This window comes from Rattus norvegicus, chromosome 14 (genome assembly GCF_021556685.1).
Source record: "Rattus norvegicus strain SHRSP/BbbUtx chromosome 14, alternate assembly SHRSP_T2T, whole genome shotgun sequence".
In the NCBI taxonomy this organism is placed as follows: Eukaryota; Metazoa; Chordata; class Mammalia; order Rodentia; family Muridae; genus Rattus; species Rattus norvegicus.
In genome coordinates, this window is record NC_141547.1 from 40,943,700 (window position 1) to 41,015,788 (window position 72,089).

General features: G+C 44.3%; 1 long non-coding RNA gene and 1 pseudogene across 3 annotated transcripts; both read left to right on the forward strand.

Annotated features, from left to right (window-relative positions):
- The first annotated feature begins 7,504 nt into the window (after positions 1-7,504).
- On the forward strand, positions 7,505-20,661 carry LOC120096535 (uncharacterized). 3 transcript variants are annotated; one of them, XR_015637416.1, is made up of 4 exons: positions 7,506-7,666; positions 8,011-8,131; positions 11,682-11,937; positions 12,104-12,385. It is a non-coding gene; the product is annotated as an uncharacterized LOC120096535 (long non-coding RNA). The 3 variants fall into 3 exon arrangements; XR_015637418.1 differs by lacking the exon at positions 7,506-7,666 and adding an exon at positions 7,767-7,932; XR_015637417.1 differs by lacking the exons at positions 11,682-11,937; positions 12,104-12,385 and adding an exon at positions 19,474-20,661 and having other exon boundaries at positions 7,505-7,666.
- Positions 20,662-37,848: 17,187 nt separating this feature from the next.
- On the forward strand, positions 37,849-38,941 carry LOC108352744 (glyceraldehyde-3-phosphate dehydrogenase pseudogene; annotated as a pseudogene).
- The last annotated feature ends 33,148 nt before the right edge of the window (positions 38,942-72,089 follow it).

Here is a 72,089-nt window from a genome sequence, read left to right on the forward strand (position 1 = left end):
AATGACTTCAGAGACGGTCTGAATCCCACTCCCCTCTGGGCACATTTTATTTAAATGATCTACATTTCTGTTCCCTTACTCTCCCTCAACCTATTCCTTCTGTTCAAATGCTGTCCAATAACTGTATTCTCATTAAACACAAATCCTTGCATTCGACTCAGAACACGAGATGCTCAGCGTGTCTTCCAATGTCAGGCCTTGTACGTGATTGACTCCAGGTTTGGACATCTAAACAAAGCTGAAATGAATCTCCATCTTCCGTTCATTTTGCCCAAAAGTGTCCCTCCAGCTGTTTCTGGGCTGCTTCATCTCAAAGGCGCCCCTTCACTAACAGGGGCTTTTCTGGGCAGTGGCTTTGTTTATGATTCATTATCATGAACCCAGCTTGCACCTTTGGCTTTCTGGCTCTTAGCTGAGTAGCCGAGATATTTCTCTAGACTGAGATAGTTGGCTTCAGTTCTAATTAATGACCAGTCGTTATCAGCTTAGTTTAGACTTTTTGCTCTCTGACTTTTTGGCTGGGCAGCCTAAACACTTCCCAGATCCAAAGGGCTGGCTGAAATTTATGTTCCTCTTTCTGGCACTGTCCTGATAATTCTGATGCTTTCCCGGATCTGCAAAAAGATTTTAATTGTTTACAGTCTTGATTAATGGGCTTGCTGTTGCTTTGATAGTCCATCATTTATAATGATAAGAAACAAAAAAACAAACGGCGTTTTCTATTACTCTCTGGGGCCCCTCGATCCATCGTTTCTAAGGAGCGACTGTTTTGTTTCCTTCCCTATTTCTATTAAGTTACTAATAATTGCATTACAATTGAACTTTAAACTATAGCTATTTCTAACTCCCCGCAGTATTTATTACCCTGCAGAATTCCTCACTGTTATTTCAACAGTCTTTCCCAGAGTCTTCTGGTTGTATATCTCCAGCCAGCAGCTCACAGAGACAGTTCGTATCAGTTCCTTGCAAACGTTTCTCTAGCAACTATCACAGAACCTAGTGAGTCTTGTCTCCTTGCGCCCTATCAAATAAATGAATCCTCCGGACTCTGTAATCGCCCTATGGTTAATTATTTCATTTGGCCAAGTAAGCTGTCTTTATTCAAAATACAGCCCAATATTTTTATTCTTATTTCCGCTTATCAACTTGTTATCTAAGTTCTAGTTCCTGTGGGGGTTCTGGGTACCCCACCAGTGTTTGCAAAGACTGGTGGTGGTGGTGTGAATCTATGCCTTGCTAAGCTATGATAGGCGACCTCTCCTCTCCCTATATCTGCTTTTCTTGTTTCCAAAGGAAAATGAAAAAAGCAAAAACAAAAATAAAACAGTGTTTTGGGGGAGCAACACTGTAAAGCTTTTTCCTTTCTTCTATTTCTAAGATGATGTTTGCTCATTCCAGAGTCATACAACATTTTCTTGGCAATGATGCTAGAAGCTAGTTTGCTCCCCGTTTTATTTGTTTCTTAAATCACCAGAGACCTGTGCCTACAGTTCATTAGTTTCCATATTCCACTTCAAATAGCGCTCTGCATTTCCGTTTGACAGCAATGGAGATTTCTCACGTGGTAGAAGCGTCTCTCGATATGCCCCACCCCCACCCCACCCCGACCTCCCCTCAGGAGAAGGTGTAGGTTTGCTTCCCAGGAACCTTCTCCTTCCCTGCCTTTCCTCACTTCTCTCTTGTCTTCGTCAGCCTTTGCCTTTAAGTCCTCTTAGTTGCCCTCACCCTCTGATCCTTTGCCACGCAGAGCCCCCCGTCCTTTAAGCATCACCACATAAGGATTGGTTGCTCCTTGTCTCTTACACAGTTGTCTCCCCAGGGTTGGGATTGACATTCTTGCTTTTGACACTGTCCTCCTACTAGCCCACCAGCACCTCACATATCCCTGTTTATTCCATACATGTCTATGGCGTGTCAAGTTCTATGCCAGGCTCCGAAGATGCAGTGATGATCCAAGTCACAGACCATTTCAACCCCAAAGCTCTGACAGCTCAACAGAACTTTAAAGGAAAGACTTGCTGGTTCATCTAACCAGTCAAAATAAAGGCCTTGTGAGTTTGCCCCGCCCCTCTCCCAGCTCTTTATTGCCTTGCTGATCATCTTGTCCTCTTAGCTCTCATTCTTAAATTATCATTAAGTAATGATTTACAGAACAAACCTGCCAATATTTCAGCAGCTCCAAACAACGCACTCATAATTCTAGGTGTCCCATGGATTTGCAGTTCAGCAAGTCTTTTCTGGGAAGAGCTGTGTCAGGCTGGACTTCAGGGTCAGCTCTATAAATCTTGGTTCTCGCACCCACAGTGACCCATAGTGTCCCACAATGACCACAGAAGGCACTGGGAGCAAGCTCTTCTTACAGCAGCAGGTACAAGCCCCAACAGTGTACTGCCTCCAACTGACTCCATTTGGAGCCATCTCACGACCAAGCCTAACCAGTTAAGTCTGGTTTCCTCCCATCATCTGCCGAGCATCACTTACTCCAGTCCATATCCCTTTTCTTTTTTTTTTTTAATTTAGAGAATACTTTATTAGTTTTTGTAATCAAACCCACGTATATAAGACCTTACATATTTAATACAGTGTGTTACCCCTGTACAAATGGAAAAAACTTAAGTTCAACATTTCTAGACCAATATGGCTGTTAATTTCTGTACAGTGCCAACTCAACACAGTAAACGGGGATACTTTTTTCGAAAGTTGACAGCACAGGTAAAGTTTCAAAAAATTCAAATTATATATCTGTATATATATATATTTATATTTATATAAAAAGACCAATAATAGCAGTGTGTTATGCATCAACAGCAGCAACAGCTTTTCCAGGTTCTGCAGTCATCTGAACAAAACTGTAGAGACATCCAGCACACTCCATTAAAAAAAAAAAGTAAAAAAAAAAACAAAACCCGAGAAAAACAGCACAGTTCTGTTACTCTTGTGGTACCTGGCACCATTTTTTTTTAAAATTAGCTTCTCAATCATCATCTGGAAAGAAAACATTCTGAGCAACATCATTAAAAACAGCTCTGATAAAGCACGGTCACTACTACGTATCATAAAGCAGGTACAAGCTATTTTACATCCACAGAGGTATGATACAGTACTGTCCTACATCTATAATACTAGAGGATACAATTTAAAAGGCATTATTTGAGATTTGATTCTACTTTTCCAGCAGAGGGCCCAAAGGATGGTGTGACACAGCTTTGTAAAGAAACATACTTTAGACAGGATTTCCTTTCACTAGTGGCACAGTTCTAAGGATTCATTCTCTCCATGAATGTCAGCTAAAACCGTTATTAAAAAAATGAAATATCCCTAGAACAAAACCGTATAACCACCGGATTCACATGAAGATGACCTAGTGGAGACAAGCTGGACCTCACCTTACCAACAAGCTATCAAATCTGTTATGTTTAAACAGTGAGACCTCCAAGGAAGGAGATGCCAAGTAGTGCTTCAAAGCTTCGGACCACAATCAAACACAGCATCCTTTTCAACAGAAGCAGAAGCTCATCTGAATATGCTCATGGATGCTGACATCAACATTTAATCATCTCCTCACTCATCCAGGAAGAGGGGGAGATCAGTTACTACTGTACTTTATTGTGTTCAACCAAATCACCATGTTACAAAAATAGCAAGCTGCCATAATAAAAAATAAGGCTCCTCTATCCAGCACCAGATAGCATCATTTTACTTTCAAGCCTAGAAATTGCACACTTGTATATAAACCAATCGAAGATGAGGATTGAGAGTTCATCTTGGTGGATTTTTCCTTTGATGAATATGAAGTGTCCTTCCTTATCTTTTTTGATGACTTTTAATTGAAAATTGATTTTATTTGATATTAGAATGGCTACTCCAGCTTGCTTCTTCTGACCATTTGCTTGGAAAGTTGTTTTCCAGCCTTTCACTCTGAGGTAGTGTCTGTCTTTGTCTCTGAGGTGTGTTTCCTGTAGGCAGCAGAATGCAGGGTCCTCGTTGCGTATCCAGTTTGTTAATCTATGTCTTTTTATTGGGGAGTTGAGGCCATTGATGTTGAGAGATATTAAGGAATAGTGATTATTGCTTCCTGTTATATTCATATTTGGATGTGAGGTTATGTTTGTGTGCTTTCATTCTCTTTGTTTTGTTGCAAAGACGATTAGTTTCTTGCTTCTTCTAGGGTATAGCTTGCCTCCTTATGTTGGGCTTTACCCTTTATTATCCTTTGTAGTGCTGGATTTGTAGAAAGATATTGTGTAAATTTGGTTTTGTCATGGAATATCTTGGTTTCTCCATGTATGTTAATTGAGAGTTTTGCAGGATACAGTAACCTGGGCTGGCATTTGTGGTCTCTTAGGGTCTGTATGACATCTGTCCAGGATCTTCTGGCCTTCATAGTTTCTGGCGAAAAGTCTGGTGTGATTCTGATAGGTCTGCCTTTATATGTTACTTGACCTTTTTCCCTTACTGCTTTTAATATTCTTTCTTTATTTTGTGCGTTTGGTGTTTTGACAATTATGTGATGGGAGGTGTTTCTTTTCTGGTCCAATCTATTTGGAGTTCTGTAGGCTTCTTGTATGCCTATGGGTATCTCTTTTTTTAGGTTAGGGAAGTTTTCTTCTATGATTTTGTTGAAGATATTTACTGGTCCTTTGAGCTGGGAGTCTTCACTCTCTTCTATACCTATTATCCTTAGGTATCCTTGATCTTCTCATTGAGTCCTGGATTTCCTGTATGTTTTGGACCAGTAGCTTTTTCCGCTTTACATTATCTTTGACAGTTGAGTCAATGATTTCTATGGAATCTTCTGCTCCTGAGATTCTCTCTTCCATCTCTTGTATTCTGTTGGTGAAGCTTGTATCTACAGCTCCTTGTCTTTTCTTTTGATTTTCTATGTCCAGGGTTGTTTCCATGTGTTCTTTCTTGATTGCTTCTATTTCCATTTTTAATTCCTTCAACTGTTTGATTGTGTTTTCCTGGAATTCTTTCAGGGATTTTTGCGATTCCTCTCTGTAGGCTTCTACTTGTTCTCTAAGGGAGTTCTTTATGTCTTTCTTGAAGTCCTCCAGCATCATGATCAAATATGATTTTGAAACTAGATCTTGCTTTTCTGGTGTGTTTGGATATTCCGTGTTTGCTTTGGTGGGAGAATTGGGCTCCGATGATGCCATGTAGTCTTGGTTTCTGTTGCTTGGGTTCCTGCGCTTGCCTCTCGCCATCAGATTATCTCTAGTGTTACTTTGTTCTGCTATTTCTGACAGTGGCTAGACTGTCCTATAAGCCTGTGTGTCAGGAGTGCTGTAGACCTGTTTTCCTGTTTTCTTTCAGCCAGTTATGGGGACAGAGTGTTCTGCTTTCGGGCGTGTAGTTTTTCCTCTCTACAGGTCTTCAGCTGTTCCTGTGGGCCTGTGTCTTGAGTTCACCAGGCAGGTTTCTTGCAGGGGAAAAGTTGGTCCTACCTGTGGTTCCAAGGCTCAAGTTTGCTCATGAGGTACTGCCTAAGTCCTCTCCGCGGCGGCAGCAACCGGGAAGATCTGCGCCGCTCTTTCCGGGAGCCTCCGTGCACCAGGGTTCCAGATGGCGTCTGGTGCTTTCCTCTGGTGTCTGGATGTGCACAGAGTGCAGTCTCTTCTGGTTTCCCAGGCGTGTCCGCCTCTCTGAAGGTTTAGCTCTCCCTCCCACGGGATTTGGGTGCAGAGAACTGTTTATCCGGTCTGTTTCCTTCAGGTTCCGGCAGTGTCTCAGGCGCAGGGGTCCTGCCACCCCTGGGCCCTCCCCTACGGGAGCCCAGAGGCCTTATACAGTTGCCTCTTGGGCCAGGGATGTGGGCAGGGGTGGGCAGTGTTGGTGGTCTCCTCCACTCTGCAGCCTCAGGAGTGCCCACCTGATCAGGCGGTGAGGTCTCTCTCTCACCGGGTCTGGGAGCAGAGAGCTGCTGCGGGCCGGGATCCGAGGGTGTGGGACTTCCGGTAAACCCATATCCCTTTTCTTAAATGAAGAGCCAACCAGTCAATAAGTCTGTCAAGGTTTTACGTGGGACCTACCTCGCTTCCTCTGCCAGTCAGTGACTATGCAGTTTAGAATGGGTCCTAACAACATGTCTCTTTCCGTAATAGCTGCTGTCAAACTTTCTCCAGAGGATATCCTTTTAAAATCCTTCAGAAATATGTGGGAGCTCCAGAAGTTTAACTTCACCAACAGTGGCATGGTCTGATGATGGTGCCTCTTATGGTCTCTCATGCATGCTTTCTCTCTCCCTCCCTCTCCCTCTCCCTCTCTCCCTCTCTCCCCTCCCCACTCCCTCCTTCCTTCCTTCTCTTTTTCTCTTTCTTCCTGTCATTCCAAGGAAAGAATCACAATATTTTATTCTGGTTTTAGCTTCCCTCCCTCTAGTGATGAATGGCCATGAGCATATTTTCTTATCCGTTATCTACTATACAAAGATCTCCTTTGATGAAGTGTTACAACTTGTTACACATCTTTAAAACAAGTTGCCCTTTTTATTACCGAGTTTTGAGAACTTTGAATCTCATGAATACCAGTTCTTTGTCATATCCGTCCTCCTCGAATGCTTCCTGAAGATCTGTGGGTTGTCCTTTTGTCCTCGTAGCCATGTGTTTTGCACAGAAGAAACCATATTTTTCTATTTTGACAGGGTCCAATTTATCAATTTTTTCTCTCTTTTTTTAGCTGAAAATAGCTTTTTTTTTCATATGTTCTATTCTAGTTATGGTTTCCCTTCTCCCAACTCCTCCCAGATGTTCCCTAACTCCCCACCCACCCAAATCCACCCCTCCCTTCTCTCTCTTTCTCTCCCTAAAATAAAGAGACGTCTAGAAAAGGCAATAAAATAAAAACAAACAAACCAGAATATGACAAAAAAAAAAAAGAACCAAGGCAAAAAGCATAGGATACACAAATAGACATGAATATACACACAGAAATACCATAAAATACAAAACGGGAAACTATAATATGTAAGCAAAAAACACAATTTAAACCAAAAAACCCAGACAAAGCCCTATGATGTTAAAAACGAAAACAAAAGCAAAATACCCTTGAGTTCATTTGTGTCCATCCACTGCTGGGCATGGAGACTTCCCTGAAGTGTGGTTCGAATACCCAGTGACACTCTGTTGAAGAAAACTCATTTTTCCTCTGTAAGCAGTTCTCAATCGGAGGTAGCTTCTACGTTAGGGATGGGGGCTGTGTCCACTTTCCCTCTCAGTGCTGGGACCCCATCTGTCTTAGACCTGTGCATGCTACCTCAGGCTCTGTGAGCTCATCTGCCCATCAGTCCTGTTGTGTCTCGAAAGTCTGATTTCCTTAATATCTTCCCATCACTACTGGCTCTTACACTCTTTCTGCTTCCTCTTCCACAGAGTTCCCTGCGCCCTAAGGAGAGGGATTTGGTGGAGACACCCCATTTAAGACGGAGTGCTAAGATTGCTCACTATCTGCGCATGTTCTTGTTGTGTCTGCATCCGTTCCCATCTACCGCAAACGGAAACTTCTCTGATGATCCCAAGCAAGATACCGGTCTGATTCCCAGGCTGGCATGGCCTGCCGGGTTCTGGGTAGTGAGTGTCCTTAGGTACCGGCAGCTGACACAAAGGGATGGTGTGAAGGAATTAGGCCAATTCCTTGAGGGGATCTTCCGAGTCTCCAGGGAAAGGAGGTAAAGAGGAAGGACGAGTCCTATAAACGGTCTGCAACAGAGCTAGGGATGAGACTGGGGAACCGGAAGTAGAGGGCAGGAGGGAGGGCAAAGATCGCCTGCCAATCCTTTCTCCCTCTTATGGCTCTTGTTAGGCATCATACCTAAGAGCTCTGTGTGACATGCGGTCACTAAGGTTTTTTTCTTACCCTTTCCTTTGAAAGTTTTATAATTTCAAGGTTTACACTTAAGTTTATTATCCATTTGGAACCAACTTTTGGTATAAAGTGAGACTTACATTCATTCATTCTTCCTCCTTCCTCCCTTATTTTCTTTTTATATCATATTTACTTTTTTGTCTTCAGGAACAATTTATGGAAGGCTTCGGAAGACCACAGCCCACCACAACAGGGAGAATGGTGGAATGATGTAGTCTGTGGAAGTTGCGCTGTGCAAATGACTATTCACATGGCACTAGACCAGGAGGTAACTAAGCTATAACTGTCCAGAAGTTTCCCCCACTGGCCTACCTACACCAAGTAAGCCTCACCCTCTGAAGGTCCCTCGGCCTTTCATATAAAGGCTTCATATAAAGGCTTATACTATAAAGGGGACTATTTGGCCTCTCTTCACTCTCTTTGTTTCTCTCTCTCTCTCTCTCTCTCTCTCTCTCTCTCTCTCTCTCTCTCTCTCTCTCATCCTCTGACCCCCTTTGCTCTTCCTGACCCTTTCTCTCTCTCCCCACTCCTTCCACATGTTCCTGGTCAGTCTCTCTTCCTCTTTCCCTCCTCCTCCTCCTCCTCCTCCTCCTCCTCCTCTTCCTCCTCTTCCTCCTCTTCCTCCTCCTCCTCTTCCTCCTCTTCCTCCTCCTCCTCCTCCTCCTCCTCTCTCCTCTCTCCTCCTCCTCCTCCTCCTCCTCCTCCTCCTCCTCTTCCTCCCCCCCTATCTCTCTCTTCATCTCAACTCCCTGTCTATGGCCAGTACCTCAGGGGGAAGGGATGCCTCAATATGGGCCTGAAGAGGCACCCCTCCCACCTCACCCCACTGCACTCTACAAAGCATATCCTTGGCTTTTTATAAAACACAACACAAGCCATGCTTGAAAGGAAAGAATGAAGGAGACAGCCCCACTCTGCTCACGCTTCAGAGTAAACTATCTAATAAGACAGTCATAATGAAACAGAATTTCGCTCAGTGTCACACTGTTTTTATGAATCAAATTAAACCTGGCCCCCCAGAGCACATACAATAAGATGGCAAGAAATTTAATTAAAGTGGTCTAATTAGGACAGTGGAGAGAAAGGCAGCAGCTTTTGAGAATCTGCCTTGATTAAAGGTCACTTGGAAATTAAGTTGGAGTAATCTTGAAATGCCCTAAGTAACAGTGTTCTGGAGGGAGCCAGGCTCTAGCTTGGTGCTGGTTAGTGACATATAAAGATGGATGTAGGGTAATCTCTTGTGTGGAAGCGTCATCTGTCAATAAAAAGTCTACAGCCTATAAGGGGGATATCTGTCGGAGAGAGAGAGAGAGAGAGAGAGAGAGAGACAGAGAGAGACTCTAGGAAAGAATCAAGCACAGGAAGATTCCCCACTAGGACTCAGGGGAAACTAAGGAGCGGTAACTAGCTATGTGGCAGACATAGAATGGTAGAAACAAGTTTAAGCTATAAGCTAGTGGGAATAAGCCTAACTTATAGCCTAGGCATTTAATAAACGATAAACCTCCAAGTTGTTTTTTCGGGAACTGGAACATGGGTGGAGAAGCTCTCAGTGCAGGTGGACTTGGGAAGTCTGAGGGAGTCTTGATTCCCATTGATCACATTCTCCCTGTGAGTCCAGCCATCCGACGGCAGCGACCACTGGGGAGGTTGAGTATGGAATGGGAGAGCTTGTCATTCCCTTCCTGTGTGTGCCTCTGGTTGGTGCATAGCTGGAGAAGATTAGACGAGGGAAGAAAGTTCCACCTCTCTTCCCTTCTGGACCTCGGGTGAAACTTCTTCTCCACCTGGGCTGCACAACTGCCTGAGAACCCTGAGATCACCCACCATAACCTTCAGCCAGGACCTGAACTGCTTATTTACAAGCACTCCAGATCACATGGTTAACATGTTTCCCATGTTCAAGTGAAGATGCCTTTTCCTGATGTGTCTCCTTTCTTCTATGAGCGGTCTCTCACTAGTTCCGGCTCCAGCAGGCCATAGGAACTAGCGCTAATTTATCTCAGCAGTTCCACACTGGCCCCCACGGTACTCTCTAACCTTGGCGATCCGTGAGCCTTTGCTTACTCACAGTTCCCCACACATTCCAATTCTGTGGTGGGGTTGTTGCATCCTGCCATCAAACCTTCTCTTTAACTCACTTAAGTCGCCACATGAAAGAACACACACAATAACCTCTGATCCAATTGATAAGATGTAATTTGCTCATCTAGACAAGACAAAATTCTTTACACACCCATCTCTTAAAAATATTCATAATAATCTGTATCTATGCTCAGAAAAGAATCTTAACATTGACCACCATGTTCTCCCAGCTTCTTCCCACTCCAGCCCCTCTCTCCGACTCCTCCCTCTCCTTCTAAAACCTCTGTTCCCGGCCTCCCTTCCTTCTTGTCCAATGACAGGCCTCATTTTATCTTGTCTGCCTTCACCTGCATAATGACATCAACCTACACTTCTACTGTTGTAATTAATGTGAAACTTCCTCTGTAAATGGAGGCCCACAGAAATAGTTGGATTGTCCCCCACATAATCTTTTCAGGACACAAACTGAGGAGACAGTCATGTGGTGAGATCTCTTCAGCCTCCCATCTGGGGTAAAGTCTCATTGCTGAAACTGCAATGGAATTGACATGAAATGTAATTCTTTTTTCCCCCCGAGGGAGGAAGAAAAAAACTCTAAATAAATTAAGAGCTGGCTCATAATTGTGATTTACTTTGGCTTTTTTAATTTGAACATTTTAATTGCTTACTTTACAAATAGACCTTTAAAAGAGTAAAATAATAAAGTAAGATTTACAACTTTGCTTCTGCCTTCTAAGGGCTGTGCCTTCTGATGTCTCTAAGGTAGGGAAGACACGTTTTCTCTGTTTCCAGTTATTCTTGCCCACATCCTCTCTTACATCTCTTTCTCATCCTGTGTGTGTCCTTGATGATGCATTAGTAACTCTTAATTAGTGCAACCTAGGCAAGGGATACAGAGAGTGAGAGAGGAGTCTTTCCAACTTCCAATCCTTGGGTATTTAAGGATTAAGGTAGGGGCCCTACTCCAAGAGAAGCCAGTGGCTAACTGTCTTGGTTAAGGTTTTACTGCTGTGAACAGACACCATGACCAAGGTAACTCTTATAAGGACAACATTTAATTGGGGTTGGCTTACATTTTCAGAGGTTCAGTCCATTATCATCAAAGTGGGAGCATGGTGGCACCCAGGCAGGCAGAGTGCAGGAGGAGTTGAGAGTTCTACAACTTCATCTGAAGACCAATAGAAGACTGGCTTCCAGGCAGCTAGGAGGAGGTCTTAAATCCCACACTCACAATGATACACATCCTCCAACAAGGCCATACCTCCTCAAAGTACCACTCCCTGGGCCAAGCGTATTCAAACCACCACACGAACACTTCAGGCCTTGAAGGTGAAACCACTCCGAGGTAGAAGCACACTCTCATCACTGTCCCTTGTTGTCCTCCACACATTTCCTCAGACTCTCCAAGTGCTTCCCAGCCCTGAAGTACATTGTCCACCCCACAAGAAACCTCTGCTGGCCCAGCTTGTTGGCATCTTTCCTGAGAGATTTTCCTGACAGCCAGAGAAGGCCCAGGCCTCCCAGCCTTGTTTTCTTTCTTCCTTCATGGCTCATATCACAACTGGGTGTGTGTGTGGGGGGGGGGTGTCTGCATGTGGAGAAGAGAGTCAACCTCTGGGTTTTTTGTTCCCTGGTTGCTATCTACTTTGCAGGAGCTTTTTAATGGCTTTTTGGGTATGTTTTTAACTAACATATAATATTATCACTATTCCTTGTCCCTTTCCTCCCTCCAGCCACCCCTCCCCCCAAGTCCCTTTCCTCCACTTCTTTCATGTCCCAGCCTTCAATTAGCTGCCTCACTTTTTGAGACAAGGTCTCTTACTAGCTGCTCTGAGGCTAGTGATTCAAAGAGGCTGGCTGGCCAGTTGTGACCCAAGGACCTGCCACGTCCACATCTCCAGTGCTCAGATTTCAAGCACCCACCACCACAGCCAACTTTTTTATATGAGCTTCTGACGGATGAAAAACTGAGCTTCTCATGTTTGCAAGGTAAGCACTTTACCAACGGAACCTCCTTGTCGGCCCACTTTACCATTTCCTATCCTACTCCCCTTTGTTTCCAGTTCCCTGGCTTTATTTTCTACCTCCTCGACTCTTTCAATCCATCCCCAGTCACTATGGCGAGCACTGAGGGTTGGGACCAACTCTTGCGCAGATTGGCTACAGTTCCTGGAATCATACCCAGAGCGCAGTAAACACCTGGCAAATAAATAAACGTCCTCTCCAGAGGGGTTTGGTGCTCCAGGATGTTCTGGAAAGTCCTCTCTGCTAGATGCCAAAGTCTGCTCATGGGGCGCTCTAAGGAAGTCTGCTTCCAAGTTCACGTCCAGAGGAAGCTGCTCAAGGAGACTTTACAAGGACAGAGTGAAGTAGCCCCTGGATAATTTCTTCAGTTAAGGGAATTGGCGTGATCTCAGAATAAATCAGGTGTCCAATACACAGAACTCGAAGCTTGCCATTTTTATTGACAGCTCTCATACCTCACATCAGGAAGCCTTGGAGGTATCATGCCACCCTTAGTAACACGCAGCCCTGACCTTGTTCCATAAAGAGGAAAGCAATGCTCTGTATTCTTGAGGCCAAATCACTGAGCAACTGCAATGACAATGACTCCCATCTGAGCATGTGCTTCCCTTAAGTCTTAAGCTCTCCAAAGGCAGAGACTTTACACCATCGTCTTTGCATCTCCCACAATCCCAAGCACAGGAATATTTGCACGCAAATCCAGATATAAAAGACGTGTGGCCCCTTAGTAATGCACACGTGTGCTCTGTTACTGGGAGGAAAGTCTTATTGGTAGGCAACATGTACAAAGCCCAGAGGACTACAAAACAACACTCTTCTTTTTGAAGCCAGCCTATCAGTCCACAGAAAACTTACCCTGGCCACTCATCAGGTACCCTGGCACCTCTTGTCTGAATATTCTTCCTCTTTTTCCATTTCCAGCCCCCCTTTCGGGGTCACCTTCCTTCTAGACGTCAACACACCGTCTTTGCCATATGCTGCAGGTATAGGCTTTTAGCTTCCTTGATTTTTCAGACTACATTATGTGTGCAAAGGCATCGGGACAGGATTCGGCTGTCTACAATATGAGCTTTCACAGTGTCTGAAAGAGGGTCATTTATTTCCTACCTTCTAAAAATGCTGAAGGAGGTCCAGGGTGATGTCTTACGGCTTCTTCACACTCTTGGTTCCAACACCCTTGGTTCATCGCTTCCATTATTGCTATGGTTCAAATGTGCCCCTGGTGTTCACACTGAAAACCTAATTGCCAAGCCAATGGCGTAGAGAGGTGGGATCTTTAAGGGGTGATTAGAGCATGAGAGCAAAGCCCTCATGATTGATTAGTGTCCTTAGCTTAGGAAGTGGGCTCCAAGTAAAGGATAAATACTCTCTCCTCTTTCTCTCTTCTGTCTCTCTTTCTCTGTCTGTCTCTCTGTGTCTCTGTCTCTTTCTCTGTCTCTCTGTCTCTCTGTCTCCCTATCTCTCTGTCAGTCTCTGTCTCTCCCCTCTCTTTCTCTGTTTCTCTGTCTCTCTGTCTCTCTGTGTCTCTCTCTGGCTCTGGATCTCTCTGTCTCTCTGTCTCCCCACCTCCCATTCCCCCAGGCCAGCCAGGGTTCCACAGTATGACTGTGTCAAACAAACAAACAAACAGGAGAAGAACATGTACAACACCTAACTCAGGAGCACAGAGCATGGAGCCTAGGGGTGCTTCTTAAAATGCAATGTTGTGACCCTCGGGTTTCAGGTTTAGTAGTTCATAAAGGATCTCAAGAACCCTCACTTCTTTTTCCTTTGTTTGTTTTGCATTTTGGAAACAGGGTCTCACCATGTAGATCTAGATGGCCTGGAGATCACTGTGTAGACCAGGCTGTCCTCGAACTCAGAGACCTGCCTGCACTGGCCTCTCAAGCGCAAAGTGCCAGGGTTAAAGTTTGCATCCCCACGCCCCGCAGAACATCTGCATTTCTAATAAGGTTTTAGGTGACACTGGAGTCTGAAAATCATTTGTGTATCATTTGGAGAACCACTAGTATTTTCTTCTAGGCAAGGTAAGACGTTTTTGTTCTTAGCATTTTAACATTGACAATCATTTACTTTAAATCATTTCAATGTATCACTTCAGTAAGAAAAGCACTAAGCTTTTTAATCTCTCAAAGAGACATTTATCTTTAGAGACAGGAAGGAGTCAAAAGAGAGGCCATGTAATGGAGAAAGGAAATCTCATTCTGTGTGTAACCATCACGGCTCCAAATGTGCTCTCGCCCACCATTGGTGAGTTAGACCATCTCCGCATGAGGCATAAACACAGACAGCAAGCTGCCAGTTTTAGTAGCGTCAATTCTCCATGCAAGCTGTAAATAACTGGGTGCTAAATGACATTTGGCTGAAGGTTCCATAGAATTGGGGATTCTAAAAGCCTCATGACTGCTTTTGGTCCATTACTGATGGAGCAAGACAATGAGGAGGACCAATCAGAAGGTAGAGAGGTGACGTGTAAGGCTACAGAGCACAGGAATGCAGGAGTGGAGCTGGACTCCAAAACTTGCCCACAGCATCAGGGCAAGTGGGTCAGGATTCGTCAACCAACCTTGAAATCAGAATCCTGTACACTGAGCACAGAGCCTCCTGATACCCCTCCCCCATTTCTCCCCTGCTTTCCTCCTGGTTTGAGGGGGTCTGTTTTACAAAATTTTGCTGAGTGAATGAAGGAAAAGAAAAGAATTTTTGTCTCCACTTCAGCTTAAAGAAACAAAGATCTACAAATCCTCTGAGAGTAAATGTGGTAGAGAGAGTGCAAAGTTAATGAACCCCAAGTGGGGGACTGAACACTTGGGCCAAAAGAGTGAGAGGCTACTCTCACAGAAGGACTCGCCCCTCTTGGGTCTGTTTAACACACGAGCCCCCCCACACACTTTTTTTCTTGTTACCTGGGGAATTTTAGGTTTGATTTTATGGTATATTTCCCACACAAACCATTCTCCTGGTGGGGTCTGATTTGAAAGTGATGCTTTGTTTCCCAATTCTCTCTCTCTCTCTCTCTCTCTCTCTCTCTCTCTCTCTCTCTCTCTCTCTGTGTGTGTGTGTGTGTGTGTGTGTGTGTGTGTGTGTGTGTGTGTGCTTGTATGTGCATGTGCCCATAATTCTTTGAAATTGCTCATTGTCCAATAGAGGGTGAGTTAAGTTCTTTCCTATCTTTTTCTACATAGGATTTTGTACTCCAACAGGCACTGTATATTTAGGGACAAATTCAGCTTTTTAAAGAATTGTAATTACAGCAGAATTCTAACCTGGCACTTCCTCTTCTGACTGCCACATTGGTAGGGAGCCTCACAAAAGCAGTGAGTCTCTGAATCCTGCAGGACTCAGCACAATGTAGAGAAGGGGAGGCTCCAGATCAATGGCTGTCCTTCTCTGCGTCAGCCCCTCCTTGCAAGAGCCAGGAGTGGAAACTGAGCTTTGAAGTCAGAAATGACTTGGCAGCCACTAACAGCTGACTTCCAACAGCCGTGCTTGGCCACGCCTCCACTAGTAGCCATGCCCTTTTGATGCTTTCTTCTTTACCTATAATGAATAATCCTCACAAAATTCTGGAACTTCCTTCGTGTTTTGGTAGCTTGAGTTTCGTGTGTGTGTGTGTGTGTGTGTGTGTGTGTGTGTGTGTGTGCGCGCGCGTGTGTATTCAGAGTCTCACCGTGTAATTGTCTGTCCTGAAACTCTCTATGTAGGCCAGAGTGGTTTCTCTCTCAAAAAGATTCGTCTGCCTCTGTACACACCTAGCTTGAGCTGTCATTTTTAATCAAAGCACTGCTTACTTTGTTCCAGACACTGTCAGGGGTTATACAGGGAGAAGAAAATTACAGTCACCATTTTTCTACCGGGGCTTACAGCTGTATTCCACCACACCCCATTAATTTGGTACTGGTACAGAAGTAGGGGCTTCCTGCATTCTGAACAAGCACTCTGCGAACAGAACCACACCCAAATCCTAAAGGAACTTTTTGAAGCAAAAGTTACAGTGTGCTGATGACTGAAATTCTATAGATTTTTCTAACAGCAGTAAATTGTAGGATCAGAATAAGCAAAATTGTGTAAATCGTGTTTGAATAAACTTGAAAATGTTAATGAGGAAATACATGGGAGGAATTGAAATTTACGAGACATAAAATGAACTTTAAAAATGTCTTGCAATCAAACAGGAATGCTGGTCCAGGCCTGCCCTCTGTGAGTACAGACGGGATCCCGTCCCATCCCAAGTGAATCCTTGGTTCCGCACTGTGTGGGGTAGAAGAAGGGTAGGATTCTGCATAACAGCGTCTCTCACTAGCTGACTAATTCCCTGTGATACTGGCCAGTGGTAAAATCCTATAATAGTAACACTGGGAAAGCCCTTAAGGGCCACCTCTGCAAACGGCTCACTTAAACAAAGCTGATGGAGACCTGGGAACGTCTAGAATGGACCTACTCAAGATAGCTAATCCAGTTAACATCCACGTGCCCTCCCTTCTTACCCACAGTCCCCAACTGCGCTCTCACCACCTTCCTCAGTCTTGCTCTAACCTACAAAATGGGGACAATGGTATTGGGTACCAGCTACCCTGTGACGATTAAACATAGTAAATGACAGGGAATTACTTTCAAAAAGCAGGGTGCCCTCTGCCACTAGGGTGCTTTCAACTCACAAGTCAACTGCAAGTCAGCGTAGTTCAGAATGCAGACTCAAGATCTACAAAATGCCCTTCCAGGAAGCAGTGAGGGGAAAGTGCCTTCCACCAACGGTGGGGTGGACAGGGGTGCTCAGGACAGCAAGCAGCTGGGTGTGGTTGCAAGCCCACTCCCCTAATTTCCTGGCACCTTTCCTACCTCCAATACATCCTTACTTTCCTGCTCCCCATTCTCATGAATGAAAGTGAAGACAGTGTAACTAACCCTGTGTCCCCTGATCTGTGGTTCCTCCAACAACCAAGATGGAGGGAAGTGAGGGTGGGGGGTTTGATTTAGCTCTCTAGAACAAAAATATATTTATTTTACCCCCTACTTTGAAAACCTATCCCTTCTTGTTGGGATGCCGTAAGCACCCTGTGTGTCTGTAACACCTGGATCTCCGAGACTAATCTATTCAGGGTATCCTGGGTGTATTCGTTTCTGCTAACTGCTCCCCTTGGACAACCGGTTTCCCTCAGCCTCTGACCGCCCACACTGGGGCAGGCCTCACTAGGAAGCCCCAGTGAAAAGCGTCCAGCAAGCCAGTCTCACTGCTGGCCCCAGGAAAACACCAGGTGCACAGCCAGGCTCAGAATGAGAACTGGGAAAACATTTATAAATCAAGCCCAGCTGGGGAGTGGAAGAACGGACTAGCTGAAAAGCTAACAACAATGATACCGAGAAATGTTAAATCACAGTGACCCAACTGCAGGCAACTGCAGTGATCTCTCTGGAACAAAGGCAGAGTGGTAAGTCAGAACAGCAACAAAGTAGTCCCCCCCGGCACCCCACAGCGTCTTACACGTGAGTGTTGGTCCTCTGCAGCGATGGATGCTATGAAGGTTCTTCAGGTTTGCTCAGTGGCCAGTTGCTTCATGAATTTGCCCTGATTTTGTTGTTGTTATTTTCTATGTGAATATGTTCTGATTTTTAGCTCAATATCAGTCTTTATGTTGCATCCAGATTTTGAATTTTATTTAGGAGGTTTCCCCTTTTCGTCTAACATCGGAATACTGTCTACATTTCGTCTAACATTGGCATTGTAGACATCAGCAGACATCGGCAGGTTTCATTCTTTGACCCATCTAGATTTTATCCTCACGTATGGATACCTAGTGGTCCCCAAGCTGTTTGTATAGAAGTTCATGTTTCAACTATAATGCCATCACTTAGGAAGAAAATAGTAAATTTGAGACCCTGTCACAAAAACAAAAGAGGGAGGCAGAGGGATGGCTCTGCTTATAGCAGACATGACAACCTGAATTTAATGCCCAGTATCCATGACAGAAGGAAAAACCATTTCTGTAAAGTTATCTCTGATATCTCCATGCTCCCGAGCGCTCACGCGCGCTCGCACACACACACACACACACACACACACACACACACCATTCACAAATGTACACAAAAGCAGTGAATAGAATTGAAAGAAAGCTGGTTCATTTTTGCCCCAGCCAATATTACCTTGGAGAAAGCACCTTGACCATGGACTATATACCCACAAGCATTTATTCCTGGACTTTCTGTTTGATTCTACTTGTCTGTCTATTCCCTGTGCCCCTCCAGGACTTTCTTAATTACAAATATTATATTCAAGAAGCTTTACAGTTGGCTCATTTCAACTACTCAGCTATTTTCTAATCTTATTTATATATTTTTTTTGCTTTATTTTTCTATGTGACCGCTACTATCAGAAAATTGTCGTCCTATCCACGAGAACAGACATCTTTCCATGTATCCAAGTTTACTTTTATATCTTTCAGAAGTGCTTTGAGTTTTTCCCACATGAAACACGAACATGCATCCTGAAGCCATCCTCTCTAGCAATCACATCTTTCCTGGTGCTGCCTCTGGTGATCTTTGAAGCCAAGTTTACCTTGGTACTTAATTTCTACTTCTGAATAAGGAGTAACGTGATTTCCCCCTGTATCTTGTTCCCCCTTTGGCAGGCTCACTCATCTCTTGGTCTGCATTTGAGAGCATCACCACTGACCTACTGGAAGAGGAGAGAGAGAGAGAGCGAGAGAGAGCGAGAGAGAGCTAGCAAACAGTGGGTCTCTCAGGTTCAAAACAGAATGACATAAGACAATGTTGAATAAGGTCTTTGGGTCTCAGCTAGAAAGTACTCACATATGTCGGGGGCCAAAAGAAAAGAAATTACAAAACTCTTATTTTAAAACCTGAGATTGGCTTTAACTGCTTTGCTTTTCTCCATGTTTGTGACATCTTAGACAGTCTTCTAAATTCTCCGTCCTCCATTTGGTCTGATATGACACAGTGGCCGGTGAGGAACGGTATTCCTAGATCCCTACAATAAACTCTCCTCCCTAATATTTCTCTAATACTTTCACAACCAAACTGCACAAGGACACAGGAATCTCTCGTAGGTTGTCATCACCATGGCTATGTGCAAACCAGGTCCAAGGCAATTGTGATACACATCTCAGAGTGCACATTCCAATCCAGTTTCAGACTTAGAGCCTTTGCTGGTTTTCTCGGGTGGTTATTGCTTAGTCCTGCAGAGACCCAGGTCAGTCTTTGGATTTTACTTCAGGCCAACCAGATGCCTTCTGTGCTAATACCTGTCTTCCAATGGTACTTTAATCCTACCCTGCACAAGAGTTGTCAATTAGCTCTAGCTCTTTTCTTCCTTCCTTTCTTTCTTTCTTTCTTTCTTTCTTTCTTTCTTTCTTTCTTTCTTTCTTTCTTTCTTTGGGGGAGGGTCTGGACAGGTCTCAGGAAGCCCAGGATGTCCTCAGACTAGCCATGTAAGCTGAGACGCTAGAGATGATATTGAACTTCTCATTTTTCTGCCTGTAGCTCCTGAGTGCTGGAATGCCAAGGACAGAGGTTCTAAAGAAGGGGTATTCGGGAGCAGCAAAAGGAATGACTCTCGGCAGCTTTCTGAAGATCACCAGACAGCTCATCCAGATAGCTCAGCTCTTGCAGACCAAAGCCCAAGTCTTTTATTTACATATCAATTCAATTACATATTGATTATTTACATATCAATCAGCATTTTATGACCTTAGCCCTTTGACTCCCAGGAGAAGACAGAAAGCACAGTTTTGTTGTTGTTGTTTGTTTGCTTTTTAACACTGTGAATGAATTCAGAGATTGACCTAACTTTGCAAGCACAGATAATAAGCTAGCTGGGTGGGATCCAATTCTGAGATCACCATTCCCACTACACTTGAACTCAGGAATCTGCTTGCCTTTGTAGCTTTCTGACAAGCTGAATTATTAGTGCAGCTGCCTTTGTTCTTTTAGGTCTGTGATGCCCCTCATATAATTTATATTGTATATTTATAATTTGCACAGTTGAGAAATTATATATGCTTGAATCCATGTTTTCAGAGTTTTTTCCCACAGCTTCAAGGGCTGTCCTGAAGATCATAGCACTTGCCATTTTGCTGAGGAATATAGATACATCCTCGACTCCTGGACTCTTGCTGTTTCTAATTGTCATGGAGTCATTAAGCTTAACTGGGAGAGCATTCCCCAAAGGAGCAACATGAAGTAAATTATGTACATTATTATACAAACAAGCCTTACACCCACCGCAACCATCAATGCTCCTGGGGTCCTACACCCTGCTGGCTCAACTCCCGGGGTGGGAACCAAGTCACACCATCTCTTGCAGGGCCCTGCAGAACTCAAAACTGGAATTAGAGTCCTCCACCTCCACTGAGCTTGTGGGGTGCTGGGGAATCAAACCCAGGGCTTTGTACATCCTAGACAAGCACTCTGCAGATTGAACTACATTCCCATCTCCGGCTAACTCTTTTCTTCTTGATCTCACATTCTGAGTTACAGCCTTGGTGGTGGTGGTGGTGGTGGTGGTGGTGGTGGTGGTGGTGGTGGTGGTGGTGGTGGCAGTTTTCTTGTTCTTAATGTATCAAATCTGAGTAATGTTCTACTTGGTCTAAAGGGAAAAGAGTACTTCTTATCAGAGAAAATAGAAACATCTAGTCTTCTGTATTTGCAAGTAAATCTGGAAATCCATAACTCATTTGTTTGAGGCAGACTCTCTCTAGATACCCTAGACTGACCTGGAATTCTCTGTGTAGCTCAAGATGGCATCAAACTCAATATACACCTGCCTAATATCTCCCAATGCTAGGATATTTAGGAATTCCACCCCTGTGCCCTACTCACAGTTTCCCTGTGAGCCCAGACCTCACCCATGCCTTCCCCAGGTCATTTTAATTCACTTTCATGGCAAATTTCTAGGAATCTCAGCATTCATGTCTTTATTTTCAAACTAACGGTTGAGCAGAATGTAAAGATAAAGTCAATAGAGTCAAAGATGGACTCAATAGAGACCAGAGGCATTCAGAGACTCTCCATACTTCTTTTATTTCTTCTTGTGTTTATTCAAGATTTTGACAGATGATAGAAATGAAGAGCCCATATACATGTGTCCTGCTCCAGATAGGATTTCTCTCAAGGGAGTGAGTAAAGCTTTGCATGAGTTTCCCCTCCTTGTTGGGCTGATGGGGGCTCCATTTTCAATGATTTGCTCAGCTGGAAGTTTAGAGAAGACACCTTTTGTGGCCTATGTTCCCCATAGGCTTGTGTTTTGGAACACTTGGTACCCAGCTGCTGTGCTATTCAGGGAGGTTATGGAATTTGTAGGAGGTAGAGCTTGGCTGAAGTAGGTCCATCACTGAGGGCTGGTTTCCAGGTTTTACATACTGGTCCCATTTCTTGGTCTCTTTCTTTCTCTGTTTCTTCTGTGTATCTGAAATGTGATCTGTCAGATCCAAACCCATCTCATGGTCCTGCTACACCAGACCTTCTCCGCAATAGGACTATATCCATTCTGGAACTGTAAGCCAAAAACCCCATTCCTTTCCTAGCTTGCTTTTTGTCAGTGAATTTTATCATAGCAACAAAAAAAATAATACACCATCAGGTATTTACTCCTTTTATATTACATTTTTGTTGATTGTTAAGGTAATATATATATATATATATGTGAGTTCTTTCTTATCTATGAGACTTACATTCAAAGGTTCCTATGGGAACCACAAATAGTATTGAACCTTATCTATACCTTTTTCACTGTATATACATATCTATGATACTTTTCTAAATTAGACATAGTAAGAGGGTAACTATAAAAACACTTAAAACAATATATTGTAATAAAATTACTTAAAACTTATGTATTTTTTTTATTTCTGGAATTTTCCTAATAATTTTTGGAGTACAGCGGACCTTGGATAACTAAAACCCTAGAAAGCAAAATGGTTGATGATAATGGTTTACATAGTTTACATGTTAGTTATATATAATTTGGAAAGCACACAAGTATTTAAAGAGGATGCATACAAGTAATGAATATCCTCAACATGAAGTAGAAACTGGAGACATTTTCTGGTATTCCCTCTCAATCTCTATATATCAACACATTTCCCAGATAGGAATTCCACACTATGTGCTGTTTTACATAGTCTTTTATTATAATTAACAACAGAATTATCCAAATTGTTAACTGTATTGTTGATGACTCCCTAATTCTTCCCTCTTGGAGTAAAAATGTACTTACCTATTTTGAGTTCATGGGAGTGCACAGTTGAGAGACTTTGAACTTTTAGAGAGACTTTAGAATTTTAGAAAGATTTTGGATACTGTCAAGAGGTTGGGTATTTCGGAGACACTTTGAACTATGAAAGCGACACTACGTTTTAAAAACACTGAGGTTTTGGAATGTCTGAGTTTTTAAAGACCAGGACTTTTAACAGTTGGGACATTTTATGCTTGTTAATATGAAATCTTGGGGACAAACAAAAAAGGAAAGGTTATGGCTGAGTGATACACTTGTGTGTCACATTGACAAGAGAGCAAAGGTGTTGGTTAATTTTATGTCATTGTGACAAAAGATAGAGTCATTGGAAAAGAGTGACTCAATTGAGAAAACACCTCCATAAGAATGGCCTATAGGCACATCTGTTAATGTATTTTCTTAATTAATGACTAGTGGGGCAGAGTAGAGCCCACTTTGAGTGGTACAAGCCCTAAGCAGGTGTTTGTGGGTTATATAAGAAAGTAGGCAGAGCAAGTCATATGGAGCAAGCCAGTGAGTAGTATACCTCCATGGCTTCTGTTTGAGTTCCTGTCTTCAGGTTTCTGCACTGAGTTCCTTCCCTGGCTACTCTCAGTGACAGAGTACTACCCAAGAGTTGTAGAATTAACTAAACCCTTTCCTCCCCAAATAGCTTTTGGCTCCAGTGTTTATCACAACAACAGAATTCTAAATAAGCATTAAGTAAATTTCAAAAGAATAAAATTTAAAGACTTCATGCATATATATTACTCATCAACAGTTTAAGTCTATTTTATTGAACTATTCCCCTGTTGCTGAACATTTGGAAGCTTTAAAAAAATCCTTATAACAAATAATATCATGATAAATATTTCCACTCATACATTAAAATTATTACATTTATTCATTTACTTATTTTGTGTGTTGAGGTGTGGGGATACATGGCTCACGTCCATGCAGAGGTCAGAGGAGAGCTTTACAGAGTCAGTTCTCTCCTTCTGCAACTTGGGTTCCAGGAATCAAATTCAGGTCATTAGGTTGCTGGCAGGGCCTTTACCTGCTGAGCTATCACTCCAGCACTACTGTTCATATTTTTTTAAGCTAGGATAAATTTCCTGGAATGAGTTTTTAGAAGCAGAACGATGGTGTTAGAAGTTTCACTTTAGATCTGGCCAAATTGCTGTTCCGAAAGATTGTTCCAATTGCAATCCCCACCACAGAGCAGAGAGTGTCTGTTTTCACAGAACCCGGACGCCACACAGTGTTGGCACGCACTTCCATTTATCAGTGGCATCTCCTTGTGATTGTAACTGACATTTTTTGTTCAGTGAAGTTGGGCCATTTTCTTCACACATTGTAGGCCACTGAACTCCCGTCCTTAGGGACCGTCTGCTTCTGCAGTTTGGCAGCTAAACTTCTCTTCCAAACTTTTGTTCCTCTCCTGAGGATCACAAAACTTCATACGACTTTAGTTCAAGCCATTGAGTGTTTTCAGATGGTTGGTTGCTTTTAACAGAGCAAGTTGACTCAAAAAAAATGTCATTTCACTTTCTGTTTTTGACAGAGTAAGGCTATATGTGCAGTTGAATGCTGCCCGGACTCTTTCCTAAAACCATAACTGAAGTTATCTTAATTGTCTCTCTGCATATATTAAAACACACAGTAGCCTACAGTTTGCAGTCCATAAATCCAAAGCTCTTGGAAGCAAGCTTTTTTTGTAGGCCTCTCTAGGCCTAATTAGGACTATATGATCCTTTTTAGGTATTGAGGAGAGTGAGGAAAAACAGTTAGGGCGAGCACAGGCCTTCTGACAGCAAGCTTCATCTTAACGTGAAGCCCAGAAAAGTCAGGACAAACGTGTCCTTAAGTGCCTGGGTGCCCTCCCACTGTTTCCGTGATAGGTCATGATGAGATTATTTCGTTGCTTGGGCACGCTTTGCAGTAGCTACCAGAAGTTAGTAATCCCACAGGAGAAGTGGAGAAAGTCTGTGGATTTTACGTTTATAGAGCATTTTACGTTTTGCAAGTTGGACCTGAATAGCAAGTGGCTTTTGCTCAACACTTTCCACTGGCAAACATTTTCTCACCGCAAACCTCACTTGGTCCTCAACTACAGGGGAGTGTACTCTCATCACCCCACCTTGTAGAGATGAGTCAGCCCCTCTCTCTAAGTGTAGAGCTAGTGCTTCAGTGTGCAAGCTCCTGACTTCTGCCCGGTAATTGATTCCAACTCCACCTTACCACGCTGGTGTTTTCTTGACTTGATGCTTCTTACAGATGTCACAGAGTCAAGGCTAGAAGAAAGAAGTTAAGAAGTACAGGGTGCAGCCCAGGCCATCCTCTTACTTGATGGTCAGTAGAGAGAAAACGACAATCTTGGTGTGACCTTTCCAATGAATTTGTGCGCCAGTGCCATCTGAGTATTTATCTCATCATGATCAGCCCATCACATTATTTGATTTCCGATGTTTCCTTTTTCACTTGGTCTATGCAGTCTGGGCTTTTATGGAACGACAAACACTGTAAGCCGAGTAGAGTGCTATAGGCTCCCTAAGTTGTAGAATCCCAGAAGGAAACTGCAAGAGATCGGAGACATAAGGAATCGGTGTTACTTCGAGAAGACTCTACCATTTCTTTTTTTTTTTTAAGACTTGTTTATTTTATTTATGAATACACTGTCTTCAGACACACCAGAAGAGGGCATCAGATCTCATTACAGATGGTTGTGAGCCACCATGTGGTTGCTGGGAATTGAACTCAGGACCTCTGGAAGAGCAGTCAGTGCTCTTAACCACTGAGCCATCGCTCCAGTCCGAGTCTACCATTTCTTTATTGCCTCACACATATGGGGGATTTTTGAGGCTGAAAAGAAGTGTAATAAGACATTTTAATTGAAATTTGGACAAAGATGGTCCTAATGATGGATGTTAGTATTATCTGTTATATTTGATCATTTTCACTGTGTAATTGGGGATTCAATGGTGAGGAAAGATGAGCAGCAATTTTTAACCCCTGTTGATAGACCTGTGCAGATTTCCTAAACACAAACGCACATCCTGGGGAAAGGTATTTGGCCCTCCCTCTCCCCTGTCCCTGTCCTAGTTATCAAGAAGATACCAAATAGCTGTTTGGTCTTGATCTTGCCTGAGAGTGTCCTGCTTGCTACATGGTTTATGCTTGGAAGGTCACCATCACAATTCTAGTCTCCACCAAAACCTAAAAGACCACAGGTGAGCCAACAGTGAACCCCACTACAGCTATCTAAAACAAGCATGTGCCTGAAAATGGATGGTGGGTTAATTACTATTAGAGGATGTGGGATCACTGTAGAGCCCATGGTTCCTTTGCTCTGAGCACGACTTCACTGAGCAAAGGACAAGACAGTCTCATGACTACTTCTTTGAAAGGAACTCATGAACTCTTATTGCTATGATGCTCAAGGAAGAAGGAGGTCCAACTTACCCTCAAGTAGAAATGAGATAGATATTAGATGTGATATTTCAAGATTATTTCTCCTCCTCTTCCTCCTCCTCCTCCTCCTCCTCCTCCACCACCACCACCACCACCACCACCACCACCACCACCACCAACACCAACACCAACACCTCTTTCTGGGTAAATGGCACCATCAACAACTTCCCAGGAAACCCTTTAAGATGAGAGCATCATGGCCAGCAAATTGATGCTCCTCAAGAGACAAGAAGACTGTTCAGTTCAACACAACTAAGTAGCTGGTGTTGGTTCAAACTTTGGATATCTGACCCCAAGTAATGTGTTTTAGACATATTGACGCCCAGTACAATTTGGTGAAAAAGTTTCTGGTGCTAATCCCTTCAATCCTATGTGTGCAACAAACCTCTTGGAGAAACAAAGTAAGCTACCTAAAGATCAGAGGTAACCTCATTGAAATTCTTTGTAAAGTACATGGAACACCTTCCATAAAGATACATTCTATAGATTGACTTAGAAAAATAAACTTACAGTAAGGTTCTTAGGGAGGATCCAGTGTGATATTCAGCCGCACAGCACAAAGGTCACCAACAGAGGATACACACCCACTCCCAACCTTCTGAGCAGAAAACTGGTACAGCATTCCTTCCCTTGAAGGAACAACCCTGTGTGCTAGCATTCCAGATTTCCCTAGGGCTTATCTGTGAACGCGAGGACCTCTGCTCCTTCTACAGCACAGACCCCAGGCTGTTCTGCACCCTGACTCCAACTCTCTTTCAGGTCACCTGCTGCTTCCCACTAACTGGGAAGGTTTGTACCTGCCCTCAGCAAAACATTTAAAATGAAGTTTCTAGAATTTAGAACTTTCAATTCAATGATTTTTTTTTAAAAAAATTATTTGAGAAAAGTTTTTTTTTCTCCCTCAGACAAATAGCAAGAACTACCCACTAGCTCCCAGCTCCTTACCTTTTAATCGGTAACCCAGAACTAAGTTCGTCTCCCAGCACATTGAAACACAAAGTTCAGCAAACTCAGTAAGACATTCATTAAGCCTGGGACAAGGCAGAGAGAAAGCAGCGTGTCGGCAGAATGTCTTTGGAACCATCGTTTTCAAACACAAGGCCAGGGTCAAATACTATCTAAAGTTATCATGGGCATCTTCGGTTGGAAATGCTAGACAGTTACTCAGTTAACTTTCTATCCATTCCCCCGCTCTTTAGAGCAAATTAAGGATAGACTATTCTTCATGAGCCAATTTAAAAGTTTTCAAATTGAGAAACATCTCTCCAGACAGTCCAAGGAAATCGCCACACTTACAGTAACTTAAGAATACACAAATTGACGTTCTTTAAGCTGCCATTCATCCACTGAGATTGGAAGGTTTCCAGTGTCATATAACCCAATGATAATGAAGAGAGGGAAGGCTGGAACTTGTATTTATACCCGCACACGTTTTTAACCTGAGCACGAGAGACTGAGTGCAGTCTAGTGTATGTTTATCTTTATTGGGAAGCTGAGCTTACAGTGGGCTTTTCAATGTAGTGACCTCACAAGTCTCCCTCACATCCCACTCAGGCCACGTTAAGCTTCTTTGGAACTTGCATCCTATTGAAATCTGATTAGCAGAATATCTCAGGAAAATCTGTAAACCAAGAAAATTTAAAAATTGGTCTCTTTTGATTCTCAATTAAGTAGCTTCTGTGACTAATCACCGCATCACCAACTTTATGATTATAATTTTCCCCAAGAATCTTGGTTACCAGGTTTTTAATTTAAAAAAAGCTCTTACACTGTGTATTCACTTACACAACTCTATGCCTTGAGTGCTTATGGAGAGTGGGGTTGAGAGGGCTTAGTAAGAGGACTCAGCGAAGAAATTGGCTTCTTTGTTTCGATGGAGTCATTTCTCACTCCCCCCCTTTTTGATTTGTAAAAGTCCCTGTCTATCCTGAGGTTTTAACCCTTCTTACTTACCCATTTTCCCTCAGTGTCTCCTCTTGCCAATCTGGACTAAGTAGCTTCGCTAATACATCACTTCCCTGGGATGGGAAGTGATTTTAAAGCAGACTCTTGTTGACATGAGAAACACAGCACACTACCACACAAGTTTAAACTGAATAACAGCTATAAGTAGCAAAATGACCCAGGAAACCTGTACATTGAACAGTTCTACGATAAATATGTTTCAGAGATTTGGTAGAAAGTCAGTTATGTGAAACTCAGAATACATTGTCCCAAACACATGGTTTTATTCTTGGCACAGATTCCTAGACCAGACCCTTAATATTCCTTCCACATAACCTATACTTTAATATACTTAGCATCCCATTCTGGGTAAGTCCCTCAGCCAGGATCCACAGACCCCTACGGCAACCTCCTAGGATTGCTTTCCCAGGAGGGAATTCTCTATTTTAGCATGACATAGCGTCCAATCCTTCAGTTTCCCAGTGCAGCATTCTGAACCTTCTGGAATAGTACTTAAGACCCAGGTCACATCACTAATCATATGGGCAATTTCAGTTTAGTCTACTTTACGATGGACATATTAATACCTAACCTTTTGAAGAATAAACAAAATGATAGAATAAATGCATTTAAGAAAAGGTTTTTCCCAAGAGAAATAGTGATTATGATTGTGATAGATCGAGATAGAAATTACAAAGACTTTGAGCTCTAGGCCCCTGGGAGCCCAAGATAAAGGAGGGAAGCTGTCTGGTGTCAGGTTCATGTCTGTGATCTATTAATTGAGACAACGTGTAGTGAATGTGTGAGTTTCCTATAGCTGCCATGATGAAGTACTGAGTGAGGTAAAACAGCCGTGTATTATCTCATTTCTCCGGAGGTTAGAAGTTCAGCATCAAGGTGTGGGTAGGGTTGGTTCCTTCTGAGGGCTGAGAGAAATAGTCTGTTCTGTGATGCTAGCTAGAACCCTGAAGACTTCCGGCATCTCTACAACAGTATACAGCTGGTGCTCTCCCTTGTCATCTTCTGGCATCTCTAGAAGAGTATACAGCTGGTGCTCTCCCTTGTCATCTTCCGGCATCTCTAGAAGAGTATACAGCTGGTGCTCTCCCTTGTCATCTTCTGGCATCTCTAGAAGAGTATACAGCTGGTGCTCTCCCTTGTCATCTTCTGGCATCTCTAGAAGAGTATACAGCTGGTGCTCTCCCTTGTCATCTTCTGGCATCTCTAGAAGAGTATACAGCTGGTGCTCTCCCTTGTCATCTTCTGGCATCTCTAGAAGAGTATACAGCTGGTGCTCTCCCTTGTCATCATATCGTCTTCCCTTTGTGTCTGCTTCTTGTCCAGCCCCCCTTTTTATAAAGACCCCGTCATGTTAGGTTAGGACAGAACCTCCTTATTACCCTAGATAACACCCCAACTGCAAGGGATTAGGGAATAAGCACGTGACAGTGAATACGTGAACTAGTCATTGAGCATTTTACGGCTGGGTTGGGCCAGACTTCAGGGCAGAGAAGATGAGGGACTCTCAGCATCTTCAGATCCAGAGAAGTAGCCTGCGTAGCCTGTCCCTCCAGCATACTGTAACTTGTCTGGGCATTACCTTTGCACGCAGTAGTGATGCCTTACTCCTTTTCTGTTGTTGGGATAGTACACCAAGGACAAAATCAACTTACAGATGTTTATTATGGCTTATGGTTCCAGGGGATGAGAGTCCTTCATGGTGAGGATAGCATGGTGGTGGGGAACCAGACCAGGAAGATGTGAGGGACCACATCTTCCACCACAGCATGAAACACTCAGAGAGAACTGGAATGGGACAAGGCTGCATACTCTCAAAGGCTATGTCCAGCAAGGCTGCACATCCTACACCTTCCCAAATAGCGCCTTCAACTGGGACCAAGGGTTCAAACACCTGAGCCTGTGTGAGCTGTTTCTCATTCACCCCACCACACACACACAGAGGGTAAACAAAGGAACCAGATTTCTCAAAAATGACAACCCCAAAGCAGATGTACAGATGTGAGCTTCAGATCTCACTTGCTTTTAGACTTTTCCTCCTCTGAGATGATTGCTTTCCTTCCTGAACAACTTGGATATCTTAAGAAACTATGAAGAGCTGCAGAGATGACTCAGTCGTTAAAGAGTTGGCTCGCAACCGAAAAGAAACTACTTAGACCCTTTCACATTACAGCAGTTCTAAATGGACCCTTATAATATTCAACACCTAATAACAATTTTACAACATCTGAGACTTCATCAATTTCTCAAAACTCCTTAAAGTGAAATTAATTTTATGCACAGTTAAACATTTGAAACCAGCCCACATACCTCAACACTTGGAGGGATGAGGTCATCCTGACATCTAACAAATGACATGAGGGTGCCCTGGGTCCCCCTAAGTTGGGGATCAGCGCTAAACAACACGTCTGGCCTCTTCGAGGAAAACCAACTCTCCCTGGTGACTCATTCACCACCAGGAAGTAAATTCCCCACTGGGAGCCTACATCTCCACAAAGTTCACTCTGTGTACCCCACTCCAGGCAGAGGGTAATCTGGGGTCACTCTTCCCATAGGCACACACCCCTCAAGTCCTAGGAAGGGGGTGCGGGTCTTCTAAAATAAAGCTGCTCCACTCCCCTAGGATAGTTCTTGGGATCTTAAAGCAAGCACTGCCCTCCGGTTTCAAGCGTGATTTTATGCAAGATAAGCATTCAGGTTTCTACTAAGCCAGTGGGTGGAGACTATAAGAGCAAACGGCCTTCAACAACGCGGATAGCTGGGTTTCTTCTGGTCCAGTTATCTACTTCTTATCATTCACATTCACTTTTAGAAATGCACAAACTACCACTGTCTTGGTGACTTTTCATCCCAGAATCCCAGCCATTTCTTCCAGTTTTCTATCTGTGCATTTGTTTGATTCATCATCTCCATACAGTGTAAGCTTCAGAGGACGAAGAACACGACCACACTCTTTCCTGCTTGGTCTTCATACCATGCCTGCCACCAAATAGGTGCTCACTGAGTCTGTCTGCAACAGTTTATATCCTAAATGGCAGGCAGGGGGACCTGTATCCTCAGAGCCCTGTTGACTTGTGTTCAAGGTGTATCCTGGATCATACTATATCTGGGATCTGGCAATAAAAGATTGACCTGAAAAATATTTCTTTCCTGGATATTCATTCTGGCCTAAATAAACAGAAGGAACCCTGGGAATTATCCTGCAAAGCTGATTTAAGAGCGTCACTGGCACTGTGTAAAATTTCGGAGACTGATGTCCTTAGCACAGATACTGTCTTTAAGAACTTAACACCAGGACAGACCTTCTGGGGCCAGCTCTGTGGGAATGAAGCCCTTTTTGTGTCATGGGTGATGTATGAACTGACGGCTCCTGAAAGGTAGAACTCAGACTAAGTTATCAGACTTTTTCTTTCTGAGTTACGGCTCTGCAAGCAGACTTGACTGATTACAACCACTGACAAGGGCTGAGCAGTCCGTGGGCTTGTTTATGTTACCAGAAACAAGTGACAATACGGCCCAATTTAGTACCTACAGCCCAGCATAACTAAACAAATCCTCTCTCCCATCCATGTTGAAACTCACCTAAGCACAGCTGGATTTATAGGAAGCAAATGCCCAAGAGATTTGACCAGTCTATAATGCTTGCTTGGGGGCCAAATTATTTTAAAAGCCACAAATTAGAACCCTCTAGAAGCTGAAAAAAAAGGAAGTCTCTAAATAGCATGTCTAGATTTCTAGCATGTGGAGCTTGTGCACGTTGGGCAAGGTTGTTTGTAGGAGTAAGGGAAGGTCACACAGGGTCACTCAAAGTCACCTAACTAGCAACATATCCCAGAGCATAGACCCTCAATAATTCAGTCAGGAGGGCCTCTGCACAGCTGTGGACTTTTAATGACAACATCCATCACCAAGTCAAGGTTTTCAAGGGCAAAGGTCTTCTACCAAAGACAAGTTTACCTGCTCTATGGGCTGGTCCAGAGATGGGGTCCACTGGGCCTAAGACGTAGGACTTCCTCCCTCAAGAGCAAATACAAACACTTGAAGAAAAGAAATGGCCCTAAGCATTCTAGAACTTTTTTTATTGCTACGACTTCTGTTAAAGAAAATGGGAAACATTCCAATGAAATCTCCCTCCTATCCTTTTGCTGAAATAAGTTGTTTTTAGGTCGCAAATGGAGAAGTGTTTCTGCATCTATCTTCTTTCAGAATGGTGTTTCATAATAAGAGAGGAGAAGGAAAGGCCAGGGGGGTTGGGGGGCTCAGAACAGGGAGATCTTCTAATTAACAAAATGGAAAACAGCTCCAGGGGCTCAGACCACAATTTAAGCCCCACACCAATGGACCACAGAGATCTCTATATTCTTGGAACAGAAAATGCTGTTGATAGATAGAAATGAAGATGTTGTCAAGAAGTGACTCCATGGAGAGAAAGATGGGGCATACAGGGAGTCAGACTTCTGTGGACCAAACTCTATCCTAAAAGCAGCGCCTAAGTAGATGCCATACAGGATGATGGCATGATGCTCACTTTGAATAGAAGAAGAAGAAGAAGAAGAAGAAGAAGAAGAAGAAGAAGAAGAAGAAGAAGAAGAAGAAGAAGAAGAAGAAGAAGAAGAAGAGGAGGAGGAGGAGGAGGAGGAGGAGGAGGAGGAGGAGGAGGAGGAGGAGGAGGAGGAGGAGGAGGGGGAGGAGGGGGAGGAGGGGGAGGAGGAAGAGGAGGAGGAGGAGGAGGAGGAGGAGGAGGAGGAGGTAGAGGTGGAGGTGGAGGAAGGATTCCCTCATGCATGGTTGGGCAACTCAAGAGATTTGGTTGTGGATCTCTCCCTCCCTTCGGCAACTGTGAATAGATTTATGGCTAAAAGACATGGCATCAAAAGATTTGATGGGCACTCAGATTCATGTTTTTCTGCTATAAACCCTAGGAGGCTGATATTGTGGCTGCTAATTGTTGGATGAAGCTGTCGTCTATAAGGTTGGAGACAGAAGGCATTTTAACACCCTGGGCTACTTCATTTAAAAAATGAAGACAGTTCTAAGATATACATATATATATATTATATATTATATATATGATATATATATCCTTTTTCATCCCTGCAACAAAATATTCTATAGAAACAAAAAGGAATGGCCTTTTCCCCTTTGGAGTTTCAGAGGTTAGCAGACTACCACGGAAGAAACAGTATGGCACCTGCAGAAGACTGTCTTCACTCACTCAAGCCTTTGTAACAGAAACTCAGAAGCACACAACCTCTAAACAGTCAATACTTTCTTCTCATAATCTTATACACTGAAAAGTCCAAAACCAAAGTCGCCAGTTGACTCTGACAAGGGCTCACTTTTTCTTCTTGTTGCATAATCAACATGGTAGAAGGAACAGGATTGAGGTTACGGTTAGAGTTAGGGTTAGGGTTAGGGTTAGGGTTAGGGTTAGGGTTAGGGTTAGGGTTATCTTCTCCCTTCCAAAATCGTGAATTAATCAGCTCCCAAAAGACCCACCTCCAAACACCATCACCTTTGGGTTTAAAGCTTAGACATATAAAAGTGATGACATTTACTAGTCCATTGTAAGGAAAGAGAAGGGAAACGGGGAGGAGGAGAGGGTGGGTGGAGAAGGGAGGAGCACAGGAGGGAAGGGGAGGGTCAGAAGGGAAGGGGAGGTCATGGGTGGGATGGGAGGGTATATGTGGGAGGGGAGTGTGCAGGAGGAAAGGGGAGAGTGTGGGTGGGAGAGGAGGGTACAGGAGGGAAGAGGAAGATGCAGGAGGGTTTACAAACCAGGAATGTCCAGATTGAGGGAGCCATCCAATTTTTAGGAATCCAAAAATCAAGTGCAGTCCTGAGACAGTGGAACAGAGAGGCAGGCTCTGAATGAGAGAGAGAGAGAGAGAGAGAGAGAGAGAGAGAGAGAGAGAGAGAGAGAGAGAGCCTCTTTTATCAGCAGCCAGACTGAACACAGACAGAAGGGAGGTGCAAATGGGTTCACACCGTCCCATGTGGCTCACCAGGGCTGTCACACAGCCAGCTGACAAGACTGCACCAGGCAACTGGCCTATCCCACTGCCTCCCCCCAGATGAGACTTGGCTCTCATTCTACAACATAGTCAGTGACAGGCGGGGTGCTCTGGGGACAGCCACTTAAAACTCCCTCAGTCATCCCCTTTAAAGGAAGAGTCTGTGATGAATAGGGTAGCCTGAGAATCCACCCCCCCCAGCATCTCTCTCACCCGCTCTTCCCTCAACATTCTCCCTTTGCCTCCATCATTTTTCTTTTATTGCTTTTTTTTTTTTGACTCATGATATCTTGCAAATGGGAAGTGATGCTTTGCTATCGGGGAATGCAAAAACAATAGGTAAGCTTTTATTTTTCTTACGGAGACACAAGGATGAAAATGGCCAGTCACAGTATCAAATCAACACTTAACTCCAGGTCTCTACAGACCACTCTGGCAAGCTGCTGCTTCCTTTGTTTACCAAGTGTCTGGTTGTTCAACAGGTATGTATTGAGCCTAGGTGTCAGGCACATCTGGGCTCTGAATGCACAACGATGATACAACTTCTGCTCTTGTTCTAGTTGGTTATCTAAAGGAACAGAAAGACAATGTCAGAAATGATCTGGGAAGATATGGTTCAGTTTGGACCAGTTTTGAGTTGTTAACATTATGGCAGAGCATAGGAGAGGCTTCTATTTCTAGGTGGGGTAAGATTCCCAGTTGATTCCCCAATCGATCATTCCTCCCTACACCCACAACTTTGCTGTGGTGACCAGTCTGATTTTGCAGTGCTGTGACAAGGACCCAAGACAAACGACTTACGGGAAGGTTATTTATCTAGGCTCACATTTTTAGAGTTCAGTCCCTGGTCACACCAGGGCAGCAGGACCATGGAATATGCCCTTTCCTTCTTGACAAACAGGAGACAGAGAAAGAAGAGGATTGAGGGCCAAGACAACATTCAGAGACACCACCCAGTGATGTACTTTCTCCAACTAGGCTTCACCTCCCAACGTCTCCCAGAAATAGCATTACTGGCTGGGAACCAAGCACTGAAAATGTGAGCCTTGGAGGACACTGCACATTTAAGTCATAACACATGGCTTCCTCACAGGGACCTTGGCCTCAGGACTAGTCATGTGACTTGCTTTGCCTAGCAGCACATAAAGAGAAGAGGAAGGAGGCCAGTTCTGAGCCAGGATGAAAGGTACTCCACATATGTCCACTTCCTAGCTTGCTCCTTCACTGAGGTCATGAGAAGATGGCCGAGACGGCCTACCAGATGAGGAAGATGTGGGCCCCATGGAGGGGAGTCACACTACCAAACCCAAAGGCCTGGACTGGGCATCATGGTCATGGCCACTGCATCCTGCGGCATAGCCGCCAGCTTCTCGGTCCGGTACAAGCAACGACTAGTAATTATCGTTCTAAACCTCTAGTCTTGTAACAGTTTGTTAGACAGTGGCTTCGGACCTTTGCAGGAACTGATGCTACAGTGAGCATTTATAGTCTAAAGACAGGTGATGGGCGTGGGAGGCTATGAGATCTGAACACTGTGAGCACTCACGAGTTGTTTTCTAAAACAGCCATACTTCCTTCCATTTCTGTTCTTACCAGAGTACTGTCTCCAATTCTTCTTCCCTCCTGTGACCATGTGACTTCACCCGGGCAGTGGTGTGAGTCAGTGGTGTGAGGGTGCATTAGAGGCATCTCAAAAGGAAACTTCCCTTTTGTTTATTTTCTTCTGCTATATAAGGAATGTATGGCTTGTCATTTTGCTCTACTAAGCTTTAGGCCATTGGCCAGGACAGAAGTGAAGGCAGAAGGGCATTGTGGGTAATGTTGGGTGTTTAGCCTGGACCACTTTGTAGGTGTCGGTGCCATTCAGCCCCGTGATCTTGATTCTGTTTCTCTGTTCTGGGAGATTTAGGATAAACCACAGCTCTGGTGTCTCTACTTTGAGCATTAATAAAAATTGCTTTTTGCTGGCTTGCTACTCTTAAATCGTACAGTGCAATGATTCACTTCTCTCGAGAGTTGGTAACTCTCTCAGCCTATTTAAAAGTCTCCCCCGAAACATCTGTCCTCGATTAAACAACAGATACCACTCACAGACCATGTCTGTTTTCCAGGGGTTCAGAGCAATAATTAATCAGGCGCATGAAAAAGCACAGGCCTCCTCCTTTTATCCAATTAGAGAGATCTCTGCAAGGCCCGGGCACCAAACTGTTTGGCTTTTGTGGAAATGCATTGTGGTTGAGTGACTGGTTTCACATCTTAGAAAATATCAATATTTACTTTAAACTTCCAGAGAAATTAAAGAAAAACAAGATGTCTGGGTTAACTGTCACTGAATATATGGCAGCCGCTATTGAATTGCTACTGCAGGGCACGGGGAGTGAGAAATGGCCGCTCGAGATGCACTCCAGCAGCTGGAGAGGCATTTCAGGTTTCCTCTGTGGCTTTTGATTTTTTTGTCTCCCATCCATCATCCTCGTGTAGTGGACTTGTTTCCCCCTCCACACATTTGCCCATAAATCCTAGGCCGTCCTCTCTCCTCTGTATCCCACCATGGCCTACACTACCTTCAGAGCATGTCACATGTCTGTCACATGTTCTGGGAAAGCCCCGCCAGGGTTAGGGCACCTGAGTTCTTTCTTTGGACTCAAGCATCAGGAATGGCTGTTCTCACTCTTCCATGGAGCCACCATGATCTTCAAGTCGGTAAATTGTCACAGTGGACCTGAGAGCTCGGTTGCTGAGTAGCTCCCTAAGACACTGAGGATTCACAGACCCACGACGGGGAAGAGCCCTTGGCGCCACAGAGCCTAAGCCCAAGCTTTGCCGATGAGAAGACTGACGCTGGGTTTGGTAGCGCTTGCCCACAGATTCCTGGCCCAAGTTCATCACCACCAAGTCTCAGATGAGAAGTTGCCTAGGCCTGTACTGAGCCTCATCTGTCTCCGCGGCAGAGTTAATCTGTCATGAAGAAAGTTGGGAGCAAAACCAGAAGATGATTCTAGGAACAGAGCGCGCTAGATCACATGGAAGGCTCAGTTAGCACGCACTTCGTAGAATAAAGGTTACACTAGATGTGCACTACTGGAATAAAACTGAAAGAGAACACTAGGCCGAAGGGGAGACTCGCCCCGAATACACTTCCTTTATTTTATTGTAAGCGCAACACTTTCTGAGAAGTGGAGAAAAGTTCAACTAACCCATAATCGCATCGCCCGCAGTCTTGTTAACACCTTACCCTATTTATTACCCTATTAAAAAAAATCCACACGTGACTAAACAATCTTAACTTCAGACATAAAGGGAAAATGAACGTTTTAAGTGTGAAGAATCCAAACATATAAATTACATAATTAGAAATTGCATCACTGTACTTAAGGCACTGACAAATAGAGTCACGGGCTAGAACAGGACAGTGGCTCTCAGTGATGGAGCTGAGGATGACTGGATGAGTTTGGAAGAAAGAGGTTGGCTGCGATGTGACTGTGCCCGTGGTGATGGAGAACAGCCCTCTTCGAATCAGGGTCACCCTAATGTCCTCTTTGTATCTGGTTATTGCTTTGCATGTTCCCAGGACTCGGGGGTCATCTGGAGAGTGACCAACAAGGCCATTGGCTGCACAGCTTCTCCAGTGGCCCAAGGCCAGCATCCCATTAACACTCCTGGGTCTCCCCCACACCCCATGGAGAGAAGGCAGGCCCCTCTACTGCTGTGTAGACTGTGAATGTGGCTGGGTCAGAGACTCTTACAGGAGCCCCAGAGAGCACTGTTCTGATTGAGAAGGTTTCCATGTCTTCATCTCTAAAACTCTGATTAAAGAAGAGAGCTGCTAGGCCAGTCACCTGGAACATGAAAAATAGCTTCATTGGGATCCCAAGCCAGGCAGTGGCCTGTTGTTGTAAAAATATAAAAAACAAAAAAAGTATAGTTGTCTTTTACCTCGAGAGCTCCAGTACCGCGGTGCCCCAAGATACTCTGCTAGATATCTTGGCGGAAAAACATCCCAACTTTGCCGCAGCGGCCCAGTGTCTCCAGCCGCCACATACTATCCTACACTCAAACCCTCACATAAAAGAACACACAACACAATAATCTTAAATCTAACTGATAAGATATAATTGCCCACTTAAACATACAAAGCCTGGGCTCTCTGCTCCTCCCTGTTCCAGAGACAGCCGCATCTCCTTGTGCAGCGCCAGCCTCGTCTCATAGACAAGATGGTGAAGGTCGGTGTGAATGGATTTGGCCGTATTGGGCGCCTGATTACCAGGGCTGCCTTGTGCTCTGCATCTGGCAAAGTGGACATTGTTGCCATCAATGACCCCTTTATTAACCTCAACTACATGGTCTATGTTCCCGTATGACTCTTCCCATGGCAAGTTCAACGGCACAGTCAAGGCTGAGAAAGGGAAGCTTGTCATCAACGGGAAGCCCATCACCGTCTTCCAGGAGCGAGATCCCGCTAACATCAAATGGGGTGACGCTGGTGCTGAGTATGTCATGGAGTCTACTGGTGTCTTCACCACCATGGAGAAGGCTGGGGCTCACCTGAAGGGTGGGGCCGAAAGGATCATCATCTCCGCCCCTTCAGCCGATGCCCCCCATGTTTGTGGTGGGTGTGAACCATGAGAAATATGACAACTCCCTCAAGATTGTCAGCAATGCATCCTGCATCACCAACTGCTTAGCCCCCCTGGCCAAGGTCATCCATGACAACTTTGGCATCGTGGAAGGGCTCATGACCACAGTCCATGCTATCACTGCCACTCAGAAGACTGTGGATGGCCCCTCTGGAAAGCTGTGGCGTGATGGCCGTGGGGCAGCCCAGAACATCACCCTGCATCCACTGGTGCTGCCAAGGCTGTGGGCAAGGTCATCTCAGAGCTGAACGGGAAGCTCCCTGGCATGGCCTTCTGTGTTCCTACCCCCAATGTATCCGTTGTGGATCTGACCTGCCGCCTGGAGAAACCTGCCAAGTATGATGGTATCAAGAAGGTGGTGAAGCAGGTGTCCGAGGGCCCACTAAAGAGCATCCTGGGCTACATTGAGGACCAGATTGTCTCCTGCGACTTCAACAGCAACTCCCACTCTTCCACCTTTGATGCCGGGGCTGGCATTGCTCTCAATGACAACTTCGTAAAGCTCATTTCCTGGTATGACAATGAATACGGCTACAGCAACAGGGTGGTGGACCTCATGGCCTACATGGCCTCCAAGGAGTAAGAAACCCTGGACCACCCAGCCCAGCAAGGATACTGAGAGCAAGAGAGAGGCCCTCAGTTGCTGAGGAGTCCCCATCCCAACTCGGCCCCCAACACTGAGCGTCTCCCTCACAATTCCATCCCAGACCCCATAACAGGAGGGGCCTGGGGAGCCCTCCCTTCTCTCTTGAATATCATCAATAAAGTTCGCTGTACCCCCCCCAAAAAAACATACAAAGCTCAGTACCATCTATCCCTTAAGAACATTGATAATAACCTGTAAATACACAGAGCGAGATCTTTACATCAGCCTCCATTGTCCTGCCATGCTTCTCCCCCTCTCTCTCCCTCCTGTTCTCGTCTCCTCCTCTTCCTTCAAACTTCTCTCCACCCATCCTTCCCTTTCCTCCAATGACAGGCCTCCTTCTATCTTGTATCTGCCCCGCATCTGTATTTTACATATTCAATTGGGAGAAGGTTCTGGTGAAGCCACCTGATTCCTCAGTAATGACTAAGCAGCTGTCCTTGGGGCAGTGGAATTAGCATCAAAATACAGATAACTCCAGGGCAAACCACAACGGTGGCCTGAGCCAATGGGCATATATCCCAAATATAGAGTCCTTTATCAGTGGTCCTCAGCCTTCCTGAGGCCATGACCCTTTAATACAGTTCCTCGTGTAATGCTGACCCCCAACTATAAAATTATTTTCACTGCTACTTCATAACTGTAATTTTGCTGCTGTTGTGAATCATAATGTAAATATCCAATTTGCATCCCCCAAGGGTTTACAAGCAACGGGTTGAGAACCATTGCCTAGGGTCTAGTCAGAGGGGAGGGGTATTGATAATTGATATTGAAGGTATTGATTAGCCATTTCAGTGGGTTCTGGGATAGCAGGCTCAGGCAACAGTTCCGACACCAGCCCTCTGGATTCAAATCCTAATCTAGCATGAACCACTTGATATCATGCCAGGAGCAATATCTTACTTACTCTTTCTATGCCTCTAATATAGAGACAATAAAAGTTCTAGGGTTATGCCAGTGACTGCAGTGGCAATATATGAAAAGCATTGCACAAAGTACCTGGAACTAAGTGTTCCATAATTTCCAGATATGATAATAGTTAAGCCCTTTCCACATCCCATCATGGTCACATGCGCACCAGTGTCTCAAAACTGCATTAGAATGCTGATCAGACATCTTCCACACGGCGCTGAAATGCCAGGGACATCCTGGCTCCTACGACTTCTGCTCTTGTGCCTAGAGTCTTGTATGTGTGTCCTTCACACATATACTGGAGATTCTCTCGTGCCTCTGCTTCTGCTGGATCAGAAGGCAGTGTGCACAAGGTGCTTTCTCTGACACTCTCACACCATGACACTGAAGCCCTGTGCCCGTGGGTGGGCTTCTGTGTAGTTAGTCAGGTCCTTCTTCACAGAGAACACCAACTAGAGCTCGTGGCCTGACTGGGGCGGCGGTGTCTACCGTAGACTGTGCCTACATCTTTCTCTTCTTTTTTCTCCCTGTCTTTAGCATCCTACCCCAAAACTCTATTTTCTCTGGACCCCCACTCTGAAACAAAGACCATTTATCAGCTCATGCAAATAGATTTGAGGTTGGAGCAGGCAATGCCATCTACACATTAGAATTATCTGAAATGGTAAATAAGACCAGCCAGGCGAGCCTACATAATATCTCATTTAACCCACCTGGCTCCCACTTTTATCATTTTAGCTTTTATCATTATCTCTGCTTTAGACGTAAGGAAACTAAAGGCAGAGACGTCATGAAATGTGCTTCACTGTCACAAGGTGCTAACTACTGAGGAACAGCCAACTCCACCATGTTTCATTGCAAAATCTACGTTCGTTGCCACAAGTCAGGTACCTCAGAGTGAATATGATACCACTTTGCGATGGTTAGAATAAGAACTATTCAAAGCAATCAAATATTAAGATGCAATCAGATATTATCGAAGCATAGTTACACAAAGAGCATAGTGAAGTAAATAAAATATGAGTCAATATATTTATCAAAAGTGATCAAAGTATAATTAGGACAGGTAATCAAATCCATTGAAGATTAATATGCATTAGCTTTTTCAACATCTAATTATAGAGCATGTAATCAAAATATAATGGCAAAAGGGATAAGAACAGTAAGTTTTTAAAGTTTCTGATAGAAAACTTCAACTTTCTTCTTCATGCAGAAGCAACTCCAAGCTCTATGGGACATTATGGATGTACTTGGGATCCTCCCTTGGTCCGATGAGCACCCCTCGGAATGCTTATATAAATCATCCTTTAGATTATGAGATTGAAAGAGAGTTTACTGGTGATTACATTAAGCCGGGTATGGTGGCACCAACCTTTAATCCCAGCACTTGGAGGCAAAGGTGGGCAAATTTCTGAGTTCAAGGACAGCCTGGTCTACAGAGTATGTTCCAGGACAGCCAGGGCTACACAGAGAAACTCTGTCTCAAAAACAAAACAAAACACCATGATAGTAATAATAATAATAATAATAATAATAATAATAATAATAATAATAATAACAACAACAACAACAACAACAAAAAAAACAAAAACAAAATAAAAGCAATGATATTTTCGTCAGACTGGCAGATACCTGTGGTGAAGGAGTCCTACATACAATTAGCTCGACTGCCCATTTTTAAGAAATTAAACCCGAATTTTAAAAATTAAGTATTAAGCTCATGTGTTGTGTAAGACTGATGTCACAGTCTAGAAATACAGGGGCTAGCAATCGTTCTTGGCCTTCCCTGGCTTCTGGAAAAGACAGACAAGTAGTTCAGAACACTATGCTCCAGTGTGAAGAACTCACATAGAACACTGTGGAGAGCTCAGTGTAGGGAGAAGCGTTGCCACGGACAGTCCAAAATGGCTCAGAAGAACAACCGCTTTGTTCCTAAGGCGATTTCTCTTCTCCAAAAGTCCCTACCCCAACTCAGAAGTGAAGGGACATTCCCAGTCCTTATGGGTGATTTTATTGTTTAATAGCCGACCGCACAGGATTATTGTGAGCATCTTGTATGTTCCAAGTACCCTGGCTGGCCCCGTGAATCTCTAGCTCTGTGTTAAACCAAGGGCTTCTCCAAGGGGCTGCAGTTTTTCTAGCAGTCCTCGAGAGAGAAGCAAAAAGCCATGCCTACACCGGAGTACATGCACCTACGTGGGCGTTGTCTTTCTCTCCCGGCATCTAGGAGGGGAATCAGGATCTGCAGCTCAGCAACTTTCCTCATTCTTCTTCCGCCTCATCTCTGCCCCTGCTCCCAGGAGCTACAGGAAGCCATTCAGCACATCCCAAGCTTCTACCCCTGAGGTTTGCAACCAAATTCTCTGTCCAGAGAGCAAATTCAAGCACATCCCTCTGCTCTTGAAATGGAAAGGTGCCTTTTATCATTCACAAAGCCCCAATTTCTCTCTACAAAGCCTGTTTGGAATTCTGCTGGGATGTGTCTGTCTTAATCTGGGGAAGACCCTGTTCTAGCAGCAAGGAGGAGACAAAAAAAACAAAAAAACAAAAAAAAAAACAAAAAACAAAAAACAAAAAAAAAACAAAACAAAAAACAAACAAACAAAAAAAAAACACTCATGCATTCTGAAAGGTGGAAATCGCTACAAAGTCCGCCAATTTGGCTGTCCGAGCCATAGCATGTCACTGTCTGCTTCCTTATGCCACCTTTCTGAGAGGGGGAAAGTGTACGCCTAAGCACTTTTGGGGTATTGTGGGGCCAGATCCCTAAACGGTCTTTCCTGAGGGTCAGCAACTAATCAGACATTTTCATTAATGCAATCCAACAAACGTTAGAGGGCAGAGCCAGGCCGTGGCCGATGATGATGCCATCAAGTAAGTAGAAGTCACAGGTCACATCGGCATCACGGTGAGAGAAGGCTAATTACCCAGAGAGCAGAGGAATTGGAGAGAAAAGAAACAGCTGCAGAAAATAACCCCCAAAGCACCGTGCTCCTAGGGAGTGAGACTGCTGAATAGCTCCCCCTGCAGGTCTCTGGAGGCATCGCATCTCTTCATAACTGATTAAGGTAAAAGCTCTTGCTTGCCTAGCAAGCGCAAGGCCCTGGGTTCGGTCCCTAGCTCCGAAAAAAAGAAAAGAAAAAAAAAGATATAAGCTCTTTTACCAATGATTGATTCCTAACTGAGATGTTGGGAAAAGATGATAGATAGATGATAGATGATAGATACATAGGTAGATAGATAGATGGATAGAAGATAGATAGATAGATAGATAGATAGATAGATAGATAGATGGATGAATGCTGGATGGATAGATGCTGGATAGGTAGATGATGGATGGATGAATGCATGCATGCTGATGTGTGTGGTATACATGCACAACTGTGTGCAATGCATGTAGAAGAAGAAGACAACCACGGGTGTTGTTCCTTGGGCATTATCCACTTAAAAAGCAAGAGAGAGATTTTCTTACTGTAGGCTAGGCTGGCTGGTGAGTCTCGGGGCTCGCCTCTCTCTGCCTCCCTAGTGATGCAATTGTGAGTGTGTGCTGCCATTCCCAGTTTAGTTTGATTTGGTTCTAACTTGTGTTCTGGGAACCAGCCTCTAGTCCTCGTCATTGCAGAGCAAGCACCGTAACAGCGGAACTACCTCTCCAGCCACAGAGAGGAACTAAATCTGCACAAATTGCACAAATCAGAGGACTTTCAGAGAGCACCCCTTTGTAAAATGGGCGGGAAATACAGCTAAGAACATCAGAGGGAGGTGTTGAAGCAGCGTGTGAAGCTATAAGCGGGCTTCTGCTCCCTCCCCCTCTGGACGTGGTCTGATCAGTTGGCAGACTGTGATTGGCAGAGGTCCAGCTGCCGTGATTGATTGACATCAGGCTACTTAATACAAAATCCACTCTCAAACTAGGTTTCCCCTTTGTCTACATGTTAGGTCAGGTATCGGTTTGCTACCTGGCACCAAAGAACCTCAAATTTCATAAACTGATACAGAGTATTTTGATCATATCCCCCCACCCTTCCCTCTCCAACTTCTCCCACACACTCCTATCTCTCTCGAGCTTCTCCCATACCCCACCCCACCCCCAGCTCTCTTCACACTTTGTAGCTGAGGTCTCCTTTTAAAAGGATCGTGCTGGTATTTGGAAAGTAATTGGGCAGAGTCATGACTCGGAGGCAGAGGACAAAGTTTCACCGCTTCCGAAGTTGAAATCTATTCACTTTTGCATTCTTCTCACTCCAGCGAACGCAAATTCGTGATCCCAGAACCTAAGGCCGGAAAACCTCTCAACTCACCCAGACCCCATTTTCTCTGCAAACCACTCTTGCAGGCCAACAGATATATCCCTCTCTCTGACCTCAGACTGGGGAGTTGGGGGTTGAGCCGGCACCATGTCAATTGGGGAGATCCAGAAGCAGAGCAGATCTTGGGAAACAAAATGCTAATCCACCCAGCCACCCAAGCTGTGACTGACTCTCCTGTACACTGAGCCGATCCAAGTAAAACACGGACCTTTCAAAACACCAAGGAATGTTCGCCCGGAGTTTGCGCTAACGAGTCCAAAGCCAATTATGGCTCATCTGATCTAACCAAAGCTGATTTCCTCCGGTGGCCCAGCGAGAGGTCAAATGGCCATTCCTGAGGGTTTCCACAGAGCTAAGCCAGAACACGGAGTTCCTGAAGTGTCCCTCGGGCCCACAGACCAACTGCGGAAGAGCTAAGCAGTCGACGTTTTTAATTTCCCTCCCTCTCTTGATAATTATAAATACAACACAGCAAATTCCCTTAGAGGTAAGTGAGGGTTCACTGCTCACTCGCAAAGGAAACGAAAGGAAATCTTCCATATTTCTCTTTACCACATGTGCAAGATTTTCACTGAAGCCAATCCGGAAGGGGGCACAAAACAACAACAAAGTTATTATTTGCTAATGTGTATGGGGGAGCACGCATCCACATTCATGCTGCTCTGTCCGCTGAGGTTTGCTCCTTATACAGTCTGGATCTGGAGAACTGCAGGATATCATGCAGTCTGAGGCCGCCCTCTAGCGGAACTTTGCCAGTGTTGCGCCTGCGTACCGGTGAGCCAGGCTTCTCTGTACACCGTGCAAGGCTTTGAATCCTTTTCAGTTCACTTTTTATACATGTGGCTTATAATTCAAATTGAAAGCCAGAGATGCCGATAAAACGAAGAGAACGTCAGGCTGAGGGTTAGGAACAGTATTAGCCGTTGAGAAAATGCTTGAAATTTAGCCAGGAAAGTGCCTCAGGTCCATAATGGTAAGAAGCATTTTTGCAAAAACCCAGGATAGCGAAAACTATACTCAACAATAAAAGAACTCCTGGGGGAAATCACCATCCCTGACTTCAAGCAGTATTACAGAACAGTAGTCATAAAAATTGTATGATATTGGTACAGAGACAGGCAGGCAGATCAATGGAATAGAATTGAAGACCCAGAAATGAACCCACACACCTATGGTCACTTGATCTTTGACAAAGGAGCTAAAACCATCCAATGGAAGAAATCTAGCACTTTCCACAAATGGTGCTGGTTCAACTGGAGGTCAGCATGTAGAAGAATACAAATCAATCCATTCCTATCACCATGTACAAAGCTTAAGTCCAAGTGGATCAAGGACCTCCACATCAAACCAGATACACTCAAACTAATAGAAGAAAAACTGGGGAAGAGTCTCAAACACATGGGCACTGGGGAAAATTTCATAAACAAAATACCAATGGTTCATGCTCTAAGATCAAGAATCGACAAATGGAACCTCATAAAACTGCAAAGCTTTTGTAAACCAAACGACACTGTCATTAGGACAAAAGGGCAACCAACAAATTGGGAAAAGATCTTTACCAATGCTATATCTGATAGAGGGCTCATATCCAAAATAAACAAAGAACTCAAGAAGTTAGACTGCAGGGAGACAAATAACCCTATTAAGAAATGGGGTACAGAGCTAAACAAAACATTCTCAGCAGAGGATTATCGAATGGCCAAAAGACACCTAAAGAAATGTTCAGCATCCTTAGTCATCAGGGAAATGCAAATCAAAACAACCCTGAGATTCCACCTCACACCAGTTAGAATGACTAAGAAAAAAAAAACTCAGGTGACAGCAGATGCTGGTGAGAATGCAGAGAAAGAGGAACACTCCTCCATTGTTGGTGGGATTGCAAACTGGTACAACCATTCTGGAAATCAGTCTGGAGGATCCTCAGAAAATTGGACATTTCACTACCTGAGGACCCAGCTATACCTCTCCTGGGCATATACCCAAAAGATGCTCCAACATATAACAAAGACATGTGTTCCACTATGTTCATAACAGCCTTATTTATAATAGCCAGAAGCTTGAAAGAACCCAGATGCCCTTCAACAGAGGAATGGATACAGAAAATGTGGTACATCTACACAATGGAATACTACTCAGCTATCAAAAACAATGACTTCATGAAATTCATAGGCAAATGGAATGAACTAGAAAATAACATCCTGAGTGAGGCTACACAATCACAGAAAAACACACTTGGTATGCATTCATTGATAGGTGGATATTAGCAAAAAAGCTCGAATTACCCAAGGTGCAATCCACAAACCACATGAAGCTCAAGAAGAAGAATGACCAAAATGCAGATGCTCCCACTCCTTCTTAAAAGGGGAAAAATATCCATAGGAGGGGATATGGAAGCAAAGTTTAGAGCAGCGACTCAAGGAATGACCATTCAGAGCCTGCCCCACATGTGGCCCATATATAAACAGTCACCAAAACTAGATTAGATGGATGAAGCTAGAAAATGCATGCAGAAAGGGATCGGATATAGATGTCTCCTGAGAGAAACATCCAGAGCATGTCCAACGCAGAGGTCAATGCTAGCAGCAAACCACCAAACTGAGAACAGGACCCCCTTGGGGGGAATTAGAGGAAGGATTGAAAGAGTTGAAGGAGCTTGCAACCCCATAAAAACAACAATGGCAACCAACCAGAGCTTCCAGGGACTAAACCACTACAAAAAGACTATACATGGACTGACCCAGGGCTCCAACTGCATATGTAGCAGAGAATAACCTTGTTGGGGCATCAATTGGTCCTGCCAAGGTTGGACCCCCAATGCAGGAGAATATGAGGGGCAATAAGGGTGAAGTATAGGGGAAATACCTGTATGGGGGAGGGGCAGGGGAGGGGATGGGGGCTTATGGACAGGAAACTGGGAAGGGGAATAACGTTTGAAATGTAAGTAAAGAAATATATCTAATTTAAAAAACCAAGTAAACATTCTGATTCTGACTACAAAATAGTTTTATACCCAAATAAACCACCTTTCTGAGCTCCAGGAACTTGATATTTGAATTAAAGTGAATAAATAAAATGCACCTGTTGTTTGGGGGGGGAAAGCATTTTTGCTGGGAAGATGAATAGATTTCCATAAAATGGCCTTGTTGCCCTTACAATGAAGCTGTCTGACCACAGCCAAAGGCCCAACTATTCTTCTCAGGGCTCCAGAAATTCAGGCTGCACGGAGTTCTATGATTTCTAGGAGGAGGAGGAGGAGGGGGAGGAGGAGGGGGAGGAGGAGGAGGGGGAGGAGGAGGGGGAGGGGGAGGAGGAGGAAGGGGAGGAGGAGGAGGAGAAGAAGGAGAAGAAGAAGAAGAAGAAGAAGAAGAAGAAGAAGAAGAAGAAGAAGAAGAAGAAGAAGAAGAAGAAGAAGAAGAAGAAGAAGAAGACCACCCCCCAGAACAGGAGTTACAGACAGTTGTGAACTGCCATGCGGGTGCTGGGAATTGAACCAGGGTCAGTCCTCCTAACCACTGGGCCATCTCTCCAGCCTGAGTCCTGTGACTTCTTAAGTGAAGGGCGAGAAAATATTTTTTGCATCGTTAGTTTGTGCAGTGAGGGGCAGCCTGAAAAATTTGGATGTCAGTGTCCTTTGTGCTGAGAGCACCACTCAGGGCTAGACTTCTCGTGTGCTTAGTTCAGACTTCCGTCCCCAGCCCTGCAAATAAACACAACTTAAATTTGTATTTGGTGCTGAATGTGGCACTGAAGAGTTGGTGTCAGCTTCACCCCAGATGGATGAGGGATGTCCTGTGTTTGCCTTGCGTGAGGAAGGCCCAGCACCACCAAAAAGAAAAAAGAAAGAAAGAAAGGAGTTCTAGTGTTCAGTGGTTCAATGTGTGGTAAACCTTTATCGGGACGCCATCATGTCTTCGTTTAAAAATATTTTTACTTAATAGTGCCTTTTAAAAACATACTGAGATATTTAAAGGGAGGTTCTAACTGATCTTAAAACAGCACTGATAAAATCTCATGAAGTTGAATGGAAATGAGGTGAAAGTGTAACAAGCCTTAAATCAGGTGAGTCTGAACGGTGGGCTTTTTAGAATTATATGGGGAATCTAGATAATAGATCGGACAATGCTACATATATTCCTGGCGTTGCGGTGAGCAACGCTGGGGTCCGGGCAAGAGCAACACTCAACGCGATTTGGCGGAACAGATTTCCTTTAGATCTATCACAAACACAGGCAAACTTTACTTCTCCTAATTTAATCCATGTAGTGAGCCCCTGTTCTACTAGGGGGTGCAAACATGACCGCAGTCAGGTTTCTGCAAGGATAGATGGGACCAGGAGTGGCAGCTAGCAGTCTGCCGTTTACCTCTGAGCTCGCAGTGGCCATTAAGAACTCACGTTTACATCTGTCTTCAACTGTGTCATCTACTTAGTGATAGTCATCCGCTGGTGACTCCTTCCACTCCGTGTTCCCCCACGGCCAAACGTGCTGCGTCTGGCTCAGCCCAGGCAGAATCACAGTCTTCGGGCTCTCTCCCCACTTGGAAGGGCAATCTCCAGAAGCTCTGCATTTGAACTCGCTCTCCCATTAACACCCAAAATTATCTGGCTCCTTGCCTTCAGCCCTCAAGGAAGAGGAGCCTTTAGAACATTGGTCTGCAACCTTCCTGATGCCTCGACCCTTTGATACAGTTCCTCGTGTTGGGGTGACCCCAACCATGAAGTTACTTTATTGCTACTTCATAGCTGTAATTTCACTACTGTTATGAATTGTAATGTGACTGTTTATTGTGCAGGATCTGGTATAAGACCCCAAAGGGGTTGTGACCCACTTATAGAATCCCTGTTTTCAAGGGCCTCCCTTTCTCTGGGAACCATCATACCTCTCCTTACTTCAGTTCTTCTAGCTATTCCCACCCAGCTCAGGAAATCTTTCTAGCCTAGCAGAACTGACCTGGAGCCCCTAGGTTCTGCTCCACTGAGCCTTCTTTACAGTTCTGGTAGCAAGTCTTTCCTGATGCCATGAATCTGTGTGATGACCAGGAAGTCAAGGGGTGCATGAATTCATGCACATGGCCGGAACCCAGGGTCCTGTGGACATAGATGCCTGCCATGATGCTGCAAATCTACCAAGAGTGCTTCGAGAGCCTCAGGCCCTGCATTTAAATGTAGACTAGATGTACTCTATCGAATACACCTGTTAATTAGGATTTCGGAGAAGGCTAAACTTTAAAATTCTAGTCAGGCACCTTCTCTTTCCCTTGCTCAGGTTATTAAGTGCTTCTGGACAGAAAGAGAAACAGAGTTTTGAGCTACAGAGCAACTGTTCCCTGGTAAAGGGGAAACACACAGGAGTGGTGGTGGGAGGGGACAATGATATGCTCTCCTCAGGAACCCTGTACCCTGCAAAAGAGATTTGAGAAACAGGGAGAGAAAGAGAAACAAATTTTGGGGACCTGATGGCTTATCAGGGACTAGTCTCACCACACACAGGTCATTCGTCACCTCTGAAAGAGGGCCATGGAGAGCCTACTGGGTCAGATCCATCTATCCAGTAATTTACAGGCGACTTTAGAAGGGCGGCCTCTATGCAGAGGCTCTAAGCAACGAGCCTGCCATCTGCTGGGCAGAGCCCTAAGGTGCAACTTCTCTGAACTTTGGTCCAACCCCACCTTCATTGTCTTGTTCATCGCACCACATCTCTGCCAAACTTGCCTCGCTTTAAAATGATACTTTGTCTCTGACTTCATACATCTTCAGCAACGCTGTCTCATCCAGCCAATTAGGAGGTAATTACAGGATCCCCCAAAGCTGCTGTTTCTCGATGTCAGAAACCCATTTGTTTTCCTCCGATGCATCTATTAGTCTGTTACTCCCATTTATCCCATTTGTACACAGCACTCCGCTGCTCCAGACCCTCAAATTGCTTATTTTATGCTTCTTCTCCAGCACTTAATGCAGTTCATAAATTTCACTCTAAAAGTTCGGGCATAAATCATGCTAAAAGCCCAAGTTTCTGAAGGAAGCCAGCCATAAATCAAGCTTGGAATGCCAAGCTACAGCATCACTTGTTCACTGACCGGACCCACGTCAAAGGAAGGACTTTTTCCACCATGTTGAAGTGTAGTTTAGACTTTTCTAGAAGCTTTCCCTATCAGGTACATCAAACTCCGTGCTTAGAAGTGAAGAAAGTTCAAAAACGTTTGCTTGGGTTTTGTCGTCTGTTTTTCTTTGTTTTCAACACTGAACTTTCTGACCTGGCACCTTTGTCTAGATACACAATTTTTTTAAAATATTGTCCTTGAGAAACCCTATTCACCCTCAGATAAGGTTAAAGGTTATAAGTCCAAAGTCTTCTGGGAAAAATAATTACATGCTCATTACCCTGTCCTCCGTGCACTATTCAGATTGGCGTTGGCAACACGTGAGGTGTCATTTGAATGACAAAAGGAGACTGGCGTCTAACCTAGACATGAGCCGTAACCATGTTGTCCCCTTTCCAGCCCATCATAGTAATTTGGTCACATCTTTTAAAAAAAAGATGAACAGAATCCGAGGAGCTGTTGTATGTGGAGAAGTTTTTCCTTGTTGGTAAATAAATATTCCACCTGTGAGCGGCAGAGCATTCAAATTAAACGTCAGTGGCCAGGTTCCCTTTCATAGCCGGGGAATTTCTCTTAGACAACATAATAATACGACTCGGTACTTTTCATCTTCAAGGCAATTTTTGAGCATTAACTAATCAATCTGTCCAACATCTGTGTGAGGTGGATAAATACGGTTCATTATCTCCGTCAGGCAGAGGGAGAAATGATTGAAGAAGGTTGAGTAGTTGAGGCTCAGCTGGGCTCAGGACAGACGAGCCCACGTCAAGTCTGGCTCTAGGTGGAATGTTAGGCTCAACGACGACGACGACGACGACGACGGAGCCTGTAGAACCAGGAGGAGACCAGCAGATTTCAGGTGGGACGTTTGCTGTCTGTGTAAAAGGGATGGGAAAGAGAGTTAAGAGAAGGCTTAATGCTTAGAGACTGCTAACATTTGAATATGACAGCCCCTTCAATGTTCATGTTGAAATGGCGTCGTTGTGGCAGTGTTGGAGGGTGTGTTTAGGGGCAATCGGTGGTTAGGATGAATTAGTGCCGTTCTTAAAGGATGACTCAGCAACCACGAGAGCAGGTTACTGTCCACTAAGGCCAACCGTTGAGTGATCTCCTCTACACACAACCACTTGCCCAGCAGTGGGCAGCTTCACCAGAAGATGAGTGGATGCTGGTGCCAGCTTTCTGTCTTCTGAGAATCCAGAGCATGGCCAAAATTCACTTGTCATCTTCATAAATCACCCACACTCTGGGACTCCACTGTAACCATGGAAGATGGACTAGTGCAATAACCACAAGGGGCTACTCAGAAACAAGGTATGAGGTTCATTACTTCATTCGCCTATTCATTGTTCAACTCAACCCCTAGATGAAAATGTGTTAGCTAAGCCACGGGATCTATCCGCTCATTATGTGTTAGACCTCTGCCTGGAACTGTGTTGGCTTTGATAGATGATACGTGAAAAGGATACAACGTGATTTTGATTTCTTAATCCACGACAGTGCTACCAAAAGCACGGCTCCCTTGTCGGGCAGTGGTGGCGCACGCCTTTTATCCTAGAGTTCAAGAGGCAGAGGCAGGGGGAGAGCTAATTCCAGGACAGCCAGGGCTACACAGAGAAACACTGTCTTGAAAACATACCCAAATAATAAACAAACAAACAATACTGCTCACTCACAGACATCCTGAGTCTCCTCAGTTGTGACTCAGAGCCCCCATCACTGCCCTTGTTCCTGTTACCTCCAGCAGCTGCACTTTGTCCTCAGGCCCCTTCCCTGCTGTGTCACTAGAATGTTTTCTCTAAACTTCCAACGTGATGCTAACTTGCTCGTTCTTAGAAGCCTTCCCGTGTTCCACACTTCATGATTAAACAAGCCCAAGCGAAGCCCTTCCTACTCATGCCTTTCTCTAGTGTCATCCTCTACGTTCTGCATCTCAGCTCCCTGGATCCAGCCATTGTCTCTCTGATCTGGACATGTTTTTCTCTTTGCCTTTGTGTCTGGGTAATTAGCATTCCATCACTCTTCCCTGTTTCCTATTCCCTCTGGGCAGCCTTCTGTGACAGCCTTCCTTAGATAGCATCTGCCTCCTCCTCCATGAAACTCCTCCATCAAATATCCATCCCTCCTGAAAGCACAGCTATCTCTTGTTATCTGAGGACACAGCTATTGGCTGCAATAACATAACCCAGTAGTCCCCATCGCAGCCAGTAACCCATTACATTACATCGGTATGTTGAGGTTAAATGTAAATATAGATGAGAGGAAACCATGCACCACCGTCAGGTGGCAGACATTCTCCGAAAGGGATCCTGTTTCCACCTTCTGTCGTTTTGAACCATTCGTTATCACTCTCGGGTGGGTATTCCAGAATGAAGATGTCTACCAGTACGTACCAGGGAAGACGGGTGACCGTGGCCAACCTTGGAAAGCCCATGGGTCAGAAGTGATGAAGCTTACTGAGAGAAGCAAACATAGACCAGACACAGCTTAGCCGGGCAAGCCTCTCCAGATCACTTTCAACTCGTGAGAAAACTCAGTCGGAAACTTAAAGTATTGCTCATGCCATGGCTTCACCGGGCTTCACCGAGCTTCACCGAGCCTGGCGTGACACCTTCTCAAGCTAGAGAAGTGCAGTGTGTGCGTGATGAATAGCCTTAGGCACAGTGGCGTCACTGAAGCCATGATCTTCTTCTTAATGAGTGCGTATGTGGGTGCAGTGTACATATGTGGGCGTGGACATTCATATATGTGAGTGTTTGCCTGTGCATGTGGGCTTGCACATGCTGCATGCTGTGATATATGTGTACACGCTATCACGTTGCTAAGTATCCATTTTTCCTAGGATCTACCAATGGTGGTGCAGGCTCATTCTGTTCTCATGCACGGTCTGTATTGTGACTTTGCTCTCCTCGTGACATGACAGTGATGGAGAAGAAAGAGAAGACTCTGGAAGACTGTTTTGAAAACATACTGTGTTGTACAACTGTTGATGGCTGAATAGCCACAGTCTGAGAAACACCGTAGGCATTCCTGCCTTTGGTTTCTGCATTCGATGGAGTATATAGTGAAGTCAAAACACCCAAACTACAGCCCCCTCCTTCCACTTAAAAAAATGTCAATGTAGTTCCTCTCAAACAGGCATCCTTTGTACCCTGAGAATTTGTTTTATATTATTATTCCCCAATGGGAAATCATGCTTGTCCCCGGCTCAGGCTTGTCTCTGTGGTCGTGCAGAGGTTCTGAACTCTGTTAGTCATGCCTGAAATCAATAACCACAAAGCAATAAGCCAGAGTGTATTATTTGCCAGCCATGACTTGTAAACAAAGATGAGCAGGCTCCCGAGAGGGTTGCTGGGGGGGGGGCGGCGGCAGCATTTTCTTGCTTTATTTACAAGTTACCCCCATCACCCATTCTGAGCTAAGAATCCAGATCAGATACTGGAGACTAGGGATCGATACATGCTCAAATTGCTTCATCAATATACACATCCGTTTATTCCAAGGTTATCTGGGCTCCTTCGGAGCAAATGTCTGTTGTCCCTATTACAACCGTGCTGTGCCGTGTTGTTTCCGTAAAATGTCTGAGAATAAGCAGCTTCTCATATGGGGACAAGAGCTTGTGTTTGCATCCCTGGATGTCAGCAAACCCACCCCTGGGAGCAGTGACTAGGACACATGGCCAGTGTCTACATCTACTTGTCTCTGTTAGGAAATGTATCATTTACTCAGGAGTTTATTCTTTGAACTCAGGGAAAGATGCTCCTCCAGGAATTACCCACATAAACACTGCAGGGTAGAAGATGTTGCTCCAGAATGTGCCACTTGGGTCTAAGAATTATTTTGAGCTGATGGAATTTACACACCAGATTGAAGCAGCATGGTCTGTCCCTCCTCTCTGCCTGCCTAGGAACTAGAGCTAACACTCTTAGACAAAAGACATCCCCTCACACCAAAGGAAAGTACCCTTTACTTCTTCATCAAGGGTGGGGAGTTGGACTACAAGACTCTGTACAAACAGAGCTTAATAAAGTAACTTCCTTCAGCCACCATAACAGCTGTGTCATTTACACAATGCCTTTCTTCATCCAGTCCAATACAAAATAGCGAGGTTTTTTATGACTGTGTGAGGATGTCAGAGCCCCTGGAACTGGAATTATAGGCAGTCGTGAACTGCCGTGTAGGTGCTAAGAATTGAACCCGGGTCCTTCTTAAGAGCAGCCAGTGCTCTTAACCACTGAGCCATCTCTCCAATCTCACCCCCAAATGGCAGATTTTATGACTTCTTTGAGTTTTTATTTCCTTAGAAGGCTCCCATGTCAACATAACAGTTACATTAAATAAATGTAGGGGCTGGAGAGATGGCTCAGTGGTTAAGAGCATTGGTTGCTCTTCCAAATGACCTGGGTTCAATTCCCAGCATCCACAAGGCAGTTCACAACTGTCTGTAAATGCACTTCCAGGGGATCCAACAACCTCACCCAGACATATATGCATGTAAAACACCAATGCACATAAAATAGAAATAAATAAATGTGTATGCTTCTTTCTTGTTGATTTAGCCTATGTTGATTTAATTCTCTGGCTAGCCAAGACAAACAGAAACTGTAACTAGTAGACATTCTTCCTCTATAAGGCTGGGAGATGAATCCAACAGTAAAGTGCTTGCTACACAAGTGCGCCTTCTGATTCTATGCCCGACATAAAAAGGGCAGAGGTCATTGGCATGGTCTCTTAATCTCAGGACTGGGGAGGCAGAGACAGGCTAGCTGGCCTGCAAGTCTAGTCCCATTAGAAAACTCCAGGCTCAATAAGACATGTTGTCTCAAAAATGAAGGTGAAGCATGATGGGAGATGCTTGATTGTGATTAGATATGCATGGACATACGCAATGGAGGAAAACCCTTCCCCTGTATTACATAAAAGTCACCAAACACAGATAAGGTCAAGTTATAACCTTATTAGCTCATTTTATATTAAATCACTTAAAACTTACATATATACATAATTAATAAGGAAATAGTAGTTGCATAAATAAAATATGCTGTGAGGAAAGGAAACAGGTTCAAAGTTAGTTTCTGCTACTTTACAAAATGAATGTTATTTAATCCTCTCTAAAAAGTCAAGACAATAAAATCTTCCATATTAAGTTATCACAATGATTAAATACACATGGCTTAATAAAGCAACAGCACAGGGCCTGGCAGGTGGGAGGCCAGGATGACAAGCAGGTTTTCACAAGAGAACCCTGAGGTTACCAGCCATGCAGCAGTAATGACTACCGTCCTTAGGAGCAGTGCAGAGGAAGGTTCAACTCTCCTGTTTCTCTGTAAGGATCAAGGAATCTAGTCTATAAACTAAATATGGCAGTTGACAGGCAAATAGAACATATATATATATATATATATATATATATATATATATATATTTCCATCAATAAAAGGGCAATCAATTCTCCCTCTCTCTCTCTACAAAAAAAGAATAAATTGGCAAAATAGATACACATTAACTTGTAAATGGTTCTTGGAACCTGAAGGAGATAGTGTCATGATGTTTGAAAATGGACAATGTCTGTCAGAAGTTTTTAACACTTGGTCCCTGTGGAGAGCTATTAGAAGACAATGGGACCTTCAAGAGACCCAGTGGGAAGTTCTTAGGTCACTGGGTACATACCCAAAGGAAACTTTTATAGCCTGGCCTGTCTCTACTTCCTCATTCATGATATAAGTGGTTTGCTCCACCATGGTGTCCCACCATTATATGCTGCCACTTCCAGAGGCCCAGGGAAAGGTGTTGCCCAATTTTGGATATGAACTTCCTAAATCAAGTCAAGTAAGTTTTTTTTTCTTTTTTCTTTTCTTTTTTTTTTTTCCGGAGCTGGGGACCGACCCCAGGGCCTTGCACTCTCTAGGCAAGCGCTCTACCGCTGAGCTAAATCCCCAACCCCCTCAAGTAAGTTTTTTGATTTACAAGCTGATTGCCTATTGTGTAGAGACTTTATAGGAAGCTCCTTAAGATGGAGTAAATTCTAAAGACTCAGGAAATTCTGACGGAAAGCTTCTTAAGTCTCAGATAATCAACAACTCAGAAGCTCCAGGAAGTCCCTAAAACTGACTAGATACACTAACACAGAGATAGACTAGTTGACTAGAAGAGGTTCAAATCAACTGAAAGATACATTCTCTGACCTCTTAAGCAGTCTGAAAGCCATTCAGTAACCCACAAATGTCTAGCATTCATGAGCCATCACCCACAGCTAGGCTTCTGCTATCCTAGTTGCCTTTGAGTCATCCTTCTTCCTGTAATTAAGCCCTTCACCCATATTCCTACTACTAACTTCAATAAAAACTCCCTAGTTCACCAATTTGGACTTTGGTAGTACATTTACTTTGATCTGTCCTTGGTTCCCTCTCTGGAGTGAGTAGACATTTGTACACATCTCTCCAGGGACAGTGTCACACAACGCTGCCAACGTTTTATTAAGTAGCTGAAGCTGACAAATATAGCTGATAACAAAGTCCATCATGGAGTGGTTCTGCTTCTCGGTCTTGTTTCGAAGTAGATACTGAAGTTGTGTGGAAGGCAATAGTATCCTTGCTACATTCCAGTGTTTAAGCAGAAGAGGGGTCTCGAACTCAGCCCCTCCTGCTCTTGCAGGTCAGGGGGGAGTACAGAGCTATGTTTTATTATTATTTTACAAAATCATTTTCAATTTTCCCACCTGTACTTCCAGCGGAGCCCCACCCAGCACTCCCCCTATTCTTCAATGACATCTTGGGAAGACTTTTTAAACTTGCCAGTTCTTTTTGTTATCAAAAATCTAGCCTGATTTGCAAACCTGCTTCATTGATTCTCTAAACCTCACTTGTTGTGCTTTGCTCAGAGAAGGATAGGAGGGTGCCTCAGGGGAGTGACTTGGTAAGGCTCTGAAGCAGCCCGAGCCCTTCCCAGTGAGCTTTTCCAGTAAGAAGGAAGGAGGCTCTCAGACCTCATCCTGAGTTGGGCGCCTGTGTGTTTCCGTACTGTTATGACTGAGTGGTTTTCTTGGGGGAAGTTTTATCCCAGTTCTTCCATCTCTAAGGACCAACTCTGAAAGAAAATGTATTCTGGTAGGAATCCATGCCTTCTACCACCTCTCTAGCTCAATATTTGGACAGATCCAATAGCCACCATGGCCACCCATTGCTCTAGCTCCTTCTCGAGCCTCCTTCCTATCTGTGAGTATAAGAAGGCCTGGGGCCCTCCCTTCCCACCACAGCGCCAGGGGCCTCTAGAATTATGGGTAGCTTTGTCCTCAGGCTTTCCTGCTGGGGTTTCGCTCCTCCATACTTCAAAGGCACGTTACTAATTTCTATGGCTGACACTGACCCTCACGGTTAGTTTTCAATGACTAACTTTAGTATATGCCATTCTGCTCCCCTGAGCTCCAGAGTGGGCAATGATGGCTTGACCAAACGGGGGGGGGGGTACCCTTCTCACATTGAGGACATCCCAAGTCTCTACAAGGATGTCACCAGGTAGCAGAGGGTGGAGGGTACACTCCTGACCTCCAGTCTTTGCCCTGATAAGTGATTGGCTTCCGCATTCAGGCTAAGGAGTCTGATGGCTCCCTTCTACCCTTAGTACCCTCTCTGGGTGAAGTGGTTGATGGTTCACTAGATTGGGTGTGGGTCTGTGAGTTCTAGGAAGATTTGACCCCTGGTTCCAGCTTTGTTATAGGGATAACAAAATGAAATGAAAAGTCCCATTGAGTCTCCTCTGGTGCCCAGCAGTGATGGATGCAACTTCTGTCTGTCTACTTTATAAAAGCTGTGAGCAGGGTTGGGGATTTAGCTCAGTGGTAGAGCCCTTGCCTAGCAAGCACAAGGCCCTGGGTTCGGTCCCCAGCTCCGAAAAAAAGAAAAAAAAAAAAAAAGAAAAGGAGTAAGAACAGCAGGGTCCCTGGAGGCAGGATCAGTTCCTAGCAGAGTTGGGAACAGCATCTTAGAAGCAGGAGCAACAGGTTTGTCTCACATGGCACAACTGAGCCCCCAGAGGCAGGAGAGGTAAGCCTGATGAGTCTCCCCTCCTTACCCCCGACCCCCATAGACAGGATCTGATGTCTCCTGAATTGCTAAGTGCCACAAAGCTGACCCAGAGCCAAACTGATGATGAAAAAGGCCGTGCTTGCACCTTTAGAACCAGGCAGACTCTGATAGGCTGGGTGCGGAGATGTAAAGTATGTGGGAAAATATGGCTCCATGCTGCAAAGCTACTCAAAGCAGGGAGGGGTCTCAGCTCAGTCCCTGCTTTCCTCTGCCCACTGTTTCAATGCTGCAGTGAACAAGGAAGTGAGACAAGAAAGGTTGGGGTAAAATATTTCCCCCCGCCCCCCTCGGGATGTTTCCTTACATCCCGAGTATCACGATGATCACAGTCAGGAGAAAGCAGACTGATGCCAGCTCTTTAAGACTTTTTGAGGCCCAGCAACCAACAGAAGCCCTTCATTCATCAAAGATGGAGGGCTCCTCAGTTCTATCATCAGCTTCCTGAAGGGATGAACTCCGAAAGCTAAGAAGTCCCTGTTGTTGTTTATCTTACCATCAACATGTTGTTTACCAAGCATGTCATGCCTTATATCTTATCTAGCAAAATTATGATTTCTATGATGCTAGGACCGTACTGGCCTTTTGATGCAGCTCCTGTGCCTCCCCCCATACTAGTCAGCATGCCATATGAACTTAATGAAAGCCTTGCAGTGTGCGTTGGCCAAAGAACAAGTGGATAGAAAACAAAACAAAAAATGAGGCCCATGACTACCCTGATTCCCATGACCTATTACTGGCTCTGTTAGAACAGAAAGCATTCGATAAATGATGGATTGAATAAATTGCATAGTCCTAATGTGCATGGTAGGTTCGTGTCGACACTGTCTATTGACATACACTTGAAGGTTGAGAAACAGAAACAAGCCAATGGTGTTATAACGCAAGTAAAAACCAATATTATTTTTAGACTACGGTATAGCTCCAGGGCAGAGTACTTACCTGACATGTAAAGGACAGTAGTCTTGGCCCCTGTGCTTCCAAAACAATACTAAGTTTAATTTAAGTGTATGCATTAGAAACTCCTGCAACTACCCTGTTTCATCCCAACATTTTTAATTGACATTGGCCTCGTGGTCACACACAGATTTATGACACTTAGCACCTCCGTTCATTTGTTGCGCACTTTCAGTCCTGACGACAGCTCTGGCATTTCAAGTTTCCAAGTTGTGAAGGATGATTACAAAGTATCAAGGCTGCTATTTATGTCTGACTTACAGAATCTGTTTTGCTGTCTTACAGCCGCACAGCAGAGTTTCCAAAGGTTTTCTTCTTCTAAACTTGAGACAATGGCGAGAGATCAATATTCAATCAGTTTGTGCAGAATGTGACGAAGGTTTCAGATCACTAGGGTCTGGAATTCTTTTGAGTCAAGAAAAGTCAATAAGTCCCATTTATTCATTTGACAAACATGTATGTTTCCTAGACTGTGTGTGCTGAAATAACAAAATAAATGGCGGAGCCCCTCTTGGAAGGACTCTGCAGCTCCTGGGTGCTCCGGCGAGCAGGCAGGCAGAGTGCTAAGTGTCATGGTAGGGTAATGCCATGGTGTTCAGGGAAAGTGAAGACTGGGGCCCATCCAGATTTGGGAGTACCGGGAAAGGCTTTCAAGACAAAGTGATGGATGCGGAGCCGTTTCAAGGATGAATTATTGACTAGATGAGGGGGAGAGAGCAAGCCTTAAGAGAACATACGATGAAAAACCAATAAGCAATATGATGCTTTCTCTTCCCTGGGAAGAGCAGTAGAAAAGCTACAAAATATGAGGGAAAGACTGGGAAACTAAGAGACTTCTGCTTTCAGGGGCGCCATCTTACTAGCGGTAATCTTCCTGGATCCACTGCATTGGTTTACAAGGTGTGTAGTCCCTCCACGGGTTGGGAAGGTAACACAGGAACCCACACACCAGAAGCAAATGAGTCACCAGGCCAGATGGTCTGTGGTCACGTGGTCAACCCTGTGGAGGCCTAAATGACCAAAATGACCAAAAGAAGTGTGAGGGATCTGCTGTTCAGAGCTGCTTTCTATCCACCCATGCCGGACCCTCTGGGCATTACACAGCACTACCTTGTAGTCCTGACCAAATGTCTACCTACCCCAGAGAGGGAACTGACAACAGACCAAAGTAAGGACGCCACTAAATTCCATTTTGGTAAACCAGTGAGTTTGTGGAGGTGACTTACAGGAGCGTGGGTGAGGGGTACGTATAGGAGCAGGAGAGGCCACAGTGTCACCAAAAGCCTGCCTCAGCTTGAGTGACAGTGCATGAGTACTGGAGCCCTGGTGCACACTGCTACTAGCTGAAGTGTCTTCTAGGCCGCTTGGCTGGCCTGCCCCTCTGCCAAGCAGGCTCATTTGCCCTCTGTCTCCTCAGCTGTCTTACTTGGGAGGGGGGAACCCTGTGTATCCTGGTCAGATTCAGGGACTCACTCAGACTCAAGGATGAGCCTCCTTTTAGAACGTTAGAACGAAGTCTTCACTAGCTTCCCTCCAGGGTGAAATGTTTTAAGTTAAAGGAAATTGCTACACAACACCAGGTCAGGTTTCAAACCCTTTGAACAGCAGAGGGCAGTGGACAGTGTTTCTAAGTGAGTCATGAAAGAAGAAAAAAAAACCTAGTGTCTTGATCAAGTTTCATAATGACACCGTGAAGAAAAGTATCCGGTGCATCCTACAGGCACGGAAAACTGCGCAGCATGACAAACACCCTTCAGTCGTGTATGTTCACACACGTGCATACTGAATTACCTTGCAAAGTGGGTTTCTGCTGTGCTGGTGATGAGACATTTGGTAAATGATGCCTTGGAGGTATCTATGACCTGATCACGTGTGGTAGAAATCTCCCTATTTGAGAGGGAGGGAAAACACAGCCAGGCTTGAGTGTGTGGGGCCCAAATGCAGTAACTAAGATTATTACAGAGGATCTTCATGTCGGTGTGGTGATGAAGAAGTCTAGGGTTGAAGAACCACATTTCAACCAGGAAAACAAGAGCAGGGAAAAAAATCAAACATGTAGGTTGGAGAGAACCATGGTGAGAAAGTTAGCCATCAAGGAGGGCCCTGGGAAGGGAGAGTCAGATGTTTTTACATTATCTTTCTCAGTGACCCATCTTGATGGATGTGTGTGTGGATCCACCAGGATGCCCAGAATAACTTCAGGGATCCCGCCACCTCAAGTGCCCAATGAGAATAACACGACAATGCCTAGGCTTGGGTGACAAGCTCCCTTGGAGGTCGGCATGCTTTAGGAGAGAAAAGATGATCTGACTTCAGTGTGTACGAGAATGGAGGACTCAGGGTCCACCCACAGTGGTTGTATGTAGAGGCTGGAGTGAGCTTGTAGAGTTTCTGGGCAGAGTGTGGTATTGTTACAAAGCCCAGGTTACGCATTCTGGAAGGAAAAGAACTGGAGTCAGAAACTGTAGGAATAGGGTGGTGGTACCCAGCCTTTGTAGGGAGAGAATTGGCAAATTGGCTCAAATGTTCGGGGCATCACAGTAGCTCCAAAGAGACTTCCTGCAGCCTCATATGCGCACTCACGTCTGCATCAGAACATAACTATGACCCCAGGTACCATCCTGCCTCTACCTCCAACTGCCCATGTAAGCCCTGCGTTCTCTTTATTGACAAAGCACAAAAGACTTTAAGGATACCGTGTACTGGTCACTGCAGTATCCACATTGGGTTCCAAGTCATTAGTAAGGTTCTCTTGGCTAGAGTCGCTCTGAAGAAGGGAATTTCTCATAGCAGTTGGTACCATACACAGGCATCTATAGTAGAGCTCTGAAAACTCCAACACTGGTGCTTGGCCTGAATAGGTAGTAGTGAGTGTCAACTTAACAGGTCTAGAACCACTGAGGAGACAACTTCTGGGCATGCTTATGAGAAACTTTCTAAACTGGGTTACTGTCTTAGTTAGGGTTTTACTACTGTGAACAGACACCATGACTAGGGCAAGTCTTTAAAAAAAAAGACAACATTTAATTGGAGCTGGCTTACAGGTTCAGAGGTTCAGTCCATCATCATCAAGGCAAGAGCACGGCAGTATCCAGACAGGCATGGTGCAGGCAGAACTGAGAGTTCTACACCTTCATCAAAAGGCTGCCAGCAGAATACTTACTTCCAGATAACTAGGGTGAGGGTCTTAAGCCAACCCCCACAGTGACACATCTACTCCAACAAGACCACACCTCCTAATAGTACCACTCCCAGGGCCAAGCATATACAAACCATCTGTACATATCTGTAAAATATAAACAAGCAACAAGTAGACGTATATATGAAGCAACGTATTTTATGCATGCCAGTGTATACTGGATCATGTCTTAACATGCCTCCTACATCTTGTCCTAAAGATGTCTGCTAACTTCAGAGAAAATGATATGGAAATTCACCAGAACAGTAAAATGCCTGAGGAACCAAGAACTCCTCACAAACTCAATGTCACTATGTGCAATATGATAATTTTGTTACAAAATTATGCAATCCAATATAACATAATGGACTTTTAAATGCGTTTGTATTCCTCTTTTTTGCAGACTATATATATGGGGAAATGAAATATTATGAACTTAAAATCATAACCCAAAGAAAGAGCTACAATTGTTCTATTAACTGTTATATAGAACACACAAACAACTGTACCATGCAGTAGATACGTAACTATCTGGCTTGTGGTAAGCAATTCAGTGTTACACATCTACCAAAACATCATGTTGGACACATCAAATGTGTTTATTTGTCAATTATACCTCAAAAAAACAAGAGATAGAATCTATAGTGATTTGTTTTTATTATTCTAATATTTGCTTTTCTAACTAAAATGTTTGATTTTATTTTTATTAATCATTTTATTCATTTACATTTCAAATGATATCCCCCTACCCAGTTACCCCTCCGCAAACTCTCCATCCCTTCCTTCCCCTTCCCCTCCCTCTCCCTACTCCCCTTTGGCTCTATGAGGGTGCTCCTCCATCCACTCACCCTCTCCCGCTTCACCACTCTAGCATCCCCCTACTCTGAAGCCTCCACAGGACCAAGGGCCTCCCCTCCCACTGAAGTCAGATAAGGCCATCCTCTGCTACATATGTATTTGGAGGCATGGATCCCTCCATGTATACTCTTTGGTTCATGGTTTAGTCTCTGGGAGCTCTGGGGGTCTGGTTGGTTGATATGATTGTTCTTCCTATGGGGTTGCAATCCCCTTCAGCTCCTAGTCCTTCCCCTAACTCTTTCATTGGTCCCTGGGCTCAGTCCAGTGGTTGGCTGTGTGTATCTGCATCTGTATTGCTCAGGTGCTGGCAGAGCCTCTCAGGAGACAGCCATACCAGGCTCCTGTCAGCAAGCACTTCTTGGTATCAGCAATAGTGTCTGGGTTTGGTGTCTGCATATGGGATGAATCCCTAGGTGGGGCAGTCTCTGGTTGGCCTTTCTTTCAGTCTCTGTTTCATTTTTTGTCTCCGTCTTTCCTTTGGGCAGGAATATTTCTGGGCTAACAATTTTGAAATTGGTGGGTGGCGCCATCCCTCAGCTGGGACCCATGACTCTCTGCTGGAGGCAGTCTCTACAGGTTGTGTCTCCCCTCTGTTACCTATTTCTATTTGATTTCCTGACCCTCTGGACTTCTCTCCTGTCCCTTCCAATACCTGATCCTTCCCTCCTTTTTTCCCTCCCACTCCTCTCTCCCTCCCAGCTTCCTTCCTCCCTCTATCTCCTGGGATTATTTTGTTCCCCCTTCTATGTAAGGTTGAAGCATCCGCACTTTGGTCTTCCTTCTTCTTAAGCTCCATATGGTTTGCGGGTTGCATCATGGGTATTCGGAGTTTGGGGGCTAAAATCCACGTATCAGTGAGTGCATACCATGTGTGTTCTTTTGTGTCTGGGTTACCTCACTCTTATTATCCTGAATGTTTAACTTTATATACATGATCTTTTGAGACAATATCTCACTACATAGCCCTAGCTGGCCTCAAAGTCAGAGATCTGCCTTCCTCCGCCACCAGAGTGCTGGGATTAAAGGCGTACACCACCATGCCTAGCCCAGGTTTTGAATTTGCTTTTTTTTTTTTAAAGATTCATTTTCATTTCACTTTTGGGGGTTATAATGACATAATTTTTCGTTTCCCTTTCCTCCCTTCAAGCTTTCTTTTATCTCAAATCCATGACCTCCTTTTTTGTTGTTACATACATATCTGTATCTGCGTATGTATTCCTAAATACACAACTCGCTCAGTCTGTATAATGTTAATTGTATGTATGTTTTCGGGGATGACTATCTGGAATTATATCCAGTTGGTGTGCTCTTCCCTGGGGAAGACTGTATCTCCTGCTCTCACCACTCCCTAGTTGCCTGTAGACCTTTGTGCAGGCCTCCTGTGCCCTCTGGCCCCCGACATCGGCACACCTGTCGTCTTTATTTAGTTCATGGTTAACAGCTGTGCTGGTGAGACTGTGGGTGTGGCTTGATTTCTTTGTTAAAATGACACCTTCAATACTGTGTAAGCTTCAAGTTCCGCAAGCAGAGCCTCCTCTAACACCTTAGGGCTGGGGTTCTGGCTAACTCAAAACGCTTGGTTTGCTTCTTTGTGTCTCTAAGTACCTAACGACTGCCCATTCTACGACATGCAGTGTGGGAAGTGCTTGGAAACCTCTGGGTTTTTCCAATGTTAGTCCTGAAAGGCAAATAGAAGTAGAAAAATATCTGAATATTTTCCTGGTGCATCCGTGACGTAATCAACATCCAGATTTCAGGACATGAAAACTGTTTTAAACATCTATGGCCTCCTTAGAAACATCTTTAACTCCTCCCCAGGGAAGACCACACCAATTGGTTATCAAATACCAAATGGTCAACCCTGAAAATGAGTGAAATTTCATGAAGGTTCTTTGGGTCCTCCAGGTTGAATCCTTCCAGACTGTATGTGTTAGATCTACATAGTTTTGTCAACCAGGTTTAATTTGGTGGGTAATGTATAATGGTACAATTTTTCTTTAATTCGTGTGATCGAAATTTGGAGATTATGCAGTAAATGGAATGACCTGAGCCTGGTGCCACATGGTCAGGGTGGACAGAGCGCTCCTGGGACAACCCCAGACACCCAGAGTCCCCAAGCGCCACAAGATGAGCAAGTCAGTGGTGGACAGATGAAAGAGACGAAGAAGCAGAAGCATGTGTGCGAGGAAGGGAGGCAGAACTGAGCCTCGAAGCTAGTGAGGAACAGCCTGAGGTGAGTACCCACTATGCCACCTGAAGCCATGGTGAGTCCTGGGCTGTGCCTCCCCCAAGGGCCATGCCTGGGCCCATGGCCCTGCAGCAGAAAGGATCTGTTACCACCAAAGACTGTGAAGATGTTCCTGGGATGGGCTGCTGCCTGGAGACGTTTGCAGAGCTGGCACTCATCAGCTGCAGCACTCAGGAGAGCAGGCCTGTACCTCTCCTGAGCAGCACAGTAGAGCTGGCCCTGGTGGCATGGGTACAGGAGAGCTGTCAGGCGACCAACCCAGCTACCATCCAGGCCCAGATGCAGGGCTGTGAGTTGGGCCACTCCAACATCCATCCCATCCGGGAGCTGCTGGAGCATGTGAAGAGGCCATTCTTCCAGAACCAAAGCTGCAAGGTCACCAGCAAGGCAACAACAGGAGATCTGAGACGAGTCACAGTGAGGGTCCAGAAATGATGATGTAGCAGAAGCCAGAAGCCTCAAGCCAGACCACCGACTCCCTGCAATGATCATTTGCAAAAAGAGCTGTTTGGACAAAAGGCTGTACTGTGTGACGCATTGTGACATACCACAGCTTCCACGGAGAGATTTTGTCTGTTTGTTCGTTTGTTCATTTGTTTGTTTGTTTGTTTGTTTGTTTTCTTTGCGAGGAGGTTGCAAGGACAGACATGGAGGGAGGGGAGATGATTGGGGTTGGGGTGCATGGTGTGAAATTCACAAAGAATCAATAAAAGCTATTAAATAAATAAATAAATAAATAAATGGACAAAAAGATGTGAAAACAGATGACTTGTTGGGAAGAACGAGGCAATCAGAGGGAGAGGAAATGAGTGAAGGAAGGCAGGGGATAGGATGACTATATGTACGTATGAAATTATCAAGGAATAATCATAAGTAAATATACAAAAGATGGGGAATTGTGCAAATGTTAAGTGTTACCTTTTGTAAGAGAAATACGTGCAATTAATCAAATAGTGTCACATGAACAATGGAAAACAAATTTTAATCCAAAGCGTGGCTACATTACTTGACATCCTGTACTGGTTAATGGTGGCAATGCAATTTCATGTCTTTTACTCGTGAAACGTCAGTTTCCTTTTTTGCCTACAATAAAAGGATACTATTGTATTCTTTATAACCGACCTGTTGCCAGACACATAATAAATACCTCCATAAGTACTTGTCAGATGACTGAATGAACCATATCCTAACTTTCTCCTCAGAAAACAGAAGTGTTTTCTCCTCTCCCAGCTAGAAACCTTTGGTTGTTCCAAAACACTAACCGTCAGATGTGTCAGACTGTTTGCTCTTCAAGCCAAACGTGGGCCTCACGCAAATTATGCCAACATGGGTGCCTAGTTAATAGATGTACATTGCGCTGTTTCTCCACTCTCTGTCGATGCTCCATTCAGAAATGACAGCCTGGTGCATGGTCTTGTATCCCCCAGCCAGTCTGCCCTCTCAGCGTGTAAACTTGAGCAGCAGGATTCCTAATGCAGCTTGGTAGGTTCTGATTGTGACATCCCAGGCACACGGGCAATGGCAGAAGTGATCAATCGCTTCCACAATACCGATGCTTCTTCCCCGTGCTCAGGAGTTTCTGAACCAAGTGCTCAGTTTGGCTAAGACCAGTAATTGCTACTTTATCAGGAACCTTCTCATATCTGTGATGGTCGTCGTCTGGATAGAAAAGTCCCCAGTAACCCTCGAGTCCCCCACATGTTTTTCTTTCCTTTTTTTAAACCTGCTGTGACTCTTTCTTGCTTCTTTCTTTGACCCACAGCACTCTCTCTGGTCCAGAACATTAATGTGGTGACCATGTTTCCAGAAGCTTCTGATCTGAATTCATGTTCTGGCAATGACAGGTTCAATGTGTGGATTTACCTTTTGATTCTCCAACATTAGAAATATTAACTTCTGTGAACTAGACAGTGAACTATCACCTTTTATTGACATGTATGTGTGTAAAGAAATACAAAATTCTGCCCAAGAAAACGACAGTGGGGTAAATGTAACTTTCGTGGTGTCTTTTAAATGTTTTCCCCATTTCTGTTGAGGCAGAGAGCAAGGCTTCCATTCTTTTGCCGATTTGCAGACGTCCACTTGTGAAGCTGAAATTCGTTCTTTTTCTCTTTTCTTTTACAAACCTCTGTTACATATTTTGAGTTACCCATCTTGGATGACCAAGTGACAATCTCAAGATGAGTCTTAAGTAGTCCCCAGGAGTTGTTAGCAAAGGATGGCTGCATGAACACCTCCTACCAGGTGTGCTATTGTTTTTCCATGACACATATTTAGAGAACTCTGTAGTGCTTGTGGCTTCTATGCACTGAGTGGATATTCAGGTAATGATTTAAGATGGCAACAACATCATTCAAAAAATCCTCATTGCAACAGAAAAAATGTATTAGAAATTATTCCATGTCTCCTTTGGATCACTCCTTTTATGGCCCCTGTAACAAATTTTTTTAAATCAAATAAATCAAAATTGCTAATGGCTTCTCAATGTCTCCCTTCTTAAGGTGAGTGATTTGATCCCCGTTCCTTTACTTACTGCACTAAATTCACATCACAGGGAAAAGTTAGCATTGGTGACTCGCTCCTGATCATCTTTTATCTTTATAATTAGATATTTCACATCTTTATTGTTTCCTTTGATTCTGATTAAAATGCAGAGTCACATGGAGGAATATTCTGCCCCTTCAGTTCTGAAAAAAAAACGCAGCATGGAAAATTACAATGGGCATTGTTTTGATTTCCAAGTCTTTGGGAAAGGTCTTGACAATGGAACTTTCCCACTCATAAAAACTCAGCATGCAAAGCAGAAACATTAGTATTCTTCAGAGAATGGGTGTCTGTATCAGAAATCTATGTTTGAATAGGACCAACTTTGTCTTCGATAAACATCACGTGATTATTTCTCATATTAGAGATATGTAACAGATTTCAAATGATTTTACAATAACAATTTCTACATCAGTTGAAAAAATCTGTTGAATTATTAATAGGACCGCTGGAAATGCGTGCCACATGTCTGACCCCCCCACACCATTCGGATAATGCCATTATTGGGAAAGAACCACAAAGATAGTATCGAATGAAGTATTGGGCAACCTGCTGACAAGATCACCAGGCTGATGCTAGAGGAAAGATACTCATTTAACTGCTCATGTTGGTCATGCAAAAGCAGGGGTCCTCTAAGCATGCTCCTTTTGATCTCAATGTTTTTATTAAAGTATCTTACAATCATAGTCATCATCGTCATCATCATAGTCCTGGTCATAGTTCTTGTCCTTGTCTTCTTCTTCTTCTTCTTCTTCTTCTTCTTCTTCTTCTTCTTCTTCTTCTTCTTCTTCTTCTTCTTCTTCTTCTCCTCCTCCTCCTCCTCCTCCTCCTCCTCCTCCTTCTCCTTCTTCTTTCTTCTTCTTCTTCTTCTTCCTCTTCCTCTTCCTCTTTCTCTTCTCCTTCTCCTCCCCCTCCTCCTTTTCCTCCTCCTTCTCCTCCTTCTCCTCTTCCTCCTCCTTTTTCTCATCTTCCTCCTCTTCCTCCTCCATTTCCTCTTCCCCCCTCTCCTCCTCCTCCTCCTCCCCTTCTTCTTCCTCCTCTTCTTCTTCTTCTTTTTCTTCTCCTTTTCCTTCTTCTTCTTCTTCATTACCATCATGATGAAATGCCAGAGAGGAAGTGAAGCACAAGTGGCAAAGCAAACAGAATCTGGGGTGAAATTTCTGAGATTAAAAGTGCAAGGAGTAGTGACCCACGCCTTTAATCCCAGCACTCGGGAGGCAGAGGCAAGAGGATCTCTGTAAATTCAAGGTCAGCCAGGTCTACAGAGCAAGTTCCAGGACAGCCAGGTTATGCAGAGAAATCCTGTCTTGAAAAATCTAAATAAATAAATATAAATACATAAATAATTTTTTAAAAAAATCATAGTTCTAGCCATTGGCTGGATAGGAGATACCAGGCCAGTTACTTTCTTGTACCGTGTGCCTCAGTTTCCTTTTCATGAATGGATAAAACATCCAGTCTTGAAAAAAATTATTATGTAAATTAAGTGAATTAATAGTTGCCCAATGCCTAGCGAAATAAACCTCATTTGAATATCTGTAAAGTGCATTTATGGCTAGAAAGTGTATCCAGTGCATAACATCAAATGTTATAGACAATACAATGTAATCTCCTTGAGATGATGCTTTTTGCCAAGTTTTGTTCTGTATTTGTCTTGTTGTTGCCTTTTTTTGATTGGTTTTGTTTTTATGAGACAGGGTAGCCTTGAACTCACTCTATAGTCCAAACTATCTGCAAACTTGTGATTCTCCTGCCTCAGCCTCTCACGTGCTAGGATTACAGTATGCGTTGCAACACTTGACTAGAGGTTGTTAATCTTATTTTTGTCTGCGATGATGAAAATTTAGATGTAAACAATGTCAAAATTAGCCTAGATGTGCAGTCCAAATCTGAAATTATGATTGTGCCTTAGGATCTGAAAAGCAACGATTTTCATCCAGAGTGTCATTTCAATAGGATTATGTCTTTTTAAGCTAAGAGTATGCTAGTCACAGTAGCCCCGAGGAAGATTTGGGAAGATTCCCAAGGAGACTTGGGAAAGTTAAGCTTCCATAAACACAAAATAGACAAGACAGGGTGGCATATGTTTAATAAGGATGGCTCCCTTGTCTTTGTGTGGGAGCTTCGTATTGTGACCAGGATTAATCATGTGATCACCTAGGAATGAGTCAGCTTTTGAGAGGAGGACCCAGTGCTGTCTGTCCCACCTCCAGATGCGCCACACCACAGCCATGCCTGCTGTGGCTTACACCAAGAGCTAAAAAGGCCTCTTGTTCTGTCCGGCTTATGTGAAGGCAGGAAGCAAACTGCAGCCCACAGGCGTGTGCATACTGCCCAGTGCCTGATGTTTTACTTTGGCTTGTTTGTTTGTTTGTTTCTGGCTGTTTGGTTATTTTGGTAGCTACAAAATAAGAATAGTTTTTAAATGTTTGGAAAAATATAATAGTAACAACATTTTTGCAATGACTAAAAAATGCTCTGATATTCTCATTTTATCCACATACCGTTTGGCTAGAACTCAGGCGTAGGAGAGAACTCTAGGACAATGTCCCCTATCCCGATGTGCATGTTCACCTAAAGCATGGGTGTGACTGTGACAGATGTCACTCTTGTTGCTCTAGCACCATACTTAGCAGAGATGGGTGGGTTCAGCAGATGGGATCCTTACCAGACAATTTTGACATAACTAATGAAAGATGAAACTAGGCAAGACTGGCCTATCCCAGAGGGTCCTTACGGAACATCAGGGCCTCTCTGTGGTCCCTGCTTAGATGAGCACTGCCACTGGCCTTGAAGCTGCCACAAGTCATGAAACAGAAATGGGCCCCAAGTCCCTTGAGCTTGGAAGCTGATCAGTGGCCCCAGATGAATGGCAGTCCTCCAGGACATCATAAGCAGCTCAGCCTATGAGACTCTGGGCAGGCGACCTTGCTGATCTGACTCTTGACCCACAGAAACTCTAAGATGATAAATGTGTGCTGTTTTAAGCAACTACATTTACAGTGCTTCACGCTACATTGCAAAAAAAAAAAAAAAAAGTAACACAAGATGTATTTAAGAGTAGCTTCACTGTGCCAGACTGAAGGGTCCACAACTCTTCACAGAAATGGTTCATGAACGTCCGTTGTATAATTATGACCAAGCACTGCACACATACCCAAACACAATATCAGACTATATAATGAGGTTTACTCTTTGTAGTGACAGAGACTGAGAAATCAAAGATCTTTCATGATAAGCGAAGTTTGTCCTACCAATCTGGGGACCAAAACTTACGTGTGATACTCCCACAGGCCGATGTACTTGTCTTGATAGCCACTTGAAAAGGCTCTTCCCCTACCAGCTCCTGGACTCATTTTGAAATGCATCGGAATTTTATAATTAATTTTGAACTTCAAACAACTTTTAAACACAAAACAGCTACCTCTGATGCTACGAGAGACGCTCGCCACAATCATTACCTCACACTGCAATCAACAGTGCCTTCCAGCTATAATCCCACAAGCTTGTCTTGCCTTTTGATGAGTCTGTGCAGAGGTCAGAGTGAGCGCACACTTCTCTGCAGACACTGACAATCCCAGCAGCAGCTGCTGTCCCAAGTTACCACGACATCCTTCTCCTTCTGCCCTCCCTCACACACCCAGGGGCTGCATCTGGTTAGGAGACATGGACTGCCTGCTTCCTGCCCATTGGGATGCAACAGGGAAGAAGACAGATGTGACTGCTGCCAAACATTTCCACTTTATAGGTGTACTGGTTAGTTTTATGTCAACTTGACACAAGCTAGAGTCATCAGAGGAGGGAGCCTCAGTTGAGAAGTCTCTATAAGATCGGGCTCTAAGCACACCTCTAGGGCATTTTTAAAACTAGCAGTTAATCTTGGAGGGCCCAGTCCATTGTGGACTGATAGTCCTGGCTTTGTTCTATGAGAAAGCAGACTGAGCAAACTGGCAAACAGAGTCCCTCCA